General features: G+C 29.8%; 1 protein-coding gene across 1 annotated transcript; it reads left to right on the forward strand.

Annotated features, from left to right (window-relative positions):
- Positions 1-17402: 17402 nt before the first annotated feature.
- On the forward strand, positions 17403-58328 carry LOC111681386 (homeobox protein Nkx-6.1). The gene is made up of 4 exons (XM_023443149.2): positions 17403-18784; positions 22247-22432; positions 45696-45892; positions 56746-58328. The coding sequence occupies exons 1-4, from the start codon at positions 17842-17844 to the stop codon at positions 56947-56949; spliced, it is 1530 nt and encodes a 509-aa protein (XP_023298917.2). The 5' UTR covers positions 17403-17841; the 3' UTR covers positions 56950-58328.
- The last annotated feature ends 12388 nt before the right edge of the window (positions 58329-70716 follow it).

Below are 70716 nucleotides of genomic sequence, written 5' to 3' on the forward strand. Positions count from 1 at the left end.
TAAAACAAAAGAAAATTGGTAATAATTGAAATTACATGAGTGCAGTATCAATTGTATAATTTTCACTGTCGTGTGGGTGCCTGTGATTTTAAATGAGAAGCAGTAAGTTGAAAAAGGGAGTTGCCAAAATATAGATTTATATAAACCGACCCCAGCAACAGAACTGATACAATACATGTCGATATTCATTCTGCTCTTAGAGTATTATCTTGTCAAACGGTACATTCGCGTCTTGTTGTATATTGTAGACATTACGAGACTGTTTACCATCAGACTGTGTTAGGTGCCAGGGAACTGTAATGTGTATTGTAATGAGGTTGCTACTTACAGTAGGCTCGAACCTTGATATATGTATGTAGGTGACGGGGAAATGAAGGTAAAACTGGCCATCTGTCACTATTATAGGTTGATATTCGAGACATCGATAGGATGCCGTATCAGTTCAGTTGTTTTCCACATCTATAGAATCTCTGCTTGTAATGTTGTATCTTACAGTGAGTGTAAATTACCGTTTTATGTAGGTATCACCGATGTAGACACCGGCACCCATCTTAGACCAGCCAGTTAAAACTATACATGCATCAAACAGTCTACCGAATGTAAGCCAATCGTCCTAAGTTGAAAATTTCATCAGATTTGATTCACTTATGTCTAAAATTGTAATATTATAATCTGTAATTCAGCAAATGCAAAATGAAGCAGATCTATTTCGCACAAAATTTTTGTATAATTTGTCGAGCGAATATTTCACTAACACTTTTGAGCTTTTTTGAGTATTTTCTTATAACTGTCCTTTCTTAAGACCTCCCACCATATACAATGAAACCGTAACTAAGAATAGACCTAACAATCGATGTACGAATGTAAAACCCAAATTCATTTGTACTTATATAGTTTGATATCAAATCCCTTAATATTTAGCATCTCCAATTAAACTTAGTTCGACGCCATTTAACTTTGGTAATCTTCTGATAAGTTTTCGTTTTCCCAACATTTACACCCATTCGTATAGTTTTCGCCTCTTATAAGAGTTTAACTAGTGCATGATAACACTGAACGTGCATACGTAATTATTAAGCTATAACTCTAAGAGTTATCACAACTAACCACCTCATGCAGTGTCATACGTATAGATTTTCGCTTGGGGTAGTTATGCTGAGCGTCACTAATGAGGTAAGTATCAATATTGTTCCTAAGATGTTGATTTATCAGTCTCTCAAGTGTCTTTAAAGTTCTAAAATCCTTTGACTTTAAGTGGCTTGCCTTCACCGGTTTGGGTATACAAATAACCCATTGCTAAATACTGCAAAGTTATCTCCTAAAAGTTATCAGCAGAAGAGACAAAGCGTACTCAGTTAAGTTCCTTAGTAGATCTGGAAATATGCCATCCATCCCGAGAGAGCTTTTAGTTAGTGACAGGTTGTTGGACAGGATGATATCAGAGCGAACACTCAAATGAAAGTACTACATTGATGACTACTGGACATCAATTCGGTCGACAAACTCGTAAAAAAGGAGCTGGATTTTAGACGATTTGATCAAACCAGATAAGAGATTAGACCAAGAAGAACATCAGAGATTGAGGGATAATCGGCACTTGCTATAAGTTAAAGAAATCCTGAGGAACTTAGTCTGATGAAAGCCACACCAATTGGAGCAATAATTGCGAAGGAATCTCATATGACCACTTTAAATAAGGAAACGGTAGATAGGACCATTTTCCAACAATGTGATCCTAACGGGACCACCAAATCTAATGTAGCACACAACGGGACGAATAGCGGTGTATTTCTCCCCATATTCTCACTCACTACAGCCTAACTCACTCCATCTGATCTTCTTACTATTTACACGACTTATATCTGGCCAAAAATGGAATACAACTGTCATATATGGGCCGGAACTTCGAATTCTATTTTGGAGCTACTCGACCGCTTACAGGACAGTAGGGTATCAAACTCGATTGATTCACTTGAGCATCCTCCTTTCCACAAAAAGGGATCATCCATTGAGTGCTGGTTGAATAGTAAGAAAGCGGTCCTTCTATGAAGAACTATGGTACAAGCTTTTGCCAATGTACTTGAGCTATATAATATGAAAGGCAGCATGGGATCAATCCCTACGCATACCTGGACAACTGGTCTGAAGTCAATAGCAGTGAAATCAATCTTCCGGTATACCGGAAGTTGACAATCCTTTTGATGACATAAATGCAATCCGCATCAACTAATGATCCATTCTGTGCATTCCTTAAAATCTTAAAGTTGGCGCAACCACATCATTGGCCTCACAAGTTGAGTGGTTGCTCTCAATTAGCCAATAAATCAGGAACCTTATTTATGTTGAGATAATTTGACAAAGGATGTTGGAATTTTCAAAGAATTTCCAATAATTGCTCCGAAAAGTTGAGTGGTGGAGCTACAGCACCGGAGAGAGAATACAGCCATATATGGCATAGGATATATCAGTCCTTAAACCAAAATTCTCTCCCCTCGAATTTAGGTTAAAACTACTGCCACTACGAGGATCCCAAAAGAACTTCAAACAACTGACCGGTTTAGAAAAGGCTTACGGGCAACTGGCCAGCTGTATCGACAGATTATGTGGTGCTCTGGTTGATGATTGGTCAAATCATCTAGCGAGCAAGTAAAATCTCATCAACTGGTGATGGTCCCGGCAGACCTGAGGTACTGGTAACACTTCTTTACTCCGAGATTGCAATACACCAAGATCAGGATCTTTCATCAAGGAAAGATGCCCAGAAGGGGCTGGGGTTAACCCTTATTGGTAAATTATATGGGTAGTTCTTGACTGTCCTGCTGAACTGCTGGATATTGCTTATTGATCATAGAAGAGAAGGTGAAGTGTGTATGATTCTTTTATTTACCTAAATAGTTCTAAGCTTACTTAATATTTAGGGAATATTATTTAATTTTACTTGCCTGGCAACACTGTTGAAACAATTGAATTTTTCACTTTTAAGAATTGAATTTGTTTTTGGATACCAAACAAGAAAGTACTTAGTAAAACAAATATAAAAATAAAAAAAATTATAAAGAAATCATATTTTTTAATTATTATTTTTCTTAAATAGCAAAGAAAAGTCAGGGGTGGAGTTTATGTAATTAAAATCCGTTTGCATAATTAGATTCTTATTGTATTTTTTACTTTTTTAATATTTTTAGTTCATAATTTATGAGGGCTGCAGTAAAATATAATAAAAAAAATAACGACATTCCAGACACATCAACATTTCTTTCTTAAATTTAATTAACAAAATCACAGAAATCACAGAAAATTAATATTGTATTAATCATGTTAAAGAAAAAAATATTTAAAAAAAATCTTTTTGTTTTTTTTTTTAATTTACAACATGTTAGGTTTTTTCTATAATATTTATGAAGGAATGAAAATACTCAGTAATTTGCAGCAATAAATTCATAAATCAATCTTTAAGTTTTATTTTAATAGTTTGATTTTCCTGTTGCTTGACAACAACTGTGGTTGTGAACCAAAATTAAAAAGGTATTTGTATTTTTTTAAGATTAACATCCCTGAAAAATCATTATCAGTTTTATTACAATGTTCTCTCTTGTAGGCAAGAGTTTAACTAAAAAATTTATGAGTTTATGACTTGAAAAGATCAAAACTGTAGAATAGACGACATCAAGATCGAAGGAATTGGCGTCACAAAACTATTGACTCGTTTTAAAGTTTAAAATTTTTTGTTAATAAAACATTTCGTGGTTGTTAAATAAATAGCTTCTAATCTATTATTTATGGTTTTATTGTTGAAATCCAAAAATCTATAAAAATATTTAAGGTTTTTGGGTTAAAGAGATCTGAACTCCCCATACGAAAAGATGCTACAGCTCCAGCGATTTGCTGAGTTTGTAACTGAAAGAATCTTTTAAACTTTTAACTGCAAAATTCAAAATTTAAAATATCGACTTTAACTGTTTTATTATTTTAAAAATCATTCATCATTGTTAATACAATATGCTGCCACTTTCTAACTTCTATTCAGTTCGCTTTAAATCTTATTTATGAAATTGATATTTCACTAAAAACTATTTCCAATGGGTGTCAAAATCGTTTAAAACATTTTTATTGATTCCTCTAAATTACATACAAAAAAAAAACTAAACAAACATTAAATAAAATTCTAAAATATTTTTTATGGTTTTCAAATGTTATTTAGTTTTTTTTGTAACAGCTAAATGTCCATTTAGTTTATACAAGTGGGTAGTTAAAAAAGGGTTTACAGCCGGAATACCTTAAAACAAATCAAATCTATATAAAAACAGGAAATAAAATTTGACACGCACGTTTTAACAATTTCAAGGATTACGGCGTAAAAATTACAATGTGGGTTGTAAAATAAAAAAAAGAACAGCATTCTAGAGCGCATAAAAATAAAATAAACAAAAAAAAAAAAACACATCCAGCCCTCACCACCTCCTCCACCTCCCCCTCTTTAGCCAATTGACCACATAATGATTGAAAAAAGCTAACAAAAAAAAAAAATTGATTTAGATTTTTTTAACCCTTTTTTAGGGCATTAGGAAAATCAGCTACACTTGTTACTCAGTGGTTATGGTTGTTTGTTGGGTTAAGGTTTGTATTTACACAGGGTAACAAGGGATTTTTTTTATAAAATGTTTACTTTAAGTGGTTATGACAATATTTTTCTCAAAATTCTTTAAATTATATCAAGAGCCAAAACTATAAATATAGTCATTGCTATAGTCCCACCAATCTTTTGACAACAGTTCCACTGTAGACTTAAAAAGAATCTCACTATAGAAACACCATTATTTTGATTATAATCTAGACTTGGTCTTGCAGTAATCCTGACTGTTATCTTGATTTTATAATCTAAAGTCTTAATTATAGTTACTCTATAATTTAGACTTTGTTTCACTATTGACTTAACTATAGTTCCACTATAATCATAATTCACTATAGTCTAACTGTAGTATTGACTATAGTTCCAATAAAGTCCTTGCGGAAGGCGCACAAATATCTTGACTATAGTCTTAGTATAATGTTGAATTTAACCTTACTTTAGCTTATCTATACTCTAGACTATAGTCTCACTATTATCTTGTTTATATTGTCTCACATGCCCATAGTTGCAATATGATCATGAACATAAGCCCTAATATAGTCCCTTTAAGTAGTGATTACAGTCCTACTATATTTACTATAGCCTCACTATTGTCTAACTAAATTCATGAATATAGTCATGATTTGACTATAATCTTCCTATGTTATTGACAATAGTCTCAATAAGGACTTAACTAAAATCTGAATATCTTGAATATAATCTCAGTATAATATTGACTTAAACCTTAGTGTAGATTTGATTTCATCTATAATTTTGACTATCGTCTTACTATTATCTTGATTAAATTGTCTTGATAGTCTCAGTTAGACTTTCCTATAGTGACAATATAATCGTGAATATAGTCCTTAAAATAGTCCCTCTAAAGTAGTGATTTCAGTCCCACTTTATTTACTATAGCCTCACTATTGTCTAACTAAAGTCTTGACTAAAATCACTCAGTTAAGACCTAACATAAGTCCCTCGCTTTAGTCTTACTATAGCCCTTACTACACTCTCAATATTGTATTTACTATAATTGTATAGACTTTACTATAGTCTGATTATAGTAGCAATATAATTTTGACAAGATACTAACTAACTATAGTCGCATTATAGTTATCACTATAGTTGGACTAGTGTTGTTCGAGTTCCGTTATAGTTCTGTTCTAGTTCTGTTCTAGTTCGGTTCCAGTTCTGTTCTAGTTCTGTTCTAGTTCGGTTCTAGTTCTGTTCTAGTTCTGTTCTAGTTCTGTTCTAGTTCTGTTCTAGTTCTGTTCTAGTTCTGTTCTAGTTCTGTTCTAGTTTTGTTCTAGTTCTGTTCTAGTTCTGTTCTAGTTCTGTTCTAGTTCTGTTCTAGTTCTGCTCTAGTTCTGTTCTAGTTCTGTTCTAGTTCTGTTCTAATTTTGTTCTAGTTCTGTTCTAGTTCTGTTCTAGTTCTGTTCTAGCTCTGTTCTAGTTCTGTCCTAGTTCTGTTCTAGTTCTGTTCTAGTTCTGTTCTAGTTCTGTACTAGTTCTGTTCTAGTTCTGTTCTAGTTCTGTTCTAGTTCTGTTCTAGTTCTGTTCTAGTTCTGTTCTAGTTCTGTTCTGGTTTTGTTCTGGTTTTGTTCTAGTTCTGTTTTAGTTCTGTTTTAGTTCTGTTCTAGTTCTATTCTAGTTCTGTTTTAGGTCTATTTATTCGAGTTTGGTAACAGATCTATAATACGTCACATTATACTCCTTATTTAAGTCTTTGTTAAGTTTTGGTATATAATATATAATACGTCACATTATACTCTTAATTTAAGTCTTTGTCAAGTTTTGGTATAGAAAAAAACCTCCCCAAAAATCTTTGTTACACTGTGTTATTGCTAACCAATTATAACCCTTAAAATGCAGACAGACAACAAAATTAACATCAGTTTATATTTATTTTAGGGTTATATAGATTTCAAATATGTGGCGGTAACAAAATGATTGAATTGATGGATCAAACAAAATATAACCAAAAAAACACACCCGTACAGCACCCCACAAAAAAAAGAACTTTTGACCATTAAGATGAGTTACGAGGAGTAAACAACAATCTGTGTTAGTTAAGGAACATTTGTACATATTAAATTAGGATTTACTAAAAAGTACACCTAAACAACAACACCAACAAAAAAGATTATATCGGCAAAAAATAACCAAAAACAAAAGTGGTTATCAAAAAAAAAATTGATTGGTTATTTTATAGTTATAAAAAAATCCTAGATTAGTAAGAGTTTTGTTGTATTTTTATTCAACATATGGTTAAAAACTGGATATGGCGAAAGAAAAGGGTTGAATACAATACCATCATCGACTTACACTTAAGGAAAAGGAACGAAAGGCGAAGGAAATGAAAAGTAATGGAAAACTTCATAATTCTCATTAAAAACTATAGTCTTAATATAGTATAGCTATAGTCTAGACTACAATAGTATGGTTTCCTACGAAATTGTTGCCTATAGTCACACTATAGTCTGGACTTTTGTCAGTGAAAAACAATTTTCGTTGAGAACTATAGTATTAATATAGTATAGTTATAGTCTAGACTGCAATAGTATATTGTAGTTTTCTATAGTCTGACCTATTGTCACATTGTTTGTAGTTTTGGCTACAGTTACTGTGACAGTTTTAATTGCAGTCACACTACAGTCTAGAATATAGACACACTATAATTTTGACTTAAGTCACACTATAGCCTTAATTATAGTCACAATATAGTCTTAACGAAAACATAATCACACTATAGTTTTGACTATAGTCACATTTAAGTTCTTGCTACAGTCTTAACTATTGTCACACTTTAAAATTGACTATATTCACACTACATTCCTGGCTATAGATACAACATAGTCCGGTTTATAGTCACACAGTCAATTTGTATTAATCTTGACTATAGTCTTAATTATAGTCACTCTATAGTCTTAAGGAAAACATAATCACACTATGGTTTTGACTCTAGCCACATTTAAGGTTTGGCTACAGTCTTGACTATAGTCACACTATACAATTGACTATAGTGGCGCTACATTCCAGGCTATAGATACAGCATAGTCTGGTTTATAATCACACAATCAATTTGTATTATTTATATTTGTATTGTAATATTTATATATGAGGGGTAGGTACAATTATGGACTGATCCTCATAAGTTTTGGTAGAGAGAATTTGACTCATATAAGGCTTATTTATAAAACTTTAAGACTTGTTTGGGGGCTATGCGAAAACATGGACCGATATATATATAACAAATATAAAGATTTTTATATTTGTTATATATTAATCAGATATACTAATATTAGATTTTACTTATATGAGAGGTACCAAACCCAGTATTAGAAATCTCCCTGTTATTTCCCAAATGTTCAAATGGATAAAAATTGAGGATTCTAGCTTTTGATTCTTTCGTTTTAATGATAATCGATAAATTCTTCCTTAACAAAGAATTTTTTCTAAATCCACTGTTTACAAGTTTTCTCAGAGTGTACCAGAGTTGGTTTTTTAAATCAAAAGTTGACATGTTATTTTTGAATAGATAATGGTTTTTATAACAACAAATATTGTATAAATGTTCATGTATATATATGATTATCCTTTAAAATCTATTCAAAACAAGGTGTGAATATTGTTTAACTTTAACTCTTTTTATTCTCATTTCAGTTGCCATTTTACTTTAGTTATTTTGTTTTTGCATTCCAATCATTGTTAAAACTACTTGGCATTTGTATTCCTTTAGTGGGTTTCTCTCTTATTGTCTCATGTGTGTTAAGTTTTAGAATTCGTATTGGTTTTTGGAATTACCATTTTATATTTTTTTATTGAAGCATCAAAAGAACAACAAGAAGAGGATTTTATTTTTATTTGCAAATTTTGCCAAAACACTTCAAAGAGGAAACCGTCAACGACCACCACCAGTCACGTAAGTTTTCAATTTTTGATATGTCGATTTTGTTGTCATTTATAAATTATTATTTGTTTTTTGTTGTTCTTTCGTTTATTCAGGTTTCTATTAAAAAATACACATGTTCTTTTTTTTTTTGCTGACATTTTGCATATTTTTGATTTGTTTTGATGTGTTTGTTTCCCCGAAAAAAAACAATCAAACTCTTATTTATCTGCATGTGATGCCCATAAAACACCTTTAGTTGGGATATTTTTTGTTAGTTTTTTTTTTTTTTATCAGAGCAACTTGGGGTGTCATTTTGTATGGTTTTCTATTTTAGTAAGAAGAATTGTTTAAATATGTCATAAATTCTTTGTTTGCTGTCATGTCAAGCATGACAATTACATTGATTTGATTTGTAAATCAATTAGATTTAATACTTAACTTTTCCATCTTGTAGTTAAATAAACAAAACTATAATTCTTTATTTGGGATTATAAACACTAATTTATGTGAGAAATTGACAAATCCTTTTTTTGTAATTTTGGGATATAAATTTTCAGAAGTAACCTATTCCTACTTCCCATTTCATGTGTGTATGTGTCCATTATGAAAACGTACCATAATGCTAATCTTGGATTTATTCATTCTAAAAGGAGTTCTCGTCCTTCTCAAGTTTGGTACCTATATGATGCAGATATTATATAAAAATATTCATTTTACGCATTCCGTAATCACACTTGATGCTAATGTTGTAATTAAGTATACGGCATTATATCTTGTTTTCTGGCAGATCAATGCATATCCAAGACTCGTTTTCTCTACTAGTTTACAGCCATCACAGAAGATAAATTTCTGTTATGGAATCAGATTCATATGGGGTTTTAGAGCATAAGACTCTAAAACCTCAATTCTCCTATTTTTTTTCTCAACATCGATATGTTTTGTTTGATCTATCCTCTATATATATTATATTAATTTTAGTTTCCAATCAAGAATTAAACCCATGTATTTAAGCACGTCGATCAATATCTTCCTGCCCAATAACCGGTCTATACTAAAAACAGGAATGTCACCTTACCTGTGAAAAGAAGGGAAGGCAAATTATTCACCAATTGGGTGTCTTGTATTTCCCAAAAAGAATAACCATTTAATGCCAAAGTTGCCACAAAATTTACGATGCAGGTAATCCGACAAGCAAATATGCCAATATACCATCAGAGTAAGATAGAACATCTGGTCAACAATAACATTATAGTTCATGCAATCATTTCACAGGACAAACAACCCAAAGGGAGCGAGAGTTATGTTTTCAGCATGGACGCGATTGGTTGAAAGTATCCCCCTCTCTGGAATGGTGCTAAGTTGCGATGATAAAGCAAAGTGATATTCCCGTGCTCTTTAAGTCCACTATCTACTTATAGACTAGAGATTTAGATTTAGAATATGGACAAGACGACTAGTCTAGACTAGGTTATATAATAGACTATTGTCTAGACTACAGACTAGACAATAAACTAGACTATAGACTAGAAAATAGACTAGACTATAGACTAAACAATAGGATAGACTATAGGCTAGACCATAGTACAATCCAGTGAGTCTATAGTCTAGACTCACTGGACTGTACTAAATGCTAGACTATAGACTAGACTATAGTTTATACTATAGACTAGATTATGCACTAGACTAGACTACAGACTAGACTATAGACTAGACTATAGACTAGACTATAGACTAGACTATAGACTAGACTATAGACTAGACTATAGACTAGACTATACACTAGACTATAGACTAGACTATAGACAAGACTATAGACTAGACTATAGACTAGACTATAGAATAGACTATAGACTAGACTATAGACTAGACTATAGAATAGACTATAGACTAGACTATAGACTAGACTATAGACTAGACTATAGACTAGACTATAGACTAGACTATAGACTAGACTATAGACTAGACTATAGACTAGACTATAGACTAGACTATAGACTAGACTATAGACTAGACTATAGACTAGTCTATATAATAGACTATAGACTAGACTATAGACTAGACTATAGACTAGACTATAGACTAGACTATAGACCAGACTATAGACTACACTATAGACTAGACTTTAGACTAGACTACAAACTAGACTATAGACTAGACTATAGACTAGACTATAGACTAGACTATAGAGTAGACTATAGACTAGACTATAGACTAGACTATAGACTAGACTATAGACTAGACTATAGACTAGACTATAGACTAGACTATAGACTAGACTATAGACTAGACTATAGACTAGACTATAGACTAGACTATAGACTAGACTATAGACTAGACTGTAGACTAGATTATAGACTAGACTATAGACTAGACTATAGACTAGACTGTAGACTATAGACTAGACTATAGACTAGACTATAGACTAGACTATAGACTAGACTATAGACTAGACTATAGACTAGACTATAGACTAGACTTTAGACTAGACTATAGACTAGACTATAGACTAGACTATAGACTAGACTATAGACTAGACTATAGACTAGACTATAGACTAGACTATAGACTAGACTATAGACTAGACTATAGACTAGACTATAGACTAGACTATAGACTAGACTATAGACTAGACTATAGACTAGACTATAGACTAGACTATAGACTAGACTATAGACTAGACTATAGACTAGACTATAGACTAGACTATAGACTAGACTTTAGACTAGACTATAGACTAGACTATAGACTAGACTATAGACTAGACTATAGACTAGACTATAGACTAGACTATAGACTAGACTATAGACTAGACTATAGACTAGACTATAGACTAGACTATAGACTAGACTATAGATTAGACTATAGACTAGACTATAGACTAGACTATAGACTAGACTATATACTAGACTGACTACATCTGAAAGACTGCTACAGACTGTCCTTATTACGTAAAAGTGGTCTAATAATTCCTTTATAATAGTGTGTTATATAAATTCGTTCTAATTCATTAGTATTATATTCATCTTTCATAAATTCACACTGACTAATTTTTCTAATAACGTATTTGTAAGCGATTATGGTAAGTATTGGGATCAGAATACGTTACCCTATTAAAATAATAATTAACAATTCTATTGTTCAATGATAACTTGCGCGGAAACAGAAATATTGAAAAAGAAGTTGCTTTACTACTGTGGGCCTGCCTAATACGCACTGTGTATGAAATTTATCTATTATTCTCACTTATTCAACACGAACATACTCTTTGAGGTGAGTTCTATTTATTAAACTCACCACCACAATGGTTGCCGAATGAGTGAAATAATTGAGTGTTTCTTAACAGACAACAATGGCGGTTTGTTTTTAACAGCTTTTGTTTTTGTTAATGCGTGAGTTAAATGCATTAACAAGAGCGTGAGAAAGAGAAAAGGAGAAATACTACAATATAAGTTACTTTAGGAGGTGTGTTCTTTTTAACAAATAAACTCATAATGTTTCATTTCCGTTTCATTAACAATGGCGCATCCAATAAGAATTTTAAATAATCGTTTATTTTGAAGTAGTTTGTGTAGATTGTTTTATTTTCTTTTATAAGTTCTTTTTTTGTTTTGTTTACTTGTTTTCTGTTTCTTCTTGTTTTCGTTGTATAGACATTAAAATGTACATGAATGTGTGTGTTTGAATTTGTTTTTTGTTCATCGTCGTTGTACTATAAGAGGAGTAAATTAAATTTTATGCAAGAAGTTTATTATTAAATGGAGCTACATGCACAGGACATGAATAACAGAAGCAGAAACAACAATTTTAACAGCAACAACTACAACAGCAGCAACAGTAACAACAACAACATTAGCAACAGTAAAGACAGTTGATGATGAGATGAAGATGAAACCCGTTAGTGCGTTTAACTTTTAAAACTATAGACATTAAATTCACTCATAAATAATAAATTAACAGTTCCGACTTAGCCGATTTAGAGTAAATGGATAATGTTCTTGAAACTAGCGAAACCACTGTCGCAAAGTAATCTAAGAGCTGGTTGTTTAGTAGTTATTTTAAAATCATTAAGATGAGATTATTCGGCAGGGAAGTAACCCGTTACAAACGCCTTTTGGATTAGTTAAGTTAGTCCCCTAAAGCTACAGGATCTATTCACACACATATATGTACTTATGTATATGTGTAAACAACCAGCATAATTTTTTACACTCAGACAATAAAAATGCAGTAGTGTCATGTTTTTTTTTATACAAGCACTAATGTCATCATCATCTGTTGGCAGAAGGAGGAGCAGGAATGTACGTTTGAATGTGCCAGTAGCATCAGCAGCATAAAATAATGTAATAATTATTATAGTTTATAATGAACTCATAAACAAGCACAATAATGCAAGGATGTGCTACTCTACATGTCCTTGTTTATTTAATAAATGTTTGTGTTTAGTATTGAGATTGATCAAGTTTTTTATATTAAAATATGAATTTAATTAATTTTAGTAAAAATATGTTTGAAGCCAAATAGGGGAAATGATCGCAGAGATAAAATACAGTTGTATGTCGGTCTATATATTGGCATAGACAGTAATGTTTTTGTAAATATGGATTTGGACTTGATCTAAACTAACTAATACAGAAATGTATATTTTTTGTCTATACTGCAACAGGATTATTTAACAAATCTATATCAGCGATGGACACAGTTAAGAAAGGACCAACATTCGAAGTTAATTTAGAAGAACAGTAGGCAGAACAGTAGGCACGACATGATTATAACATAGTTTAACACACATACATTTAAAGAAAAGGAAGCTGGAGAAAGTTGGTTTAAGAATTAGAAATAAATAAAGCAGAATTATAAACATGGGTGATAGAACCCCATACGGTCACTTGAAATAGAAGTATTCTATGTTAAAACATAGGTTTACGGGCATAATTAAAGGAATTAGACTAACGGGTGCATTATTATCGAGATATTTTATCTTCTAAACATTCGTTTTTAACAAACCAAACGCAAAACCACAAGACGATGTGATCTTATCCATCCGTCTGTTGGAAATGCGGTAAGTGCGAAAAACTAGAGGACAGAAACTTTACACAAAGTTATTTCTAAACGCCTTGTTCGATCAGGATAAAATGCATTAATAGCTACACGGACGGAGCACCTTACCTTAATGAAATCTTCATCAAAGTGTTATTGCAATATCCTGGGTAAGTCAGGTTCTTCCAATACCTTTAATCTGCCGGGACTATAAGCTGACGATGTCAAGTGTATCCTCGTCATTTCTTTGGAATGATTAGGCAGGAGGTGGCCAGTTGCACGCAGGACTTGTCCTGGCTGCATGAAAGAATAGCGGGATTCACTCAGTGGCTGTGTTTTAAACCCAAATTCGTAGGTAGAGAATGTTGGTTTAATGACTTACATTTGTATACGATGCCATATATTGCTGGAGTCTCTCTCCGGTACTATTGCAACAGATGCACTGGGTGATGTGACAGAGGAACCTGCTGGGTTCCTGAACCCGTTGAATATCTCTAACTCTTTACTTAGTAGGGCGCTAGTATAGGAATAGGTGAATTTTGAAGTTAATTCCGTACATTGTTCCTTATCTCACAATGAAACTAATGTAAGTTGGTGAACGATCGAAAAGACTCGTTTGCCCTACAGGAGACTAGTACTGATTAAGTATACCTCTTTGTGCTATTCTCTTCTCAGCAGGTCTCCCCAGCTATTGACTTAAGATCACTGATTGCTTTTATCTTGTCAGGGTATGTATTGGGATTTGTATTAATCAGCCTGTCATTCCGTAACGAGCAACTATGGTAACAGCAGAGTACTGTTCTTAATAGAAGTTTAGAGAGGCGCGTGGTAGACCGTTCAAAGTAAAATAAGTCCGTCAAGTATTCTTCAGGGACGGCGGTATATAAGCTCTAATAAGAGTAAGTACCTTCGATATTTTGTTTTCTCTTCGATTTGAAAGATTTCTTTAATTTTTTGAAACCACTCACGCTAGGTTTTAAACATATTATTGTGTGTACTATTTATATTTTGTAATTTTCGAGTTATAGACCTCGTACTAGTGACTCCTTCGAATACAGTTGAAAAAGTTATAAAGCAGAAATACAGAGAAAAAAATGGTTAAAAACAAGTTTCGTATAAAACAAAAATCTTTTTACGATATGTTCAATTCAGGTTCAGTTCTTAACTGCCTTTATTTCTAACTCTTCCGCCAATGAAAGACTTTTTAAACCTTATATAATAATCTCATATGCCGACGGCTTTTATAAAAAATATTAATCATTTAAATTCAATTATATATTAATGCTTCATATAACCAAAAATAAAAACGTTAATAGATTAAAAATGAAATTTATTTTATACCGACAAATTTATTTTTCATACATTTTAATAAACCCAAAGACAATTATAATAAAATAAATCAATTATAAACATGTTTAGTTTGTTTTTATTTTATGACCAAAATGTATGATTATTTTCGTTAAAAAACTGTATATATTGTATATTGTATATAAATATAATAAAGTACTTCATTAAAAAGCAACTTTTATATATATATATAAATGTGTTTTTATATATAAACATACAAACACACTAGAAAAAACAACAGAAAAAAAAACAAATTATATTACATACGAGACAAAGAAGTCGAGAGGCAAAAAAAAATACCATTGACTGCCACTCAATATTTATTACATTTTAAACAAATAAACACAAAACATACAGAAGATGAGAAGAAGAGTCGAGTAGAGTTGAAAAAGACAGCTTGATAAAATAAAAAAAAAACAAAACCAGAAAAAATTTCTTAAAAACACCTCCTATTTTAACAGCTATACACCACCACACTTACACACAAAAAACCCCATTTATATAAACAACAAAGACAATTTTTACCTCTTTTATTTCCTTTTTTATTGTTGTTGTCCTGTAGAGTGAGAATTGTAGAGTATCTAACTATCTACTCTCATGTAGTTGCTGTATTAAAACATGAGTGGGTATTATAACCGTACATTAGTGCATTTTAATGACGTACATAATAAAAATCACATTCGTTGTTGTTTTTTTTCTGTTCGAGAGTTTTTTTCTTTGTTTTGTTGATATTTCATTTGTTGTTTTTATTGCATTGTTGTTTGTACCAATTCCATAAAATTCCAATATCACAGATGGGTCTATTATAGAGAATATTTAACTTCAGTTAGTTGTTGCCTATGAATAATGGCAATTTAGTGTTTTTTTTTTTTTTGCAAAAAGTTTTAAATTTGGTTCAGAAATAAAGCTTTTAGTGTGTTTGGATTTTGAAGATGGATCGCACATTTTCCTCCTTGTGGCTTAACTTAAGTAGGACACATTGTACTTGATACATTTTAAAAACTTTGTATTTATTCATCTGACTTTTAAGATTTTTAAAGTATTTACTCACAAAGTATCCGAACTTTGACTGTTTATCGTTGAGGTTCATATCTGAACGTGAACATAGAAAATTTGTCGAAATAAGGTATACAGTTTACAGTATTAGTTCAGTTCTAGTTCTGTTCTGGTTTGGTTCTAGTTCTATTCTAGTTATGTTCTAGTTCTGTTCTAGTTCTGTTCTAGTTCTGTTCTAGTTCTGTTCTAGTTCTGTTCTAGTTCTGTTCTAGTTCTGTTCTAGTTCTGTTCTAGTTCTGTTCTAGTTCTGTTCTAGTTCTGTTCTAGTTCTAGTTCTAGTTCTGTCCTGTTCTAGTTCTGTTCTAGTTCTTTTCTAGTTCGGTATGTTTTAAACCTGTTCTAGTTTGTTTATATGATCAGTTCTCAATCTGTGCTAGTTCGGTTCTTTTTTATTTCGACTTAAGGGCTAGATTTTCAGAATTATTAAATTAGAATGAAAATGTATTATTAGCGATTTTGTTTACAATTTGCAACGCTTTTTAACCCGGTATTGACATCTCAGCTTATGTCATGTACTGAAGTAGTCTGTGTAGTAGTTGTTGAAAAAAGAATAACAGAGATTTTATAAAGACAATCAGATTAAATTTATTTTCAGACTATTTTATTTTTGTTCTTGTATTTGCTAGTCTTTTTCTAACTCCAATAAACGAACATACATACCTTGATTTACTAAGTGCAATAATATAGTAAAAATATCAACAAATATTAGACGTCTCGTTTTAACCTTTGTGATACATTACAAAAGACAAGTAACACGACACAAACGCACACACTGAGAGTATTAATGCGAACAAAAGAACGAGAGAACAACAAGAGTTAAAACTCAGTTTAATAAATTGAAATCAATTGAGCATGATTTTTAAACCGGATTTCCTACAAATGCAAGCATGAATGTATGTATATGTGAGTGATTTTTTAATGGCAAATTGAAACGCCTGTCATGTTTTCTACTCACATCTTCTTCTCCTCCTCAGGGTTATTGTATGTTTGTGCTGTGTAAAGTTAGTGGTGGTTGTTTTGTGTGTTCGTGTTTTTTTAACACATTCTGAAAGACTTGTGTATGGTAGATAATTTTATTTTGGCTTCATTTGCCACATTGTTGTTGATGTGGTTCGGCTAGTAGAGAACTCACTCACTCAGTTAACCCCGAGAAAACTCGTTCGCATAGAAAATTCAATTGCAATTTCGAAATCATTCTGTAGTTATAGGCCTAAACAAACGGACGGTTTAAACGGATTTATACAAGAAAAACGAAAGAAATATTTAAAAGGAAAAATAAACAAAATTTAAAAAAAAGTTTAAAAGAAAAAATTTAAGGAAAATAATCAAGAAAATAATTAAATACAGTGCATTAAATAAGAATTAAAAAAAAGAAAATTTAAAACAAAAGAATTATTTAAAAAATTATTAAAGTGTTGAAATTTAAAGAAAATTGCAAAAAATACAATTATAAAAATATTAAAGAAATATTTACAAAAAAAGTTGTGATTGAAAGAAAAATTTGTAAAATCTTTGTTTAAAAAAGTTCAACCTGGGTAGTCCATATATAAATCATACGCCCACGGGCTCGGAAAGCCCGCTTGCTTTTGCTAACGATATCGCTTCAACTACACAAATTGCTTCGCCTTTATCTTCAGCCTCTTCAACAGCTACACCCTCCAATAAACCTTTTCATTTATCACAAAATTCCGCTTTTAATTTAGCCTTACGTTCCTCAACAACATTTAACGCTTTTCAAGCTGCCGTAGCCGCCGGTATTAACGGTTTCTCATCGCCTTTACAAACGCCGCCGGTACAATCTCCTCTTAGTTTATATACACGCTTCAGCGAACGTTGTGAAGAAAGTTCGGATTATAGTTCCATTACGGCAATTAACAATAATACGGATAACGATAATATGGATTTGATAAATCCCTACATGAGACATCATACATTTGCGGCCGCAGCGGCCCAACAAAATAACACAGCGTCAGTGAATTTACTTAATCGCAGTCCGCCTCTGCATCATCATCATCAGAATCATATAGGTAATGGGTTTCCAGATCCCTCACAAATGGATTATCAAAATCAATTATTGGATTATCATAGTGCGGCCGCAGCAGCAGCCTATGCGGCCAACAATAACAATCATTTAACGGGACCCTTAATGCTTTTGAAAAATAACAATAATAATAACAATAATATGGATAAAATGAATTCTGGTTGCAAATCTCCTAGATCTGTAGATGACTCCTCTACACCGCCACCTTTACTCTCGAGTCATGAGAATAATAATACAAATATTTCACAAACCTCATCCCGCCTACAGTCTGAATCACCCGATAATTGTCATAGTACTTTAAATCAAAGATCACGCTATGACAACAATTCTAGTCCCGGTGTAGATAGTTCAAAATCATTTTCCGTTAGCCAGCGTTCTAGTGAAGAAGCCGGCAATAATAGTGAATCAAGTCCTCCGCCCTCCGATTATAGTCCCGAAAATCTTTCAAGTCGTAAATTTACTTCTTCTAATACGGGTCATCCCTTGGGTATACACAACAATAACAATATAGGTTTGGATCATAAATTACCGTTGAGCTTTTTGGGTCCTCCCCTGGCGGCCTTACATTCCATGACCGAAATGAAAACTGGTAATGTGTCGGGTAATGCAGCTTTAAATGGTTCTTATGGTGGTCAACAAAATTCCCATATGATTGGTGAGAATCGTTCGAATTCTTCGGGTTCAAATGCGGGTACAACTAATACACAAACACAGGGCACTGCAAATCCTCATGGTATTGATACGATTTTATCGAAACCACCACCAGTTACATCGGCGGGATTAAGTGCTTTAACGGGAGGTAAGTTGATTGAGAAAAATTTTTAGATCAAATTGCTTAATTTGGTCTTTATTTGGTAGATATGGAAAAAAATAGGTTAATTGTTTTGTGGCATAAGAAATTAGTTCAATCTTAAGTTTGAAAATATATTTTAGATTCTATTACGACTAATGAAAACCTATAATTGATAATAATCCCTCAACTAACGCCCACATTTTTCCGTCTCATTAAAATTGTCTGGTCTTTTTCTATACAATTAAACTTTTTTTATTATTGTTATTAATTAAATGAAATAAAAATTATTTAATACTTTTTAACAATATCGCTTAACAATTAATTGAAGGTCTATAAAATAATCATAGCTCTTTTTTTTTTTTTTGCTTGTCAAAACCAATTTGTGACAGTCATCATTTGGACTCATTTTTACCTTTAAATAAGTATGACAATCAAATACCTAAATGCCTAAGTGTCAATCATTTGTCATATAGAGTAATTATTATTTGTATTTAGCTGCCAAATCAATTAAATACCAGAACTAATTGTCATTAAATACAAAAACAAACTCAAAGCAAAAAAATAAGCATTAAATGTCAAATATGTGAGAAAATTAGAGAAAAAGAGAGTCAAAAAGAGAAAACATAAAAGAAACGTTATAGTATTGTTATTTTGAAAACCATGACAGACATTCATAGCAGATTTGTATAGAAATTCATATAGAAGACGTTTAAATGTCAATAATTATGTTTGAATAATTTTCATAACACAAAAATAAATTACAACAATATTGACACTTTATATTATTGTTAATAAATTGTTATTGAATTTAATTATAAAATAACTGTAAATATTTGTTAATATAAAATAAATTATATTAAATTTTAAATGTTTTTCTTAAAAAAATAAAAATATTGCGTAATTAAAAGTTTAATAAATACATTTTGTGCTATTTATAAAGTTTAGGGTTTCTAAAATTGGTTTCGGATTTGATTATAAAGTTGTGTTGCGAGTATTGTTCCTAAGAAAAGTGCTTCTATTTCTTGAAGCGATATTCCCCAGACAAATCTGTTTATTTTCAGCTTCTTTTAATAATTATCTCTTATTATAATTTGTAATTAAAGATAGAAAGAGAAAGATAGAGTTAAGTTTGCTATGAAGCAATAATTTTTCGAGTGTTGCAAAGACACAATTGCACAATCCCATACAGTTTGTAGTGCAATTGCAAAACTTTTAATTATAGAATTGACATTTTGCGAGAGCAGAGAGTGGGAGAGAGTTACAATATGTCATTATATCCAAAGACAATCTCACAAGAAAGAGACTAACAATATATCATACTATCTAATGATAATGCCACACTTTTAAAGCAGAAATGTAGGAGAATATGCAATTAGGTTTTGAGACAATCTGACAAGAAAGAGACTGGCTATATGTCAAAATATCTAAAGACAATGTAACACTTTTAAAGCAGAAATGTAAGAGAATGTTTGATTAGGTTTTGAGAAGAAGACTCTCTTTTGCAAAACTTGCAAAAACTTGCATTGTGGATCCCCCAAAAAAGGGTTTCTGGAAAGTCGACCCAAGGCCGTTAAAAGTAAAAGTAAATACAGGCCTTGTGGCATTAGGTTTTTCTTGAAAATGTAGAGAATTTACGGTAACACTGCCCTTTAAGCGTAAAAGTAAATACAGCCCTTGCGACATTACGACGCTTTCATGATATATAGACTATTTGCTACCAATGGGCTTTTTGAATTTTAATTCATTTATAAGGGGTTCCAATGGATGTTTTTCTTCAAACTTTTATCACATACGAATCCTTTATGACTCTTCGCCACTATTAAAATGGTCATATATTAGCTAATTTTCTGATCATAAATGATACATTCGTCGAAGGGAAATGGTATTCTATTCGCGACTCTTCTAAAAGAGGTTTTATGAGTCCCGCCTCTGATCAATTCTGACTTATATTTCTATCTCTTTTGAAACAATCATTTTCGAATCACATTTTAATTTTCAGAGTCATTTTTATGCTGAAATACTGAAAACAGTTTTTCATCTTCGTAGGAAGATAATGGTGACTATACGACACTCTTTTTAAATTTTAGAGGTCTGATCAGTTTCGACTTATTTTTGTATCTAATTTGAGACAAAATACTGAACTCTTCTAACAAAATCCTTTATGAGTCCTACTTCTGATTAGTTCCAATGTATTATTGTATCAATTTTGAAACAAAATACTGATCGTTTTAGAGTAATTATCGAATCATATTTTGATAATTTTAGAGTCTATTCTGAGTCACTTTTATGCTTGTTACAAACAAATGCAATAATACAGAAAACAGTTTTTGATCATACCACTGAGCGAAATATGGTTAAAAAATTATCGTATAAACAATCGTATTTCAAATATCTGGATGATTAACTTATGATTGCTGTATATTTTGTTTTTTTTTTTAATAAATCACATTTTATTCTATAATTGAAATCAGTTTTAAGCTCGTTTGTCACTTGTCAGTTGCGTTGTCAGTTTGCAAAATTATGTGCTTACTGGGCGTTTTTAAGCAACAACTTGGAAATATTATAAATATTTTTTTAATTAACAATCGATGTCGTATCGTTGTAAGTCATAAAAAATGTTCAAATAAAATTTTTTGAAACAAAAACAGATCAAAAATAAAACATTACGACATACTACGATACAACCGTACAACACCGATTGTGAATTGGACAAATGAATTTGTTTAGTCTTTAATAATATTCGACCAATGAGTTTTAGTTCACTTGAGCCATTTCTAGACATAAAACTTTCACTTATTTTTAAACTGGCAACACAACTAAAGTGGCAACCGAGATACATAATCGACCCATATCTTCCTTATTGTTAAACATAAACAATTATCGGAAAAGATAAATTTGTCTTAAAGAAAAATTCTCACAAAAAGATAAATTTTAAAAAATGAAAAAATTCTCTTAAAATTTTACTTCGTCTTTAAAAGAAACTTTTTTAAAGTTCTTTTCGGGAGATACTTTTATACTCTCTGCTTATATCGGCGGAGGGTAAAAAGGTTCTCACTGATTTTGTTCATTTTAATACATGTGTCACACATGTGTGTGCGAGTATACGCGTAAAAAAAGAGTATAAGGGAGCTCATTGTATATCACTTATATTGTAAAAAAGCTTTTAAGAAAATTCTTTAAGAATAATGAAATTTCTTTAAAAAATATCTAAGTACTTCAATGATCTTATGAAAGATTTTATTTTTTATCTCCGGCCTTAAGCATATGCATATTTGCTCTCTCTCCAGAAGTTCCGATCAATATTAAACTCATTAAACCTAACACGTTACTAAAGTTTTACATACCCTAACTAAATTAGATGTTGTTAGTTCCCATATATCTATGTTAGAAACAGATTCTTTAAAATAATATCTACATATTTACAGCTAAATTAACCATTTCATTTCTCTTTTTCTCTTAACATTCTAGGCGGCATACCACGATTTTCTATAGCGGCAGCAGCAGCGGGCATGGCCCAATATTTGTCGCAAAATCAAGGTACCCCCTTAAAAACACATGCCGGTCATATGGTCGATCGCACACATTTATATTGGCCCGGACTACAAGGTCTAGTGGCAAATCCAATGGCGTGGCGAGAACGATTATCAAATACAAGTAAGTTTATTTTTTTTTTAAGATTTTATTGATTTTAAAATTAGTTCCAACTCATTAATTTATGTTGAAATTTATTTAATAAGAAACTTAAATTAATCGATAATATAATGGAGTATTTATTTCAACTTGATGACATAAAGATGATTTGTCAGAAAAGAAAAAAAATAAGAAATAAAATAAATAATCATTATTATATGGGGCGGACACACCTTGTAGAGGAAGATATGGTTTTTCTTTTTATCAAAAGAGAATTATATAAAATTAATATAGAAGACTTCTGCGACTTTTTACGTCTGCTTGTATGTTGTCTTTGTAACAAGACGAAAGTGATGATTTCGCTGTTTCTTTTGATTTGCTAATGATCATGATCAAGCGATTATTGATCAGACTTATTTTTTTTACTTTTTTAAAGACAGAGTTTCTTAAATTATTAACTAAGGAAAAATGTTTACAAAATTTTATTTGAGAAACTTCTTTTTAGCTGCTTTTTATTTGTCATACTCTGGCCAAAATGATCTGAGTTTGAATGATCTTGTAAATGATTTTAAATTTATTTGTTTTTTTTTTTGCCTTAAGCTGATGAGCTGTTGCTAATGTAATTAGTGTAAAATTTCTTTATATCTTTCCCTCTCTCTCTTTCTATGCCATCTTTCCTTAACAGTGAGTTCCGATCAATGTTAAACTCATTAAATTATGATCAAAGAAATGAAAATTAAAACTCATCTGATGGTTTCATCATCAAGTGTTTAATGTCTTTAGAGAAGAGAATGTCCACAAAGACACAGATGCATTCATGATGAACAATGAAAAAAGTGTATGAAAAATTAATTTACTTCAGTATTGTTGCGTTTGTAGGAACTGATCTTGTTGTTATTGATCCCAATGTGAAGTAGTTGTTTTTTTTTTTGTTGTTTTATCAATGAACCCATTGGTGTCATGTTTAGTTCATTAAATTTTTATTAAAACATATGAACACACATCTTCTCCAAAGTCAGATTTTATTGCAAGTCATTGCAATTGTATTTTGTTTACTTTTTTAAAAAAATTTATTGTTGAAGTTCAGGCGATGGCTGTGTCTTGGCTAAGCTCATTAAACAATCACTTGTGATCATGTTTTTCTTTTTCGAAATTATTTTGTTTATTTTTTTAAATTATGTGTCTATGAATTTTGAGTTATAAAATTAATTACGACAATGGCGGTTGGTATGATATGTCATTGTTTGGATTAGGAATATATCAGGGATCTGTGGAAAATGTTAATAAATGTTTCAACTCACATGTAGAACATGTTAAAGGATTAATTCAAGGAGATTTTAGTACTTTACGATAAGTCTTCAGTGTTCGCTATGGATGTTGGACTGAATATTGAGGAAAGCATTGACATTACAGATTATGTAATCTGACGATCGTTATTTGGTAGTTGTTGTAAGTTGGAGTTGGTTGCAGAGAGTGAGAATCTTTGCTTCAAGGAACTGTGGAAAGTGGCAATATATGTATCAACTCGCATGTAGGGTATATATGTTTAAGGACTAATACAGGGAGAATTAAATACTTCAGGATAAGTCTTCAGTGTTCGCTATAAAGTTGATTGATGTTGGATTGAATATTGAAGAAAGCATTGATCTTACAAATTATGTATTCTGACGATCATTATTTGGTAGTTGTTGAAAGTTGAAGTTGGTTGTAGAGAGTGACGATCTTTGCTTTTTTTGTTACTCCGTTTTGATAGTGTCTGTTTGGTGGTAGTTGTATACTGCTTTTATTATTGTTGGATGTTGATCAGTGTTTTAGCAATATTCGTTTCTTTCTTTTCCGGATGTCGAGGATTATTTGACTTGCAGCCGTATGCAGAAATGAGATTATTTTTGACTTCTTGACCTAACAAATATCACTCTAGACCTCGTTCACACTGGGAAACTTTTTTTAAAAAACTTTTGATTTTGTGTGTGAGAGAAAGAGATGGTTGACATTTTTTTCTCTTTCTCTCACATACAAAAAACAAAAGTTTCCCAATAAAGTTTCCTAGTGTGAACCAGGTCCTACGTGCTGTTGTTGAAACAACAGCGTTATCTATGACCGATAGCGGCTCTTTCCTAAAAAGCTGAGAAATGCTTTCGAATTGAGTTGTTGTTGTAATAATTCAACTGTCAGATTCCTGGGTAAAACACTTTCGGATGGTAGAGCAATCGTCGACTATGGATCAGGTCGTTTTGAAGCAAAGTTCCGTAGATGTTTTAAACGTAGAGTTTAATAGGTGGTTATTGTTGTTGTTGAAGTTGATAAGCTTTCTTCTTCTGTAGTATGACAGAGATATAGTGATGGCATATTGGACTCACTATTGACACGATTAACTGGAATTTCTTCTTCTTTGTTGGGGAATTAATTAAATTTTTTTATCAAATTGCCGTCCATTGTTGATCTTTGTAAAAAAAGATCATCGTGCGATAAGTCCTCGCGAAGTTGTAGAGATTTTTAACTTCCATTTTGCAGTGGGACTTCTATAGAGAGAAATTTGATTGTTCGAGTAATGGAGCAAAGTATTTGTTTACGATCTGGCGGAATTGTGTGTCCAAAATTGCTATCTGATCGTACTCATTCCAAGCAACTGATATTAATTCGAAGTTGATGAGTTGATTCTCGTCATTTTAACCGATTTTTCATTGTGCAGTGGTACTTCAATAGAAAGAAACTCGATTGTTCGAGTGGTGGATCAAAATATTTCTTTATGATCTGACGGAATTGTGTGGCCAAAATTATCATCTGATCACACTCATATCAAGCAAGAGATATTAGTTCGAAGTTAATGAGTTAATATTCGTCACTTGAACCGATTTTCCGTTACACCGTGAGAATTCTGTGGAAAAAATCGATTGTTTGAGTACTGTACCAAAGTATTTGTTAATGATCTGGCGGAATTGTATTCTAAACTTGGTATTTGATCGAACTCGTATCACACAACTGATATTAATTCAAAAGTGGAGAGTTCTTATTCTTCATTTGAACCGATTTTCGACTTTCTTATCCTTTTGAAAAACTAATCGGTAAAACTTTTAAGACCTTATTTATAACAATTGTCCTTAAGCATTGTCACCGATCCTCACTTTTGGTTGTAATTTCATAAGCTTTTGAGCTTAATTTTTCGTCAAAGAAAGGGCGGTTCAGTCTTCATGTGTATAGAAAGCTTTAAGACTTTGTTTAATATTGATTAATATTTAAAAGAAAGCTTTAGATAAACTAAAGTTCATTATAAATCAAAATGTCGCCCTTTTTAATTAGTTATCTCCAATGAAATTTAATTACCAAAACCATTAATGGCGTTTTTTTAATTTCCTTTTAAATTTGAAGCCATTTTGAAACCTAACGAGCTATAAAATTTAAAAAAATAAGTGTTTAAATTTTAAGATGACTGGCTGATTTAAAATCAAACTAAAACAAATAAACTAAAATGACAAATTAGACTCTTGTTTGTTTTCTACATTTGATTTTATTACAACTATTATGGCTTTAGAATTTATTACCAAATTTTGAGAGATTTTATCAAATCATAAAGTTATAAAATTTAAATTTTTCTTAACAAAACACAAATACATTCAACATATTTTTATAACATGAAGAAGATTATCATCTTTTTCACATAATTTCCAAAACGAATGGATAAAACAACAACTGCTGTTGTGCGTTTGGAAAAATTCAACGTGTAAGTAACATATTTATATGAAAATAAAATAATACTCAAACCATATAGGTTTAAAGGTTTTCTGAAAATATATAATAATATGAACAATACCTAGACACCCCACACTATTTTTATATTTAAATTTTATTTTGGTTTTTTTAGCGTTAAACAATTGTTCTACAAAGTTTAAAACGGAAACCACCAAATGTTTCATTTCTTAAAGAAGAATTTCATATAAATATGTCTGGCTAAAAAGGAAAACTAAATAAACTTGCTTAAAGTGATAGACAACAACAAAAGTTTCCACAAACAAAAAAGAATCTAGATCTTTGTAACAAGAAAATGTATAAAAAAATATGTTGCCACATTATTATGTGTAGCATAGAAATAATATTCTCTTTCTCTTACACACTCTCTCTCTCTCTGGTCTAACCAAATTCACACACATTTAAACAACAAACCCTGCAACTAAAAAACGGAAGGAAACCAACAAACAAAAGGGAGGTTTAAACTAAAACTTGCTGGTTTGATTTCCCTTTAGTAATAGTATATGTAAGAGTATGTGTGTATTGTTTTGTGTGTGTGGGGGGGTTCTGTAAAGGAGTCTAGAGATACAAATAAATTCTTAAATGGAGCATGATATTTTTTCTTGTACTTGTTTTTTTTTTTTTCATTCATATGGTTCATTTTTGTTTATAAATGTTCATGATTATTAAAATGTTGTTGCTGCTGGCGTTGTTGTATATTTTCTTGTAGTCTTGTCATGTTAACAACAAGACTAACACCAACATAAACAGGAAATCTGTTTGGGTCTTTTCCAAAAGGAATGAGTAAAAGATTTTATGAAATATACAGTATGTATTTAGGAGCCATACAGACAAGTACATGTGTTTATATCTGTAAAATGGAGTTTAATATTTATTTTGGGGGGTTGTTTATAAAAACATCTGTAAAGTTGTCTTCTACATATACATACATATGTATGTGTGTTTTTATATATATATTTGTTAAAAAATTGTTTCTTTGTTTGTTTTCGTTTTATTCTTACCATTTTTATTATCAAATAACAAAGCAAGCTTTTATAAAGCTTTTCTGTCGGTGTATTTTATTCATATATGTATATATTTGTATGGCTTTGGTTTAATTCGTTAAAATGGCGTTTACTTTGTTTTAAGGATTCATTTATATATATTTTTACAATTTTTATTTTATTATTTGTGTATTTTTAGCAATCTGTTTATTTACATACATATTTTTGTGTGTTTATATTCTTGTCATTTCAAATTTATTTTAATATTTAAGATTTATTTTAATATCAAAGTTAAGAAAACGAGCATTTTATAGAAAAAATAAGGATACAAGAGCAAAAAGAGTTAAGAGGTCGTATAGTCTAGTTTGTGATTTAGTCTATAGACTAATTTGAGAACTACTCTAAGACTAGATTTTCATCAAGTCTGTAGAGTAGTTCGTTATCCAGTCCACAATCTAGTTCATGATCTAGTCTATAGATTAGTTCGTTGTAGTCTTGAGACTCGTGATCTAGTCTATAGTCCAGTTCGTGATTTAGTTTATAGACTATTTCGTGATCTAGTCTAGTATATAGACTAGATTAAAATGGCTAGTTCGTGATCTAGTCTATAGACTAGTTCGTGATCTAGTCTATAGACTAGTTCGTGATCTAGTCTATAGACTAGTTCGTGATCTAGTCTATAGACTAGATCGTGATCTAGTCTATAGACTAGTTCGTGATCTAGTCTATAGACTAGTTCGTGATCTAGTCTATAGACTAGTTCGTGATCTAGTCTATAGACTAGTTCGTGATCTAGTCTATAGACTAGTTCGTGATCTAGTCTATAGACTAATTCGTGATCTAGTCTATAGACTAATTCGTGATCTACTCTATAGACTAGTTCGTGATCTATTCTATAGACTAGTTCGTGATCTAGTCCATAGACTAGTTCGTGATCTAGTCTATAGACTAGTTCGTGATCTAGTCTATAGACTAGTTCGTGATCTATTCTATAGACTAGTTCGTGATGTAGTCTATAGATTAGTTTGTGATCTAGTCTATAGACTAGTCGTGATCCAGTCGATATGCTAGTTCGCGATTTTGTAGATTGGATCTAGTCTGTAGACTAGTTTGTGATCTAGTATTTAGACTAGTTATTGATCTAGCCCTTTGACTAGTTTATGTTCTTATGTATAGACTAGTTCTTGATCTATTCAAGAGTCTTTGTCTATAGAATAGATCGTGGTCAATTCTAGAGTCCTAGTCAAAAGACTACATCGTGATCTCGTTTATGATCTAGTCCATGGACTACTTTTTGATCTAGTCGTTAGAATAGTTCGTAATGTAGTTTATAGACTAGATAACAAACTGGTATGTAGACTAATTCATGATCTAGTCTAAAGACTAGTTAATCTATTCCATAGACGTTGTCAATTTTATAGTGTAGTTTATGATCTGGTCTACTTTTTAGTTCTTGTTATTCAGCTAACAAATAGATTAGTTTATGGTCTAATATATAGATTAGTATGAAGTCTAATTTTTAGCCTTATGTGTGATCTAGTGTCAAATCTAGTTCGTAGTACAATCTATTAAATTGTTCAGACCATAAGTAGTGCTCTTATGCTACTTATTACATTACTTAATTGAAAACTAATTAAACCTGCTATTTTTGTTCTCTTTACTGTTATTATCTCTATAACATATACATATTTATTTATTCATTTGTCATGGTTATATATCGAAAAAAATACATATGTCCAAGTCCTTTTTAATAAATCATAAATGAAATAAAATATAAACAAAATTTCATACATATTTATAAAAAATAAAAATCTGACAACAAAAACTACAAATATAATATAATTCATAAAGTAGCATAAAGGACCTTGTTTGAAATTAAACTATGAGTGCATAGACATGCTTAACACTTAATAGAATATTGTTTCCCCATCACTGCATTTTTTTACTATTGCATTAAACTGATTATTATTATTGTTGTTGTTATTTGCAGTCATTTGCTGAAAATTCGATTAAACTGATATGATAATAAAATTTAATTAAATTTAATTATGTTTGTGTCTCATTAAATATTGGTTCATTATTTGCAATAAATTGCCATTATTTGTATTTATTCAGGAATTTATTTAATATAAAATAACATTGCTATTTTTTTTTGTATATTTACTTTTTTATTTATGCATAAATATAAAAATGAGTCTGATATTGGCAAATAGTTAAGCAGCATTTAATAACCAAACCAAATAAGTAACCCTTTTCTTTTTTGCTGAGAAATTTAAATACAAATTGCATTTATTAACAATTGCTATATAAAAACCATTAGGTTAAAGGAGGGAAGGAGGTTATATAATGCAAGGTTTCATTGACAATTAAATCAATTTTTATTGACACCTGATATACATATAAGATAAAGCACACTGGGGGAATTAATATTGTTCATGTTTCATGTTTATTTAAAATTTCATATCAAACTGTGATTCCTCCTTAATGTTATAGAGAGGGGTGACATTATATAAAAAAAATTAACTCTGACATATTTAATTTATTAATGATAAGATAATAAAGTTTGCTAAATTAAAAATAAATAGTTATAATGTTATTTGCATAAACTATTTTTAATAATTAACAGACAATTTTTAGTCATAAAAAAATATAACTTAATTTCTATTGTTTTTTTTTTTCATTTGAAATTATTATAATTTTTTATGATTTTAAATTTCTTTATATTAGTTGTTAATAATATAAAAATTAGCAAGTTTTTTTGTTTTTGTTTTGTTTAAACAATTTTAATAAAGTTTTATTAGTTATATTTGCTAAATGACGAAATATTTTAAATTATATAAATATTTTTAATAGAGACAAAATTTTTTTAAAAAACTAAACCGATTTTATAATTAAAAGCTAATTTTTACAACTAATTAAGAGAAACACATAAAACTTATTTTTGTTGAAACGGAATTTATAAAATATTTTGAAAATAAATTTTCGGAAATGTTTTTATTAATGTTTCCTTTAAAGTTTTTTGTTTTTTAATGTTTTTTTAAATAACTTTTTTTCTTCCTATATAACTTATATCCATCCCTGAGTTTAAAGGTTAACTTTGACAAATCTGGTGTAAAATTAAACAGAAGCAAACTTCCTGTGTGTAAAGTTTATAGGATAGAAAATGATTCAAGAGACAGATCTTATGAACTAATGATATGAACTAATTCGTGATCATGTCTTCAAAATAATTTTTCATTTAGTCTAGAGAGTACTTCGATAGCTATTTTACTGTATAGTTCGATAACTAACATATTCGTGATGTATTGTACGCACAAGTTCTTGATCTAATCTATAGAATAGTTCATTTTCTAATCTATAAACTAGTTCGTAATCAATTCTATAGTCTAGTTCTTGATTTAGGCTACAGTGTAGTTTATGATCTAATCTATTGACTGGTAGACTATCGTGATGATGTAGACTAGTTTGTGATCTACGCAGTATACTTATTTGTGATCTAGTTTACTGATAGATTATATCGTGATCTAGTATATAGTCTTGTTTGTAATCTAGTCTAAAGACCTGTTCGTGATGTACTCTTTAGTCTAATGCCTGATCTTATCTATACAATAGTTCGTGGTCTTATATATATTAACTAGTTCGTGATCAGTTCTACAGTCTACTTTGTGGTGTAGTCTATCGATATGATATAGATTATGATATAGCCACTAATACTCAATCTAAGCTATAAACTTAGTTTGTAATGTAGTTCGTGATCTAATCATGTCTTTACAAGAGTTCGTGATCTTATATATAGACTAGTTCGTGATCAGTTCTTCAGTCTAATTTGTGGTCTCGTCTATAGTCCAGTTTGTTACATATTAGACTAGTTTTTGATCTTACAAGTACATTAGTATATAATCTAATCTAACCCCTAATAACACAATGTCTAGTTATTTTTTATCTTTAGATTAAATTGACAGTTTTCATACAAACAATATTTTAATCGGCAGAATAACTTTCGGTTAAGCGATAACCAGAGGTGGAGTTAACGGGGCTAAGTGATGTTATGTAAAGAGAAGTTCTTGAACTTTTCTTTAGTCAAGTCTATAAACATATAAGGGACCCCAAAAAAGTAGCTCAAGATCTTTCATCTATAGTTTAGTTAGTGATTTCGTCAATAGTTCAGTTCGTGATACAGTTTATGATTTAGACTATAAACTAATTCGTTATCGAGACTATAGTCTACAATATAGACAAGTTCGTAAATAAATCTATAGTCTAGAGCGTAACCTGTTATATAGACTAGATCATGATCTAGTCTTTTTTTTAAAGATTTGGATCCCGAAGATATCTAAAGTCTTCAAAATTTTGATTCAAATAGAAAGACGGGCAGACAGGCAGACCGATGAACATGATTTAAATAATATTTTGGGCAACTACAAAAATAGTAGCAGTTTTAGTACTTAAGTACTTAATTAAAAAACCTTAAGCAAATGCTTTTTATTAAGTAAAATTTTCAAAAATAATAAAAATGCCTAATTCCAGTTCTTTTGAAAAATAGTAGTATTTTTACTACTTTTAACAAAACTTGCTAGAAATCAATAAAACAGTTTTTTAACAAAGAAAAAAGTAATAAAATTAATAAATGAAATGAATTTTAGTTAATTTAAAATATAGTAGTATTTTAGTACTTTTTCTTTAAAAAATCCTTTAAAAAACTCAATTTGACACCATTTTAATAAGAAAAATATCTTAAAACAAGAACAAGATATGATTTAAACAGATTAGAAAAATCGCAGTACTTTAGTACCTTTTTTCACTATGAAAATATATATTTTTAGTACTTTTTGAAAAAAAAGCTTCATAAAAATTTATTTTTTTAAGTAAAATTATATATTATATAAAAATAATAAAAAATTACTAATATCAGCCCGTTTGAAAAATAGTAGTATTTTTACTACTTTTAACAAAAATTGCCTAAAACCAAGGCAAAAGCTTTTTTAACAGAGAATAATCAATTAAAAATAATAAAATAATTGAATTTTAGTTACTTTAGTACTTTTTTCTAAAAAAACTTTAATAAACCTAAATGAATACTTATTTAATGAGAAAAAAATATCTGAAAACAACAACGAAACATGATTTCAACTGATTTAAAAAATGGTAGTATTTTAAGTACTTTTTTACTTCATAAATATAAAAAAAATGGTTTTTAAAGAAAATAGTACTATTTTAGAACTTTTCAAAACTTGTATCTAAATTATTATTTCACAACATCCTTTTATGAAAATTTTAAATTTGTCTATAAATTTTTATTTTAATATTCCCCCTGCCCCATCCTCTTTTGCCTAAATATATGATTTATTTAATTTTTCAAAAAAACTTTTATTTTTTAACAGCTGTAAGACGAATTTAATGTCTGACATTAATTAATAAACAATTAATAAATGTCAAATATTTTTGTTGTTGTTGTTTTTCTCAACATTGTGGGGACATGTGCCTCAATATCAATAGCATGATTTAGTGGTGGTGGGTTTTCTATTAAAGATTTATATTTTCTACATTCTGCTGTCCTGCGACCCATTTGTTAAGTTTGTTTTATGTTTGTTAAAACATTATTTGATAATTAAATTATTTAAAATATTTTATTTTTATGATTTATAAAAACTTTTGATTATGCTTATAATTGTAAACAAGATGATAAAAGAAAAGTTTTGTGTCGATGAGAAAAGTTTAACATTATGGATTTGTATTAATTGTCTAGCATACTTTAAGGTGGTGGCGGTTGGAAGGACCAATAATTTGTATTGTTAATACAAATTGTAGTTTAACACCAAAATATATTCTAAAATTTAAAAAATAAAAACTAAACTAAGTTAGTCTTTTTTGTTTAATACTCTCCTTTAAAAAGTTTTGTTTAAGCTTAATTAAGTTCATATCTTTTCTTGCTCATATTTAATACTTTTCTTATAATTTGATTACTTTTTTGTGGCAAATTCTTTAGGGTATAATTTTGTAAATATTTTATTGTTTTTCCTGTTAAAAACATTGTTGTTCTAAATGTGTCATTAGTACTTTGAATGTAAGAACACAAAAAAAGGGTTTTATTTTACAACAAGTAAAACAAAAAAAACTTTATTATCATAATAATAATAATTAATTTTGATAATAATCTACAAATTGCGTTATGACACACATAAAAAGGGTCATATGGGAAAATTAATTTAAATGAGTTTTAAAGCAATGGGCAAAGGAAAAGTAGGGAGGAGGGGAGGTGGGTCTGTTAATAAAATAAAATTATGAAATTTTTTAATTAATTTAAACAAGTATTAAGGAAGAATCAATTAGGACCTTAAAAAAAGGTGAACTGTAATGAAAAAGAATTTTAATAAATTTTCAAAGTTTTCTTTTTTAAATCAAATAAAAATATTGCAAAAACATGTTTTAAAAAATAGTAGTATTTTTGTACATACTTATTAAAAAAAAAGCGTTTTTAAAATCAATTCTTATGCACTTTTGTAAGAAAAAAGTATAAAATGATTATTTTAAAAATAGTAGTATTTTTACTACTTTTTACAAAAAAATGCCTAAAACCAAACAAAATAAATGTTTGTAAGCTGTAGAATCAAGAAAAATATTGAAAATGTTGATTAAAACTTGTTTTAAAAAAGAAGTATTAAAGTATATTTAAGTAGTATTTCTACTACTTTTTACAAAAAGTGCCTTAAAGAAACAAAATAGTTTTTTTTTTAACTATAGAATCTCTAAAAATATTGAAAAAGCTGATTTTAACTTGTTTAAAATAAGTAGTATTTAAGTACTTTTTTGATTAACTTTTCAAAAACCACATTTCATGCATTTTATTACGAAAAGAATCTGTAAAAAGTGCGAAAAACTCAATTTAAGCACTTTTGAAAAATAGTAGTATTTTTTACTACTTTTTACAAAAACTGCCTAAAACCTTTACAATAGACATTTTTTTCGTTTTATTAATAAAACCCGTTAAAAAACCATAAAAATATCAATTTTAACACTGTTCAAAAATAGTAGTATTTTTACTACTTTTTTTCAAAAACATCTTTAAATCTAAATTTAATGCGTTTTATTAATAAAACACTTCAAAAACCATAAAAAACTCAATTTCAACGCTTTTCTTATATAGTAGTATTTTTAGTACTTTCTTCAAAAACCTCTTTAAATCTAAATTTAATGCGTTTTTTTAATAAAACTCTTTAAAAAACATAAAAAACTCAATTTCAATAATTTTTAAAAATAGTAGCATTTTTACTACCTTTTTCAAAAACTTCTTTAAATGTAATTTTTTGCGTTTTATTAATAAAACTGTTTAAAACCATAAAAAACTCGATTTCTACACTTTTCAAAAATAGTAGTATTTTTACTACTTCTATCAAAAACCTTTTTAACTGAAATTTCTATTTGCGTTTCATTAATAAAACCCTTTAAAAACCTTAAAAAACTTAATTTCAACACTTTTCAAAAATAGTAGTATATTTAGTACTTTTTTCAAAAATCTCTTTAAATCTAAATTTTTTGCGTTTTAATAAAAAGACCCTTCAAAAACCATAAAAAACTCAATTTCTACACTTTTCAAAAATAGTAGTATTTTTAGAATTTTTTTTCAAAGACCTCTTTAATATTGCGTTTTATTAATAAAACTCTATAAAAACCAAAAAAAAAAACTGAATTTCAACACTCTTCAAATTTTTTTTTCTAAAACCTCATTATTTCCATTTTTTTTTTGCATTTTATTAATAAACCGGCTAAAAACTCAATTTCAACACTTTTCAAGAATAGTAGTATTTTTAGTACTTTTTTCTAAAATCTCTTTATATTTAGTTTTTTGGTTTTTTATTAATAAATCTCTTAAATAAAACATAAGAAACTCAATTTTAACTCTTTCCAAAAATAGTAGTATTTTTACTACTTTTTTTCAAAATGTTACCAAAACTAAATAAAACGTTATTCTATAAAGAATATCAATAAAACTAATAGAACAGAATAATTTTAACACATTTTAAAAATAGTAGTATTTTTACTACTTTTTTCAAAATTTTCCTTAAACTAAAAAAAGCTTTTTTTCATAAAGAATATCAATAAAACTAATAAAATAGAATATTTTAACCCGTTTTCAAAATAGTAGTATTTTTACTACTTTTTTTAATTTTCCTTAAACTAAACAAAAAAGCTTTTTTCGTTAAGGAATGTCAATAAAACTAATAAAATAGAATAATTTCAAATTATTTTAAAAATATTAGTATTTTTAATACTCTTTTAAAATAAACACACACATAAACAAATTTAAAATGTCTATCATTTTAAAATCCTTTACATCACCATTTCACCTACACAAACCCAGAGATTAATCACGAATATTTATCAAATCAATAAAAAGTATAAACAAATACTTAACGGCTACCAATAATCACACAACAAATCCGCCTCTAAAAACGCCTTTTTTGCACCCTGTGTTTTTTTAAAGAAAATAGAAAAAAATATCTTTAAAAAATGTTTTGAAAAATATATGACAATGAGCCTGTGTTAAGTCATTATTAACACGAAGTTTCATCAATACTGTCATGCAGCCCGTAAAATTATAACAAACAGCATACAAAATATATATTGCCTATGTTAATACTAATCCTGAAAAAAGCAAAATGTTCGAAATGGACCCTTAGGACTATAACTTTTTTGGTGTTGTGTGCAGTAAAAAAAAATAAGAAAAATTGCTTTTTATTATGCAGCTGAGGTCTTTACCAAATAATTTTGTATTTGTTTTTTTTTTGCACAGTTACCCAAAAAAAAGTAAAAAGGTAATAATGACACTGACAACTTTTAATACCCAGCAAACATTTCACCAAATGTTTGTTTATTAAAGGTTTTAGATTCTTCTTCATACTTCACTCTCTTTCTCACTCTAAACAATTGTTGTATGTGTAGGTAATAAAGCCCTTGGTTATAAATAATATCTACTTATTTGCCTTTGATTCTATTGTTTTGTAGAGAATTTTTTTTGCTTGCAACAGCAGTAGCAATAGCCAAAGTCTGTGTTTGCATTATTAGCATTATTAATGCTATATGTAGCAGCAGCAACAGCAGCAGTTGTCTATAATCGCTTAAGTCACCCTGTTTATTAGTGTATAAATATTGCCTTCATATAATTGCCATAAAAATACAAATTCTATTTATGCTATTTTATCCTTGTTTATGTTTTGTTGTTGTTTTTGTTATTTATATGCTGTCATTACTGCCTAAAATATCCTGACAATTAAATACGTGTTACTTTTTATTTAAGGGATTGATTATTTATCTTTTTTTATCATTATATAATTTATTCGCTTTTTTCCTCACTAACACATGATATTTTTGTTTAGCAGACAAAAAGTAAGGAAATAATGAAAAAAAAAAAATTGTTAAGCCATTTATTTAATAATCCTGTCAAAATAAATGCATATTTAATCAGGGTTATCAATAATAAATAAAAGCAATAATTCATAATATAACTAAACAATTAACACTTCTCTTATGAAAAACAGAGAATTTCTTTAATATTGATTTTAACGCAAAGACATTAGTTCTGTCTTTCATTTTATTCGAGTTTAGTAAGATTTTTGAAAAATAGTACTAAAATACTACTTTTTTAAAATAAGCTAAAACTATTTATTTTTATTATATTTATTGATTTTCTCAAATAAAAATATAATTTCAGTGACTTTTGCCACTTTTGTTAAAAAGTAGTAAAAATACTACTAAAATTACTACTATTGTTCTCAATCAGTAGAAATCATGTTTTATACTTATTGGAGATTTTCTTTATTAAAATGCTTGTTGCTTTTTTTATAAAACTTTTTTTATTTGAGTTTAATAATAAAGTTTTTGAAAATAGTACTAAAATACTACTATTTTTAAAATGAGTTAAAATCAGTTATTTTTATTATATTTACTATTTTCTTAAATAAAATAATATTTCATTGACTTTTAACCCTTTTTGTAAAAAGTAGTAAAAATACTACTAAAATTACTACTATTGTTCTCAATTTGCAAAAATCATGTTTTAAACTTTTTTAAAATTTTCCTTATTAAAGTGCTTATTGCTTTTTAATTTAAAACTTGTTTAATTGGCTTTAGTAAGATTTTTGAAAATAGTACTTAAATACTACTATTTTTGAAAACAGCTAAAACCAGTTATTTTTAATATATTTATTGATTTTCTTAAATTAAAATGTTATTACATTGACATTGGGCACTTTTTGTAAAATAGTAGTAAAAATACTACTAAAATTACTACTATTGTTCACAATCTGCAGAAATCATGTTTTGTACTTTTTGAAGATCCTCCTTATTAAAATGCTTTTTGCTTATTACTTTAAAACTTTTTCTATTTAGGTTTAGTAAGATTTTTGAAAATAGTACTAAAATACTACTATTTTTGAAATCAGCTAAAATCAGTTATTTTTATTAAATTTATTGATTTTCCTAAATTCAAATGTAATTTAATTAACTTTTGCCACTTTTTGTAAAAAGTAGTAAAAAATACTACTAAAATTACATGTTTTATACTTATTGGAGACTTTCTTTATTAAAATGCTTTTTGATTATTACTTTAAAACTTAATTTATTTGGGTTTAGTAAGATTTTTGAAAATAGTACTAAAATACTACTATTTTTTAAATAACTAAAAATCACTTATATGATTATATTTCTTAATTTTCTTCAACTAAAATGTTATTTTTTTACTTTTGGCACTTTTTTAAAAAAGGTAGTAAAAATAGTACTATTTTTCTAAATTTTTTATATTTAAAATTTTTTTTATAAAAATTTTTATTGTTTTTTACTTTTAGAAAACCTTGTTAAAACTTAAAATGTTTTTTCTTAGAATACTTTTTGAAAAAAGGTACTAAAGATACTACTATTTTTCAAGTCACCCAATTTACTTTTTTTTCTAAATTTTCTTTATCAAAATGCTTATTGCTTTTTACTTTTAGAGATCATTTTTTAATAAAACTGCTTTTTATTTAGGTTTTGTAAGGATTTTGAAAATAGTGCTAAAATACTACTAATTTTCAACTGAAGTAAAATCAATAGTTTCATTATATATCTCGATTCTCTTAATCCAAAATGTTATTATTTAAATTTTTAGGCACTTTTCTAGAAAAGTAGTAAAACTACTACTATTTCTCAAAAGTGTTGAAATTGTGTTTTATAATAGTTTTTTGAAAAGTTTTCTAATTAAAATGCCTACAATTTAGGTTTCTTTTAAGCTTTTGAAAAAAGTAGAAAAATACTACTACTTTTTTAATTTTCCTGGATTTTAGGAATTTTGTTCATTAATATTTTTGTATTATTTGGAAGAAAAAAGGTTCTATCTATTATTCGCCGCTGCAGACCGTCATAAGGATCTTGTACCCCTTAAAACGAGGATTTGGCAAAGAACGCGGCTTTTGAAAGTACTTTGGTGAAATACCTGTTAAAAACTATTTAGAAAAAGTGGTTGGAAACGTTTTATAGTTCAAGTCATAACCCATCCTACAATTATTTCTTTCGATTTTTCACATGAAACTTTTTGTTAAAAACTCTTATCGAAATTAATCTTTTAGTATTCTTTGTCCCCTTTTTTAATTTCATTAATTTTATAACAACTAAATTTTGTGTTTTTATGTCTCTCAATTTCAACCCAATTAAACAATTTCATTTTAATTTCTTATGTTCATTTGAAATTGACAACATCCTTAAAAACAAGGACATGTTTTAATTGCTTTATTTTGTCTTCACATGAAATTAAATACCCAGAACAAATCTATTTTGTGAAAGCTCCACAAAACCCCAAGGAAAAAACAGTTGACACCATCATTAAACTTAATGAAGACAAGCATTATCAACAAAAGCAAAAAAAAAGTAACAACAAAATTATTGCCTGAAAGGACCATCAGACTAGTATTGGTTTTTATACTTAGACTCAAAATTTTTTGTTTGTTTGATTTTTTTTGTATGGAGATCTACAAGTACTAAAGCCAACTACTATTTCTACTCGCACTAATCAGTAGCTGAGGCGGCTCAAAGCTGAAAGCAACAATCACAAACACAACCAATTTGGTTGAACAAAAATGTCTTCCATTCTATATGGTTTGGTTAATGAAAGAGCACGTCCTTCTTTTACTTTAGTGTGTATGTATGTATGTATGTGTGTGTTAGTATGGTGTCCGTTACTTAAAGCTTCAAAAGTTGGCCATTAATTAAAATTCAAGCAGCATTTAGTGTTTTGTTTGCGTCCCTATTTAGAAATTGTAACCATTGTTTTCTTACTTATGTCTTGTTTTAATTTTGTGTCTACTGTTGCTTATTTTTAGTGCTTTTTTCCTCATCCTAGCAATAAGTACCAATTTATGGTGTGTTTGTTTTTTTCAGACATTTTCATGGACTTTTAAGCATATAATCACAGTTATAACTACACTAACACACACACATTTTGTTAGGGATTCTAATACTTTTTGAGAACTGATAAGGGAATTCCCTAAAAGATTGCAATTGGATAAAATTAGCGACGGCCTTATGATACATTTACATACATATTTAAAAATTGCTATCAGAATACGTTAAAAATCGGCTTTTTTCTGATGTAGTTCTTTATTCATTTTGTGGTTCTAAAGGATATATTATCCCTCCCAAGATGTTTGAATATAATTTCGACGACTGTCTGGCATTGAGAAATAAAGTGCTTCAAAGTTTAACTGATCCCCTCTACATACTCTACACTCATCTGAATTCGTTCGTTTAATTTTGAACTCGTTATCCTGTGTAGCATCATACTAACCTAACACTTCCTTGATTTAAGAAGGCACCTAGTTCTCATGTCGTTAAGATCCAACTTATATGTCGATCGGTTTTGCATTCATCCGGTTAACTTCCTTTAGTTCGCTTCTCTTTATGAAATATATTCTTTCGTTGTCGAAAATTGTCTAGTGGACATCCAAGAACCTAAGTTATATGATTCTAGAGGTGTTCTAGAGTTAAACTATACCACCTACTTGATCTACATTCGTCTGAATGTCCATCCAATTATCCATTCAGAATTGGTACGATAATTCTAACTTCGTACTGTCTTAATCTAACAAAGTATCTAGTTCTCATCTCGTTAGGGTTATGTTCCTATTTTTATTTCAACCAGTGTTGCTTCGAGCGAGTATTTTCATTAGATTAACTTCCTCTATTTAGTTTTTTCTGATACAAAGTTTACCTTTGGAAGGGATTCGAATATCGCGTTAGACTTGATGTTATCACCTTATATGGACGCCTCCAAATTAATACACTTAAAATCGTTAAAAATGTAGCACCATCTATATACTAACTTCAGGTTACGCACTTCATTATTGCACGGATATCTTAAGGGAATCTAGTGTTGTGGTTAGGTAGATGCTATATATCGGTTTCCGGGTTTTGATCATTTGTGTTTAGTGCCTTAAAAGTTCCCAACATATTCAGTCGATGTAGTGAAAACTTTTCCTTAAAAACTAGTTTATTATTGTAGCTTAAGTTGTTGTTATTCTAACCACACTTTTACAAAACTAGTGAATCATTGTCCAGTACCGATGTGCTTTGTTAATACTATACTCTATATTCTCCATTTCTTAACTTGTCCTGAAAACATGAATCGATGTTTTCAGATATTTTCGCCATTTTTACTTCTAGAGGGAAGAATAACTATTTTCCTGTTTCAATGTAGTTCTCCAAATATTGATTTCGTGCTAGATTAGCCACCATCACCAATGTGTCTTGTCGATCTTGTTTTCGCCTGCTTAACAAACTGTGCTTTAGAGGAATGATTAATTACTTTCTAATTTACAGACAATGTCTTTCCTCTAGATAACGCACACAGTCCAAAAGTTGATTCCACGCTAGATTAGCGCCCAGCACCGATGTGTTTTGTTGATCCTATGCCATATATAGTGTCTGCATATTAATTTTTTTATCAAGATTTACACATAAGACCTTAACTCTCTCGGTCTCCTCTCTCGTTCACCTGTATCTTCTTCCCAGTAAACAGGATTCATTGTCATTAGTTTTTGCCGTATTAACATTGTGCCTTCTCGTTGGAGTTCAGAAATAGATTACTTAGGAGGTAGGGTTCATTGTTTTTCACCAATTTTTGCCCTATTTATATTCTCTATCGGTCTCCTCTCTCGTTCACCTGTATCTTCTTACCAGTAAGAAGGGATCATTATCTTTAGGTATATTCATTAGTCTTTACCGTATTAACATTCTGCCATCTCGTTTGAGTTTAGAAATAGTTTGCTTAGGAGGTAGGGTTCATCGTCCTCTAGTATTTTTGTCAGTATTTGCCCTTTTAACATTCTACCCTCTCGCTTAAGCCCAGGAAAAAGATTTATTGAAAGCATAAAAGATTGATTCTCCTCTAGATTAAACTAAATTCTTTCGGTCACCTGTATCTTAGGAAACAGGATTCATTGTTTTCTGTTTTTCTCGCTAGTTTTCGCCCTATAAACATTCTGCCCTCTCGCCCAGCAATGATTATTTAGACGCACTAAAGATTCTCCTCTAGATTATTTTGGAATACAAACATGAATTTCACCCGATTTTTGCTATATTTAAGGGAACAGATTATCTTAATGAGAATGATTTCCAAACTAAAACTGCGCTTTTTAAAGGTAGCTTTCTACCATTACACTTTTCTGTATTAGAGATAAGCTGAGACCAAAGGCTGTTTTGAGCTCTATATTTAAAAGTTTTCAACTCTTTCTCTTCTTAATATAGAATATCCTTTAAGTTCGTTTAAACATTTATGAACTCCATGAACTCTTAAATATTGTATATATGATCCACTAACCCACTTAATAAAAATGCCGAATTAAAACTTAAAAAATAAACCTTTTATTGTAATATACAACAATTTTAAATTAATATTTTTATAAAATTTGTATCAAAAACAAAATAAAACCTTTAAAATCCTAACAACCAAAGAGTCATTAAGGGACTTCAGGGTAAAACAATATTATGGGCCAAAAATTTCAAGGCTTCATAGTAAACAAAAAAGCGCAAAAAACAGCAGCAAATTGAAAACAACCCTTAATAATTCACAACACCACCAATATAAACAGCAGTAACAACAACAACACCAACAACAAAAACATAAAATCCATAATGGTTAAATGGCCGTAAACACGTTTTTTTTGTTTTCCTTTGTAAATGCCTTAAAAACTGTTGACGACATAGTTGAGGACAAATTTTTGGAAATTACCTTTTGCCTTTAACGAAAATGAGAACAAGTCCTTTGCTATCAAGTGATATAAAGCTTGTGATTTTATAAAATTATTTTAAATATAATTAAGGGTCCTTCATTTTAATAATGGGGTGACATTAATTGCTCACTCATCGTTAAAAATTTACCACACTCTCTCTATCTTGCACATACATATACAAAACATGTAGTAAGTTTTACAGGATGTTGCTGTTGTCGATTGTGGGTTTAAATAACCGTTACTAATAAATAAACCCAAGTTAAACAAATGAAAAGAGGAAAAGAGAGGAAATTGTGTTTCCTTTAGTTAAGCATTCATTTCCTATGGGGGCGTTTTATTTATACAAATGGTCTTTTATTGGCTTAATACAGGGCTCTTAAGTGTTGTTGGCTAGAATTTTTGTTTTAAGATGGAATGAGTATCAGTTTAAATGGTCTGCTAAATGTTTCTAAAAGGTTTTCAACATAATATCACTAACACTTGGTGCATTTTAATTGATTTGCATGGTTTCATTGTACGCTTTTTCCTCATACAGGTCATTGTTGTTGTAGTTAACATTGTGTTTATAATAGTCTTCCTCTGCCTGCTTAATAAGCACAACAATTTAATTAGTTTATGTTGGGGCATGCTTTTGGAGATCTTTTTTACATAAATTAATTTGTGGTCAATTAGTTTTGGTTTAATTTCATTTTATTATTTTAATTTGTCCCCAAAAATAATCATAAATTTATATGCGGCAAATTTTGCCTATAGCAAGTTGTTTTTGTGTGTGTGTGCGTGGGTGAGTGTTTATTATACAATATATATACATTTTATTATTTGCTTGTTATAGTTTCAGCAATTATGGCTCAATTTTATTTGTTATTTAATTATGCCATTTTAATTATTTGTTGTTATTTTTATACAGCAATGCCTGACATTTGTGTCCATTGTTTCAGAATTTATGACCAAAATGTTTTACTGCTCCCTGTGACAATGTGTCAATACAAACATATATATTTATTTGTTTAAATATTTATATTATTGTTTATGCAAATTATATGCTTAAAAAATTATTAAAAATTTATTTGATTTAAGCAGAAATCAAATGTTATATTTTTATTTCGAAACAATTCGAAATTTTGAACAAGACATGAGATTTTTGTAATATCACGACGTCTTTGACTATATTTGAGTGGTTAGAACAGTGCAAAAACATGTTTATTTATAAAATCCGTTATATTATCTGAAAGTTCAATCTTTCGAATTTAAAATATAAATTTAATCTTCTTCTTTATATCTGTTTTCTTCTTAACGATAACTGAACCTTAAGTCATTTCTTAAAATTATAATCAATTTATAATTGTTTCAAGTTTTAGTTTAAGATAACATCAAAAAGAAGATGGACTTTAATCTCTATTTAAAAGTCAAAATTTTGGACTTTTAGATGATATAACAAATATCTTTACAAAAAAAGTTCTATTTGCGCTATTAATGTTCTATGTGATACCAAAACCAGGGGTTTGGACTCATATAGTAAAAAGAGTGAAAAACTCAGAGATCAGTTTTCTATAAAGTAAAGCTCTGTAGTTTTGTCTATGACTTAAACATTTGCCATGACAAATTTTGCAAATAATTCGAAAGTTTTTTCTTGCTTGCCTTGATAGGTCAAGAGTTTCCTTTGTGAGTTCCCTTATTTTGACATCTATAAAGGAAACTACCGATGTACGTGTTAGTGGCTCCATTCCGGAAATTATATTCATATATAAAAACATTTCTTGATTAGAAGGGTTTAATGCATGGAGATTCTGATACAGACACTTTCTATAGAATTCTGCTCCCCCAACTCCCTAAACGATTTACATATTTTCCACGTTCAAAACTAATGGATCAGTTAGTCTTATTGAATGATAGCGTTGACTTACTTAGGTAAGTCTTGTTTACACGAACCCAATGATCTATTTGATATGATCGTATAACAGCTTTCCGTGAAGACTCTCCTGTCGACGTCATTGCGGCCTAAACCTGTTTGGGTTAGTCTTTCTTTCGTGATCGTAATGATCTTTTTAATATTATCGTACAACTGTTTGGTAATTTTTCTGATATTGATACTTTATGTGGGTTCTCTCTATTGCCAAAGTCTTTGTGCCCTTAACATGTTTTGGTCATTCTTCCTTCCATGTTCGTAATGATATTTTTAATATGATCGTATAACTGTTTGTGGTATTGATCCTCATGTTTTCAATGATCCATTTCATATGATCGGATAACTTTTTGGTAGTTATTCTGATATTGATACTTTTCGTGGGATCTCCCTATTGCCAAAGTCCTTGTGCCGTAAACATGTTTTGGTCATTATTCCTTCCATGTTACTAATGATCTTTTGATGGTATCTGTTTGTAGTATTTTTACTGATATTTATCCTTTCAGCGCAGTCTCTCTTGTCGACGTCCTTGTGCGCAAAACTTGCTTGGCTTAATCTTCCTTTCATGATCCTTATGATCTATTTGATATGATCGTCTAACTGTTTTGTGTTTTTTTCTGATATTGAGTCCTTCCCAGAATTTTCTCTTGTCGACGTCCTTTTGGTCTAAACATGCTTGGCTTAATCTTCCTTTCATGATCTTAAAAATCTTTTTAACATGATGGTATAACTTTTTGATATTTCTTCTAATATGGATCCTTTTAGTGCAGTCCCTTTTGCCGAAATCCTTTTGGTCTAAACTTGCTTGACTTAATCTTCCTTTTATGTTCCTAATGATCTCTTTAATGTGATCGTATAACTGTTTGGTATTTCTTCTGATATTGATCCTCGCCATGGAGAGTATATTGCAGTTATCCTTATGGTCTTCACTTGTTTGGTTTAACCTTTATTTAATGATTCTAATGATATTTTTAATATGATGGTATAGCTGTTAGTTCTTCTGATATTGATCCTTGCCGTCGAGTTACTCTTTCTCTATTGCAAATCTTATATCTCAAAATTTTACTTATTCAGAAGGACTTTGCTGTGGAAAATTCTGTTATTGTTCTCAATTATCTATTAAATGTGAACGCAGAACAAACATTCATAAGATCGACTTGTTTGGTTTTTATCGAAATCTTATGATTTTAAAATTACATTTATATCTTGTTTTTCCGATTCCGCATTAATCACATCTTTATCTTTCAATGTTTGTTAAACTTAATTCTCAAAAAATATATATCTTAGACCCAAGTGGTCTATGACAATTTTCTAGCATAATTTAATATTTTTTTCAAATTATCAAATATTTCAAATATTTTCCAATCCTTTACTTATATTTTTTAAAATTTCTCTTCCAGTGACCGCCAATTTATCACAATCACACCAGCATCATTCATCCAATGATAAGGATGGTAAGAAAAAACACACCCGCCCAACATTTAGTGGTCAACAGATCTTTGCCTTGGAAAAAACCTTTGAACAGACCAAATATCTGGCTGGACCAGAAAGAGCTAAACTAGCGTATGCCTTAGGAATGACTGAATCACAAGTTAAGGTAAGTTTTAAACGAAAAATATAAATTATCTTTTTTTTAATCTAAAACAAAAATTAACATTTTTATGAGTTACCAAAAAATATAAGAAAAACCTTTAAGCTAAAAGTGTGTGTAGGATTACCGGAAATAGACTTTACATTTTAAAAATTTTTTTTAAATCCCAATATTTTAAATTGTTATCGTTTGTCAGAGAAAAAAAAGAAACACAAATCCTTTTGTCATCAAATTTGTACAATAATTTGTTTTTTTTTATTTTGACTTAGTAATAGATCCTTTTTGGTCTCCCCCAGTTGAAAACACCCTCTAAACAAAAGTCATTGAAAATGTTTTACAAATCCAGCCGCATCATTGTAATCATCAAGTACGCACGTGCTGCTGTGGTGTTAAATAAAATCCACGCAATATTAAATCCCAAAAAGAATACTGTGTCGTGTCTCATGTGGGAGATTTAGTTGTTGTTGTTGTTGTTGTTGTTTGTTGCTTTTTTGTTGTTACCTTGGCGTTGGTATGATTTGTTATATTGTGTTCAGTTTTTTTTTCAGGGGTTTTGGAGCTTGTGGCCTAAACCCTCATTTAAATTAGTTGTAATCCTTTCATTAGCTGTTATATTGTACTTGTAATACTTTGTGGAGAGGACAATTTGAATAAATTAGTTTTAAGGTAAATTAGGTTTTTGAAAATGGCGCGAAAATTAAATGAATGCATATGTATTTGGCAGAATACTTTAAATGAACCTATCATAGATTTTCTTTGACACCTTAAACTGGGTTCGAACGACCATTTAAGAATTTCTTACAATTTATTTATAATTACGTCAACTAGGTTCGAAGGACCATAACTTTGATTACAAAAAGTAGCACGAAAAGTGCAATTCATATCTAAAACTTAAAAATTTTCATATATTTTTGGTTTTCGTTTTCAATCGAATACCTCTACTTAAGTTTAAAGGACCTTAAAAACGTTTAAAAATTTCCTAACCCTGTTTTTATATTCATTTATGAAATAAGTCAATGGACTCGAAGGACCATAACTTTAAATACAAAAAGCTGTAGGTAAACTTGTATTTAATAAAAAATCAATTCCAATTTAAATCTTGAATTATTTTTTTTTAATTTCTAACAGTTTTTTGTTATAAACAAATGTTACTTTTGTTTCTAGAAACCTTCAACAAAAAACTGCTAATGACATTTCTCAACTCTCCACTTTTTCACGAAACAAAACAAAAACAAAAATTGACAACTGAACTGATATTTAATCATTTTTCTATTTGATGAATTTTATAAACACACACAACAAATGCTGACACACACAAAAACAATACAAATTACCAATTGACGCCTAAATAGTATGCTACACTCTATGTAATATAAATTACACAAATACTCATGCAATCACCACAAACAGAAAAAAATTTAAGAGAAAAACATGAACTCACACTTAAATAGTCAGTCCTTCATTACCATAAGTTCACATTTAGTAAATGAATGAAGGACTAAATGAGTGTAAGGATGAATGAATGGATAGATGGATGGATGGTTAGATGAATAAATGAACAACCAACAACTGCTAATGTTTTTTTGTTGTTGAGCGACAAGTGTCTGTGTATTTGAAAAGCTGTTGCAAATTTCTATTTGTCTGTCCATCGCTACAAATGGACAGTCAGACGGAAGAACATACATAGCATTTGTTGTGTCTATTTAAATCATTTACAAACTACAGTGTGTAAAATATGATAAAATGTACATTACTGACATGTAATTTAATGTTGTTGTTGTTGTTTTTACGCAATATAATTTACGTTTATGATGAACAGAACACAAGCTCTTTGTCTCTCGTTCTATGTGGCTTTCTCTCTTTAGCTTTTGTGCATAAATTAAATACACACACACACACACTTTCTTGTTTTGTAAAATGATTAATTACCAAAGAATGAGCAACACAAATTTTGTTGTTGTTTTTGTAGTTGTTTATAAAATCAGTGCTCCAGCACTCAATGTATCCTTACACACATTTGTATACACTGTGCATCTGTGTACGTATGCTGTGTGTATAAAAATCATATAAAATCACAAATAAAACTTGAATCGTAGACAAATACTTACTAACTCACTTTGTTGTAGCTGACCAAGCATTCCATGTCCTTATTTTAGTTACAAATTTTGTTTGGCAAATAATAAAGCTGTAATTTTTATTTAACTTTATGCATTTTAGGTTTTTCTCTTGATATCTTTCGCAGCTTCATACATATTCAATTAGTTAGTTAGACACATTAGGTTTTACATCATAATATTTTGTTTGTGATCTTTTTTTTCTCGAATTTACCATTTGTCTTGTAGTTTTATAGTTTTTAATTTGGAAATGCACTAGATTATTGCCGTATCTTTTTGATCTAATAAATGTTAGAAATATGTCTGTTTAAGAGCGAAAAAGGAGGCTTGTTGTAAGTGTATTGCATGAGATTTTGAGAAGTCCATCAGTCGCACTTAAGGTAATAGCTGAACTCTAAATATTTGCATCACATTGGATAGTATTGATCCCTTAACGGGTCAAAGGTCAATTGTTAAGCTATGTTAAAAACTAGTTTCGACTAACAAGTCAGGCAAACAAAGAAACCTATAGCGAAGTCTAATCTTTTACCTTATAAGGTCAAAGGTCAAATGATTGAGTTTTAAGCAAAATTTTTTTGATTTATAAAGTATTTGTTAAGCAATTTTAAATCCAGTTTAGATTAATAAGTCAGTTAGGCATACTAAGCAACAAAATTTTGAATCATAATAACGGTTAAGTTTGACTATTTTTTTAAAGGGTCAAAGGTCAAAACTCTAAATATTTGGGATTAACTCAAAAATCAAATGATTTATAAAGTATTTATTAAACAAATTTCAAAATAACTTAGACTATTAGTTTAGAGATACTATACAAATATTCTGAACACCATCGGGCAAATCTTAAGCTTGCTCTTAAGAAGGTTAAAGTTCATGAGAATTTCAAACTTTTGAGTTGAGGCTACCGGTAGATTAGTGGTTAGTATTCTGGTCTGATAGAATGGAGCTAGTGTGTTCATTTCCCATCTAAATCACTGATTAAGTTTGGAAGATTGTAACACAATCGGACAAGTCTTAAGCTTGCTTTTAAAATGTCAAAGTTCATGAATATTTCAAACTGTTGAAGTAAGGCCTCTGGTATTTTGTATTTTGGTCTGAAAGACAGGTTTGTATTTTGGTCTGATAGACAGGAGCTGGTAGGTTTGTTTCCCACTGATTAAGAAGTACACAATAGTCCCGAACAGAACCTAGTTTTTTTCTGATTTGATGTTTATACATTATCTTTTAAAACAAAGAACCATAATCTAAACATATGAACAAAATAGAGCAAACCTGACCCTTTCCCTTAAAGGGTGAAAGATCAAGTATTTGAAAATATCTTTAATCCTTAGACCTTCATATAAATCTTCAAATATTTCAATGTTTTTCAAGAAACTAAAGAAATTATACAAAATTCCCATCAAATAACATTCAAATATTGTAAATAATCAAAATATAATTCTGCCACCCATTGAAACAGTAAATTATACAAAAGAAAACTCTAACGAATTTATGACAACAATATGTCAAAGTCAATCAATCGAACAAGATTGGAAACCTCCCATCAATATACTTTGAACAGAACAGAATTTATGATAGCAACACAGATCCACACACAAACACACAAAAGGAACCCAAAAGAGCCACACACATGATACCACCAATAGCCACAGCAAACAAACACTTACACACTAACTGACACTCATGACAGTCACCTGAGAGACAACAAAACCTTATATATATGATGGCCAAAATATATGACCGGTATAAAGGAAAAGAATGGAGAAAAAACTATATAATTCACTACATGAGGCCTTTTAGTTTTAAAAAATAAAATGTAATAAAAATAGAGCAGCCAACACAAGAGAAGAAGATAAAAAAACTCCAATGAAAAAGAAGTTTAAATTAAAATCTGCAATCAAGTGTTATATTTACATACTACATGTAACACAAACATACAACATTTATTACCACACCACCATACATACATATGTACATACACTAGCACACATACTCATAAATAATTTAAATAGAGCCCTGTCGTTACAATATGGCCGTAACGAATTCCATGTTTGAGCGGTTGTGTTCGCTTTCCTTTTATTTGTTATTCAGTTTTGGGACGCCAACAAAAACGTCAGGTGGTAGGGCAGATCTCCAACTGAACATTTTTATATGGTTTTACAAGACAGATAACAATAACAACAAAAACAAAAACCAAATCTACAACGTATTTAAATAAATGTGGTCCACATACAGGAATTAGTTTAAAGGGAAATTCCCTTTTAAACTTGTGGAAAAAAAGAACGTAATAAAACCAGATATACTCAAGATTATAAAAAAAAAGAGTCAGAAGCAGTACCTATACGTCAAATGCGCATGTAAATTTTATTTTATTGAGAATTTTATGCAGATTTATGTACATACATATACATATATTCAAATCACACAAATACACACTTTTTGACATAACGATTTTATTTGGTTGGTTTTAAGGTCCAAACATTTATTTGTTTTCTTAGCAGACAGTTTATAATATATGTTATATTTTCTGAAATACTTCATTATTATACCCTACACCATCTTGACAAAGATATATTTGTTCTTCAGTTTGTAATTTCCATGATATCATTTTTAGATCCAATAATGACTTCATATTAGTGTCTAAGTCGTTTTTACCTTGTCAATTTTCCGAAGGTTCCAGATATTCGCAAATTCTAAAACTTGAACTTTTGCTTGCTTTTTGACATTCACTACAAAAAAACGTCTTGGAACTCAACAGAACCTATTTAGGCTTATTCAACTGAGACGTGAAAGACAATCCGAAACATCCAATTTAACATGTCTAACGCAAGACTCGATAATTACTTCATATTCACTGTAGATCTTGAGAACTTGTTCACGTATTTGAAACTCAAATATCCGACACAGCTCTTATAATAACATAATAACATTAATAGGCCATCTTGGATCCTATATTGTTATGATAATATGTACATATATCTACTTCTTGATAGATCAAGATCGGTGATTCATAACCAAATATTTGAGGAATAAGTCTATTTCTCTATATAGACTAGGAATACGTAATAAGTATTGGTAATCTGTAGATAACAGGACTGACTGGTTCTAATAAATTTAGATTATATTAAGGAGTAGGATGATATAAACGTTATATCGTCAACATAACTGAACTACAACAGGACCTGATGTGTCCTTCTTTATATCCAATTTTTCTTTTAAAAGAGAATTCTCTTAAAATGAAATTGTCGTCTGATGTTTCAGACACACTAAAAGTTTTTGGATCTAATGTTGTTGGAGAATGTGTTTCCAGTTTTTCACTAACTTCAGTACATGATCTGCATTCGTCACTTCCGCTCATTGAATCTGAGGATCTATGGAAACTTCTTCATGTTCCCATAGATCCAAACATGTAGAAGCACACGTATATAAATGTTCCGTTTTATGTGGACTAACAATTGTAGATTATGCTGAAGATAATATAAACAGCATAATTAAAGATGTATGTGTGTATTAAGGCCACTACGGGGCCTTATCTTCTTTGATGAGTTAATCACTCTTAAAGTAAAGCTGCCATCTCTTATTTTAGAAATTCTGTCTGTGTTTGTGTGTTTGGATCTAACGTTATCAGAGTTGTATTCCGTGTTTACTATCATCACATGCTCTGCATTCATTACATTTCGCTCTTTAGGAAAGTTACATTCGGAATAACATAGATCCGAAAGTTTTTGCCTTTTTGTTGTCAAAGGAAGGGTTCCAATGTTTCACTATCTCCACCGTAGTTCGACTAACCTCGAACAGAGCTTTTCACCAAATAAAGTTCAGTTGTTGTTGTAACAGGATGGCTGTAACTAGATGTTCTTCCTTGGGGAAAAAGCTTCCCCAAGGAAGAAGCTTTTAGCCTAGATAGAGGCTTTTGATGTTATTTGCAAGATGATATCTTATTTCGGATCTCCAATAAAGATCAATGTGCTCATTCTTTCTTCGAGTAAAGAGCCGTTTATGTAGCATAATATCCTCTCGAATGTTAGCTTTAATGTTCCATGATTCTCTAGTCTAGCGATCAATGTCTCAGTCCACGGCATTATATAGGGACAACAGATATTTCTGTTTTACCCACCATTATGGCCAGTATACAATGATATCGTGACCTATAACTGGCTTTAGTTAATTCTGCAATTAATAAGAGTTCCTTCATTCTTTCATCTGTTTCGTAAGCAACTTAGTCAGGTCGTCCTCGTGATATCATCGCTGGGGACACACTTGCGTTCAGTATTTCATCCCTTTGTGGTAAGCAACTTAATTAATACTGTTAAAGCAGAATAGGAATGGTGATGATATTGTATATATTTTTCATATTATTTTAACTTTTACTTGATTTGATCAGCAGGAACTTGAAATACGCAATATCCTAAACAAAATTAAGGACCCAACTTGTTTCTCTAACGCCTGTCTTATTGTTTACTGGGTTAGATGATTTCTTTTATAAAAAATATATTTTTGTGTGTTAAATTTCAAACCATAAATTAAATTTATAGCATTATTTGATGGTTTCTTATCGGTTTATATTCAGGGTTTTTTTTTTGTGGTATTTAAACAGTTAAACGTTTCTTTTTTTTCTTCAACTATATTTTCAACATGATTTATGAGATTTTTATGGTGAAATGTGTCTAACAAAAATTCCGTTTTGTGGTCAATACAGAGAGAATTAAAAACTAATTTTTTGAAATCTTAAAATTTTAACTATAACTATTAAATTTCATTATAAAATTTACTTAAAGTAGAATTTGTGAAAACAAATTATAGTTTTTTAAATAATTGTTCTTAGAATAAAGGATTTCATGTGTTAGTGTGTATGTGTGTTAGTAAATATTTAAAATAATTGTTGTTATTTTAATAAAATCTGTATGTAGAGTTTTTTGCTTAAAATATTTTATTTGTTTGTTACTAATTACCATATGAAAATTAAGCATAATTTACAACTTCATTTGCACATTTGTGTAACTATAATGACAACTACAGAAAAGGGTGTCCCTTAAAATGCAATAATTACAAAAATTCAACTTTAAAAGCTTCAAATTTTTTAGAAGTTTCATAACTAGAAACAGATTCTTAAGCCCAAATGCATTTCGTATACATTAGGGTTTAAGAATTCTCTTTAAAGGGATACCCTTTTAGAACACATGTTTAAACTGTGTCCTTATTTTTTATAAAAGACTGAGGTACTTAAGTCTGAGTATTTGTTTATAAAACAAAACCCGTTTACATACACCAAACATAATGTCTCATAAAAATACAATTAAAACATGTTTTAATGTCTGTTAAACATAAAACTTTGACCATAAACGTAGTTCTTTTGACCAATTCAGATGAACAAAATATCTCAGTAAAATCATTATTCTCTCTCTATCTCTCTCTTCACAATAACATCTTCCTTTAACTTTTCTATGTCTATGTTTCTTTTGTCTCCCAACCTTTTAACTAAACTCATTTACAACATGTTTAAGCCTGTTTAAATATTTACCCAAAATATGTTTTCTATGCAAAAAAAAATACGAAACAGTACTCACTCGCACAACATCTCGTTATCTGTGAGGAAAAAAACAATATATATTTATACAATATAAAGTGGCAAAAGAGATTCATTATAAAGACCATTACTTGGCATCATTAAGGATGCTTTTCATGGTCATTATTTTAAGGCAACAGCTGTGTCTAACTTTTGTCTAGAGTTTTGCTAGCGAGGTCGGTGGAGGAAGTTGTGTAGTGTATCAGCATATCATGAGACAGCATTTGCCTAACAAGGCCAACAAATGTAGCATAATAATGTTGCAAGAGCAAAATGTATTTGTTTAATTTGTTCATAAGTTGAAGTGTATTGTTGTGAGGCGAGTAAAAAAAAGCTTAACACCCACTTAGTTCATTTGTTTACAGGAACATGTTGCCAGTTTATTCCTTTTTTCAAATTAATTGACACTTATATACTTTAAATAAGGCTAAGTGTATACACTTACTATAGTACATGGTTTACCATATAGGAGCCAGGTAATCTAGCGTGTAACCAATTGTTGTTTTAGTTGCTCTAAGTAATCTAATATAAAATCCTTTTAAGAAAGTTTTCCCTTTTTTGGAATAAATATTTGACATTTTTGTACACTTTTTATAAGGCTAAGAGAAGTCAATTCTTTACCACACAGTACACAGGTAATCAAGCGAGAAGTTAATCATCATTTAAGTGACTTTATAGATGTAATCGAATATGTCGGAAAACGTTATGTAATCTTCTATCCTTATAAGATCCATTAACCTTCTTTTAGTCACTTCGCTAATTTTGCAATCTTTTGAGCTTATTGTAAATAGGCGATTTAAAAAACTTAACACCCACTTGGTTAATTTGTTGAACGGAACATGTTTACCATTTTGAAAGTATATAGTCGTCAAAATTACCTAATGGTCTCTTCCAGGGTTCAAACAGTTGAGATTAAATGGTATCCAACACAAAAACTGGCTTTCGACATTTTGCATCTGCGCAAGCGCAAAATCGTCGAAAGCTAGGCAACAAACACAAGCCTGAACGCGTTTAGAAAATAATCGCCATGACGCGAGAGTTGTTTCTCAACTCTGACCTAATAACGACAGTTATCGAATATATCAAGCATATAATCCTATTGTTAGCTAGCTTTAAACAGTCAATGGCGGGATTCGAAGTCTGTATTTTTCCGAATGTATTAATAGGTCTAAGAGAAATCCATTTATGAAAAATTTGATTTATATAGAATTGGCACTTATAACGCATATCAAAATTTCGCAATTAAAATTGATAGCTATTAAAATTGATAGCTAAAAGTCCCTTATTAGCCCTATGTCTTCAAAAGTGAATCTCAAAACTTTCAATACTTAGATAAAATTTGAGTTTAAGTGGTCTCTACTAGTTAAAACTTAATCTTACTTTGAGGTAAAACGAAAGCCCTTTGCGAAGTAACTAATACAAAGTAATACATCTCACCAGTGCAAGTGAAAAGACACACTGTCGAAAATTAGCAACGGTAATCTCCCAAACCGATCTTAAGAGTTATCGACGACGACGCGGAAATTGACCTTGAACCGAGATCTCAAAAGTGACATGAAATATATATCATTCTCAAATCATTCGTTTTAAGATATTAACCTTTGAATAGGCCCGAAGTCGATGGAATTTTAATTAAAATTGAGACATAAATTAGAATCTCTTCTCTCAAATTTGTATAGTAAACCTTTTCTTAGAAGCCTTTTTATCCTAAAGTCTTTGGATCCGGTCTACAAAGTAGAAATAAATCCTTTTGTCCAATTTTATATTGTTTTTCCTCTAGGAATGTGTAGCAGCATACTAATATCGAACTTATTCATTCCCGTTCTCCAGTTATTGGTTCAGTCTATAGTATTTTAGTGATACAAAGTTCCATTTTACCATGAGACCCTATGGATTTCTTCGCCCATATTTTCAATTAGTTGCCATAAAAAATTTTGCATTCTTCAAGTTTAACTTCTTCGTGAATCCTTTTCTTAATAGCAAGTACATTAGCTCTTTCATTGACGATTATCCACGAGTGGCCAGACAGCAATCATCAAAGGAAGATTATGCGTTTATGGCTGGCTGGATCTTTAATTTATAAGTCGATCATTTGTTTAATAGTTTAACTAAGAATCAGTTTAAAGCTTTAGATAAACTTAGTTTAATCTTAGTGCTGTTAAATTAAACTCAGTTTAAGAAATTAAACAGCTTTCTTAAACTAATTCAAGATGTAAAAGTTATAGTTTACAAATTTCAAATTATATATAACCAATAGTTTAGTAAAACTTAGTTTACCTAAAACTTAGTTTAACGAATAAGACATTTATGAGAATAATTACATTTATGATCATTAGTTTATTGAAGTAAATTTAATTTTAATTTAAAATTTATTTTATTCTTTCACAAAAAGTCTTTAAATTTGACTAAAAAAAAGAAAAGGAAGATTTAAATCATCATCATCATCGTCATCATTGTAGTCATTTGTAAGGAAAAGTGTGTTAATGACCAAACAGCTACAACAACAACACGACTTACATATACATATATAAATCCCCAACAAATTGATGATGTTGAATAGATGAATGAAAACATGAATTCAACGTACATACATACAGATGTATGTACATGACTCATGTAAAACTCTTGGAAGATTTTATAAAGATTGAATGAATTGTTTCATACATAGTATGTATAAAGCCTATAAGCTTTCATTTGTTGTTGTGATTTAACAAAAAACACACAAAAAAAAAACGTGCTTAACTTTTTTGTTTTGGAACGGAGAACTATAACAGCTTGTTAGTGTTGCTGGCAACATGTGTTACCACAGCTAAAAAGCCTGATTTTTGTTACAATATTTGATAAAAGGAATAACAAAAGCTTAGCAAACCCTATTAGTCATGGCCAACAGTAGTGGCAAAAAAAATTTTTTGTGGGAAGTGTATAGAAAAAGACTAAAATTATTTTATATGCTCTTAATTGAGGGTTAACCGGCGTTGATGAGGTTTCAAGTCATTTGCAAAGGATTTGTCACACTTCTCTGACCATAACACACGTCCTTAGAAAGTAACATGTGTATTTTTAGTTTTTCACTTAACAATTCTTTCCTTTTACAATATTACTTAATTACTTTATAAAACAATTAAATTTTTTAGATTTTTATATATTAAATTTCTTTATTATTTTGATGTTTTTAATTACAGGTTTGGTTTCAAAATCGCCGCACCAAATGGCGTAAACGTCATGCTGCTGAAATGGCCACCGCTAAACGTAAACAGGATGATATGGGCGGTGATAATGGTGACGATTGCAGTGAACCCATGGATAGTGATAATGAAAGTCTAGATATTGGTGAAAATCCAGTGCAAAGAAAACGTAATCGTATGGAGGATAATTATAGACATTAATTTTATGTTTAAATGTTTGAAATAAAATAGAAATAGAAAATACAGTCACACGAATTTAATTTAAATTTATATATTTAAACAAAAGTTATTAAACTATTTTTTTCACTAAATTTTAAGAAAATATTTATGTAAAGAAAAAGTGTTGACATATGTTGTTTTAATTGTGTTGACATATGTTGTTTTAATTGTTGTAAAAAAGGGCGATATAAATTTGCCCGCAATGAAAAATAGTGCAAAAAAAGAGGAACACTTTTTGTCCGTAATGATTAACAGCGCAAAAATAAGCAACATTATTTTGTCCATAATGAAAAAAGCGCAAAAGGGCAGCTTTTTTTCCACGTAATAATAACTAACGCAAAAGGGCAACCTTTTTTGACCATAGTGAAGGCAATATTAATAAAGTTACACTTTTTCTAATTATATTTATTACATATTCTACCCATTCTTGATGAAAATTTGTGCAAAAAGTGCATTTTTTTGTTCATAACGGAAAATAGCGCAAAAGGGCAACATTTTTTGAACGTATTGATAACTAAAGCAAAAGGGTTACTTTTTGGATCATATTAAAGGCAACATTAATTAAGTTACACTCTTTCTAATTATGTTTGTTACAAATTCTTTACATTCTTCATAAAAATTAGCGCAAAAAAGTGCAACATTTGTTGCACGTAATGGAAAAAGCGTAAAAGGGCAACCTTTTTTACCCATAGTGAAGGCAACATTACTTAAGTTACACTATTTCTAATTATGTTTGTTACACATTCTTCCTATTCTTTATAAAAAAGTAGCCCAAAAATGTGCAACATTTTTTGCCCATAATGCAAATGTGCGCAAGAAAGTACAATATTTTTTGTACGTAATAAAAATAAACGTAAAAGGGCAACTGTATTTGCCCATAGTGAAGCAACACTTTTTTAATTGTGCAAATTACATATTCTTACCACTTTTTTATGAAAAATAACGCAAAAAGTGCAAAAATTTTTGCCAATAATGAAAAATAGCGCAAAAGGGCAACCTTAATTAAGTTACACCATTTCTAATTATGTTTGTTACACATTCTTAATATTCTTCATAAAAAATAGCGCAAAAGTGCAACGATTTGCCCATAATGCAAATTAGCGCAAGAAAGTGCAACATTTTTTGTACGTAATGAAAGGGCAACCTTTTTTACCCATAGTGAAGATAGCATTAATTAAGTTACACTTTTTTAATTATGTTAATTTCTTATTCTTCCCATTCTTTATGGAAATTAGCGCAAAAAATTGCAACATTCTTTGCACATAATGAAAATTATCGCAAAAGGGCAAAATATTTGTCGATATTAAAGGCAATTAAAAAAACACACTTTTTCTTATAATCTTTATTAAATTTTCTTTTGAAAAAAATCTTCATAAAATAAACATTTTAAATGTTAAATTACTTCAACGATTTTGTTAAATTATATTATGAAATTTTTTTTAATAATTTTAATTTCTGTTTTTACTTAAAAAAAGTCTTTTGAAGACAAAATAGTTTTTTTCTCTAAAAATTTCAATATTTGAAATTAATTTTTTTATCCACAAAAAACAAAATACTAAAAAAAATAAACCTAAATTGTAAATATTTAACTATAAATTAAATAATTAATATAAAAATTGCAATTGTAAAAAAAAAACTTCTTTTAAAAAACCCACATGAAAATCATATTTACTTTAATAAAAAAAAATTAAAATATTAAAATAATTATTAAATTTAATATAACAACTCTTCCTAGCTTATTTAAAACTTAAATTATTGTATTATATTATTACTAATAGGAAAAAAACAAAAATATATAATTAAATTTAATTTTAAGTTTAAATTTTATTACATTCCTTTTATGACATAAAAAAAGCTTTTAATTTCTTGCCTAAAAAAAATCAAACAAATTTTTTTACAACTAACGAATTTTTTAATATTAATTTCTTTTTCTTTAATTTGAATAGTTTAGTAATTAAGTTTTTTAATTATGTTTTTATTATTAATTATTCTAAGTAACAAGAAAAAAATAAGAGGAAAAAAAGAAAACATACTTAAAGTAAATTTATTTAATAATTCAAAATAAAAATGGAAAAACTTGTACTCAAATTGTCTACATTTTATAAAGACAATGAAATGTTATAATAAAAACGATGATAATGTAATTAAAAATTATTTGAATTAAAAAAATTAAAACAAAGAAATAAAATTATCTTAATTTAAGAATTACTTAAAATTGGTTTTGCTTTTAATAATAGGCCATTCTTGGATTGCAATAAGACAAACTTAAAGACATTTGGCTGAATCTTGTGGGTCAACTTTCTGGCAACGTATGCATCAAGACTATTTCGTATAACCCATTGTGAAGTGAATAGTATCTCTCAGAGAGAGCATTCTCTATTGATCAACGAATAATATTAGGGAGGTGCTAGACCTTGCAATCATTTCTTTCTCAATAGTTTTTAACCAAGAATGTTTAGTTTATGTAATGCGCATTATGCTTCCTTGTATGACCGCATATTCTAGCAGTTATATGCCGCTGATTCTGAAGCACCTCACTATGCTCAGAATCACATACTAAGACGATTTAGCTATGTCCCTCCGTTTGTCTGCCTGTAAATGTGTATATGTAAACATTGTACGCACCCTACTGGTAGTAGTTTTTAAGATAAGAAAAAATTTAATAAAATGAAATTGAAAATGGTTGAATTGGTCAATTATTTCACCTAGCCGGAACCCCAATACGGCGTCTGGTTTCATAATTATGTTAAATGATATAGTATTTCAACAAAGATTAGTAAAACTTAGTTGGCTTCAGTTTACGATTCAATCATTCATGTCATTTTAATGTAAATATTTTTTTAACTTTTTCCGCACTGACCAAAAACGGCACATGTGCCCCCGCATGTGCCCCAGCGGCCATTCGGTCTTTAATTTTTGTTTTATCGTGATTCAAATTATGATGTCGAAAAAAAAACTATTATCTCATATTGACAACTGTTATTAACATCCTATAAATAACTAATATATTTTTTCAATCGCACAGTGAAATATTTTTATGGTCATTTGAAGAACAATTAATTACGTCTGCGTACCATCATATGAAATGTTAATATTTCTTACTTGTTCGACTATAAATCGTTTTCATTCCCTACAGGTTCCCTGTAATGATCTTATCAGATTTTAGCAGATCATAATAGATAGGAGTTGTTTGAATAGATAGGAGTTATTTGAAAAGCATTGCATAAGTTCAAATAATATTTGTCTTTGATGGCGATTTGACTAGTTCGAGCTCTTGAAATGGATACATTTTTTAAGCAATTATTCATTGCAAAACTGATTTTCATTTTTTACGTTTCGGCAGCATTTCGGACTTGCAAAATCATCTTTTAATGTCTCTCAGCTTCAGTTTTTATTATACACAATTTTCCTGCTTTTCTGTTGCTCTCAAACATGTTCAAATTATTGCTAAAGTGAATCCAAGTGATTCTGTATAATCTTGTTGAAAATAACAAAGTAATATCTTGAAACTAATAAGGATACCGAATATAAACACTTTATTAGATCTACCATCAATATATCGAGAATAACAGGTTCCCTTATAAATTTTCGTCCAAAAAATTAACATCGGGAAAAAGATTACATTCCAACATATTGTTAAGGATCTTTACGATCTTTTTACGAAGGTGAAGTTATGTTGTTGTGTCAAATAACTTTTGTTATTCTTTAAGTCTAATTCTGTTATCGGCCAATAGTCAATATCAGACAGTTTTTGATCTAGTGCTGTTTAAATGAGTTCATCGCTGTTTTGACCGTAATTTTATTATAAATATCATTTGATGTCTCTAGTTTGTATAGGTCAAATTACCCATGTTAGGTTAGATTATTGTGGTAGCAGTCTTTAGCATAGCACACTTGAGTCCAAACAGGGTCCCGTTGTAGTGCCGCTTTGTCTTTATGCACTCATTTTGTCTAATTAATCGAGTCAAAGTTATAGTCTAGCTATTTCGATGATTTAAAAAATGTGTGTATGTATATCGCTGTAACACTGTAAGGTTTCTGTGCTGCAGTCTATTTAGGTTTAGCAAAATGGCGACCTTAGCAGGAGCATCCGTATGATGGTTGCATTTATATCACATCCAGGAATACAACTAAGAATTACCAAGGAATATTTCGTTATCTCCTCAGGGGCTCTTATGAACGCTTTGCTATCAGTAAGTAATGATCTTTCTAACCGATGTCCTATTATACTTAATTTTTTTTTGATTAGATTTTGGAATTTATTAAAAATTATACAATTTAGAGTTATATCAATATAAAAGCTAAGTGGTCAAAATTAATTTTCTCATCCTGGGGTTCTGCATAGAAGCCTAGATTTAAAAATTCTGCTACTACTATACGAATTCTGTTCGGCAGTTCGATAACGAGGTCAAGGTCTAAAATTTGTCCATAAATCTTTTGCACAAAGTCAGGTAGTAAAATGTGGACACTGACAACATATAATGAGAACACTGATCACATTTTGATGATTCGTTAAAGATGAGATGGTCTTTATAGAACCAGTAGTCATTAAACCTATTGGTCAATCCCGATATCAGATGTGTAAGTATTGGATACCATAACTGCTTTCTGTTGATTCATTACTGATAGCAAAGTCTACATGAGATTAGTAAGTTGATCTATTCTAACCTTATGCGATATCCTGCGGTCGAAATACTGATGTGATTGCTATGCATGTCGAGGTCGTAACCAACGGATATAAGAAGTGCAGCCATTTCATAAGCGGCTCACTTAGGCCTATTTAACTGTGCTCGGATGTATATCCATTACATCCGAAGAAATCTACGTAGGCCTCCATAGGCCTTCACCGGTGTACAGGCTAGAACACTAACTAACCCACTGGAGACCACATTGAAAAGTAATTAGTTCTGTATGCACAATATAATATCGAGTTTTGCCGCGAGTTTGTTGCAGATTATATCCTTTTATTCGGATTTTTAAAAGTCAAAATTTGTTAAGTCTATCATTCGTAATCATATTTCCAAATCCAGCCAACTTTCTCTTCTGTCTATCTGTCTATCTTGATGATGGTTGTCATCAAGATAGATAGATCTTCCAACATTTTACACGATTTCTTAAAAAGTTAAGATTAGGAACTTATATCTTAAAAAAGGCAACACAAATATTTCTTATAATCCACCAAATTTCCCAAAAACCCAAATCGTAAAAATTTTTTGACTTTAATACAAAAAATCTACTGTCTAAAAACAAAATCCCAGATCCCATATTCTAATTTACTAATCGGATTACACTTGCTTAGGAATTTCCTGATGTAACTTATCGAAACAATAAAGCAATTTTACTAATTAATCACAGGCACATAAATTCCTTGTAAATCTAAAAAAATTGAAAAGAACAACAGGATTTTATAAAATCCAGGATTATAGACGAATGAAGAGAACTGTAAGAAATGGAAATTTATAAGAGAGATCAGGTAGAAATGTGCAAAAAAAAAATATTATGGAACAAAACAAACTACGACTTATTGACTTTAGAGGTGCTAAAACCTTTAACCAAAAAATTAATTGCATGAATGCAATTTATCATTCAAACAAAAACTCCCCAGAGACACACGTTCACGAAGAATGCATACACACACAACTCGCACACATCTACACAGCTGGTTGCCAATTTTCCAGTAATTCACATACAATTGTGAATTATTTGCCAGAATGTTGTTGTTGCAAGCATTTGAATGTTTATTATTGTATCTAGTTCTGGTTAAAATTTCGTATAAATAATGAACGTGTTGTATGATCTATGAGTTTGGGAAAAGGAAAGATGTGTTGAGTAAAGATGTAATGTTTACACTGGCTGACGGCAGGAGACAACCGGAAAAAGGAGGTTTATTGAAAATAAGTCATAAAGGAACTAAATCAAAAAAAAAAAGAAATTTTAACTCAATTCCTATTAAAACAAGAAACTTCATTAAAAAATCCTAAAGAAAAGTCTGTCATTCGGTCTGTCTCTTCTTGGGTCTGATATTTGCTTTTGTGCAAACACTTGTTTACAAAAATTCCTTTTAACATACGGACGTGTTTTTTCGAGAGTTGATACGATATTGATGACTAAAAACAATCATTAAAACTATTAGAAATTAATTGAAATCAAATAAATAAATCTTAAGCTGTAGGGGCATTTGCGTGATTCATTAAGATTTTATTTATTTCTTATTCACTATTAATTTTGAGTAACACAGTGGTGGCTTCAAGATCGACATGATCATTGAAGAATGATTACAATTATCAAAGATACGCTAATGTTTGTTTGTATGTATGTGTTTTTTTATTTTCTAAAGTAAACTCCATTCAATTTGGTAGCTAGTGTATCATCGATCGTTCATCAGTCAGTAGCCGAAATATTACATGATGTGCGAACAAAGCGTTAAGGTAAACAATAACATTGATTAGTTTTTGTTGAATTGAAATTCTGCACCTTTCCCTATGTTTACGCTGCATAACGGATTGTTAAAAATTTGAAAAAGAGCTAACACTAATAAGACAAGACACGAATATCGGAGTGCTTTACCTAAAAACCTGCCTTGACGGTCTTATTTCACGGTGGTCCTTTTCGTCCACTGGGTAGACTTGAACAACGGTCTACCATAGCCCCCGAATCCTTCAATGGCAAATTTTTATACATGGATTGGGCCTGTCCATGCACAAGCACTTTGCTGAGTACTCGAGCTATCTAATTTCTGAACATTGCTGCCCCGTTGCTTAACTTCCGAGATGTAAAACATCACTCCCGTTTACAACCACGCAGATGGGATGTCCTCTGTTGATTCGGCAACACCTAGAGACGTATTTAATAGACCGAAATACCCAACAAATGGATCAGAGTCCCTCTTTTATGACCCGATAATGTGACAAAGAAAATAGGAATTCCAAAGTCAATAATTTCAATAATTGCCACGACAAATAGTCGCGTTGCATGTATCAATATATCATGTTGAGATGGCAACAGCTTAGTTCCATTCTCATGATCATAAAGATCAATCTACGGGATGACAGGCAACCATTAAATACTAACCTGACAATTCTCTAGCATATCTAAGCCAGGCAGTAGACTGTACCAATTTATAGTCCCTACCAGACTGACGAATTGGAAAACACGTCTTTTCCCCGGGATTACAATAACACCAACATGCCCCCGGGGGAATAGGACAAGACAGTCTAATATCATCATAGTTCAAAGACCGATTACATTATATATGTATACCTTAAAGGTATTCTATTTTCCACGTGGTTCCATAAGAAGGCAGTTATCTTCCGATATGAAATTAATGGAAATTATATATAGCTTATTATCAGAAGAGTTTGATATTCTTCGTTCAATCTCTAAGTATCTGTTTAAAACTGTAGGTCTATAGTTTGGACTTTAGTCTGAAATATAATCGGCACTCTTGTACAATCCATAGACTGGCGTATAGTCTGATACCTAGTATAGACTATTGTCTAGTCTTTAATTTGGTTTATAGTCCAGACAATAGTCTATTTAATGTCTGACATATGGTCTCGTTTAAGACTCCCCTGTGTCATGTTTCCTTGATGAATGGTTTACATCTTGGTGTATTGCAACCCTGCCGGTCTGCTGGTACTCGCCCTTTTCTTGGAAAGATTAGACGTGGGGTCGGACCTGAGTACCTCATAATCTGGTACTACAAGTGGCCAGTTGCCCGTAAAACTTTGGTTAAGGTTTCTTCGAGATGGACGTAGTGGCTGTGGTTTGAACCTAATTCGGTGAAATATAAATTTTCGGGTTAAGTTTTAGTTGCCGCTTCTAGTTTTTTAGGAGCCACTGAAATAAGTATAGATCTGTGTTTTTCAAATCACAATACGTACCCTATGTGATGTTGCCGAAACAGCAAAAGCCCGCGCAGTAGTGTAGAAATGATGAGGATTTTTCTACCGACAAGACATTCCTCATTTCATCAATAGGATAATTTCACCTGATATTGAATCCTCGCCATCTATTGGCTCTAATCAGTGATTTCCTTCTCCTTTGTCGGGGTTAGATTAGCAAAGCAAAGAGCACGTATACTGGATCGTAAAATCTGTAAACATAAATTGCCACCGGCTTTTAAGAGGTACAATGGTGCAGGGGTAGACTAGACTACAGTGAATTACGATAACATAGCTGGTGCTCATGTAAAGCACCTTAACATTCAAGTTTCGTTATAGATTGACTATATTCTAATGTACAAAATCTGATACCCTAAAGTCCAGTTCGACTTCAAGCTGACTTTTTAAAAACCTTTCCGATTTTCTGATTTGGCAGTTTTAGTATATAACTTTTGGTGTATAATTTGCCATCGGGGGGTTAGATGTAAAAGACATGTTATAATATTTCAACGCTGATGATCATCATCTTTTATACGAATTTCTATATAGAAAAATTTCTTTTGAAACTTTAATTACTTTTAATTTAATTTTCATTTACGTGTTGTATGAGCACCCGCGCTTTGATTCTTTTCATTTGGATTTTATCGTATTTTATTATGATTTCTTATTCTTTTTATATTGTACGTCTGTAAGGTATTCTTCGATCCGTTCCAATGTCTGTATATTTAAAGTATGATTAATGTCCATCAATCTATACATTAACAATGGCTAAAAGGCATACATTTACACTTTATAAAGGCAATCGTAACGTCGCATTATAAGAGTTGATGGATCATTAACAATAGTTGTTGTGAGGTGGCCAGATTAAAAAGAAACTATTTTTTTTTAAACATTTCAAAATACTGATCTAAAAAATACTCTTAACATTTTGACAATGATTTCAACATTTTGAACAAAAATTTATTTTTTTTTAAGTCTGGTCACCCTAAAAGCGTAAATTTTCTTACAAATTAATTAACATTATTATTAACAAAAAAACCAGCAAATGTTGGGAAGGGTACAAAATATCACCTTTTCTTAATTCACATAGGCTTCAAATCAAAATTGTTACTTTATTTATTTTCATACATTCTGATTTTTATTGGATTTCAATGATTGACAGTTCGTCAATCATTTTCATTCAATTGGTCATTTAGGTTTCATTCATAGTTTTCAACTCATTTCACTTGTTGTTCTTACTTCTTTCTGCTTTTTCTTTTGACATGAATGAATTTTCTATTGCTCTTTTCACTTCATTTCATTTATTGGTTTTACTTTGTTGTATTTTCACTGTATGAATGAATGGTTGTTTGGTGTTTGATTTTTAATCCTTGTGACTTTTCAATCATAATCCTACTTCCGGTTTTAACAGGCATGAAACCTATTTTTAAGGGCTTAAATGATTATTCTCTATTATTATATTCTTTACTTGTATTTAGTTTGGCAAGTAGGAGAAATTGATTTCTGTTTACAAATTATTTCAAGAAATGACATGTGAATTAAGAGATTTTAATGTTCCATTTCAAAGATTGAAAACGATGTGTCAATGTTTGTTAGACTAGGTATTTATTATTAGTAAAATATTTCATTGAATCAATTACATGATTAATTAAATAAAACTGTTAAAATTTTGTTTGCATTGAAGAAAATGTATTAAATATTTATGTATACTTGACATATTCGTGAACTGATTAGACAAAATCGACATCTGATTTTGTTCTTAATTCCAATCTATATATTTTAAGTAATTCTTGACATCTCCGTAATTTAATCAATTACTTTTTTTAATAACTGAGTCCAAGAATTCTCCAATAATTCTTAAGCTCGTTACAGTTCAGTCGTGAGGTTAATCGGTTTGGTAGAGTGAATCTGAACTACCTTGCCGGTAACTGACACAAACAAGTCCATGCAACCTGCTCAGTTCTAACCGCATTTTTGCAAAAAAGATAAAATTAGTATGAAAAGCTCCATTTTTTGTAACAGTAACGAAAATAATAATATTAACTCCTGTGAACCTTATTTCCTGTGAAAAATATAACAATTTCAAATAGCAAAATTTATTTAAAATTCATAAACATTAATTTCCAATTCTAAATAGAAATAATCGATATTCATTTTTTGCTTCATTATATATTCCATTAAAACCAATGTTTGTATTTACAATTTGTCTCTAGAATTCATCTATATTTAGTACAATTTTAGATACATAAAACATTACTTAATATTAAACAAATACATACTCATTAAATACCAATCAAAATTGATTTGTAAGCACGTAAATTCTATGTTTCTTCTTGTTGTTGTGTTGTTCTATTAAATTCAAACTTTTTTTTCTATAATATAGACTCTGCTATTGAAAATGATACGATTTTCATAGTCATCATAAATATACACTAATACAAGGATAACTGTTTCCCACCCACTTGGACAGACAGACTGACATTAGACATTTACGCACACAGACGACAAATGATAGTCAGTGCGAAAGGGAACTTTGAAAAACTGTATCCAATAAATACATGGAGAGATAGATAGATGGATGCTTAGATGGTTGAATGAGAATATTGTGTCTATGTTTGAAAATGCTTATGTATGAGTTTTATGAATTTAATGATAAAACATAGACAATGATAATAACAATAATCATAGACTTGACACTATTAAAACAACAACAAAAATATGCTACAGATATGTACATAGAAATTTGTTATCAGAGATGTTTATTTAAATTTCTACTACCAGAAAGATTGTATCTATCTATCTATCTATCTATCTATCTATCTATCTATCTATCTATCTATCTATCTATCTATCTATCTATCTATCTATCTATCTATCTATCTATCTATCTATCTATCTATCTATCTATCTATCTATCTATCTATCTATCTATCTATCTATCTATCTATCTATCTATCTATCTATCTATCTATCTATCTATCTATCTATCTATCTATCTATCTATCTATCTATCTATCTATCTATTTATCTATCTATCTGTCTATCTAACTAATATTACAAACCTAACCTAAAGGTACCAAACCAAAATGGTTTCTTCATGAACTGAATCCAGTGTAGTAGAATATTGGTATAAATTTACAAAATCAAACATAGAAAGTTAAAAACAAAGGCACAAATTGTCTAAAAATGTCGTCAAAATCTCACCAACTAAACAACTAGAGTAGAGTTCATAGCGCACGGAAAGAGATTGTGCCCATACGAATGACATTAAAACTGCATAATAAGAATATATTAATGTGTCGGTCGTAAGGTCTACATATCTATGATGCTAGTTGCGTATAAAGTTCTATATTGTATCACTCCGGTCATGTTGCAAAGAAAAAATAACAAAATGTACTTCTTTTCGGTAGAACAACATTTGAAAATTTATGACAACCAGAGAAAAGGGATTTGTGCAAAGTGAGTGGAATAGTTAGTAGTTATACAGACAAAAAGCTCGTTTATATCCTATTGGACCGTTTGTTTTTGGGATTTATGATGTATCTGCATGAGTGTTTATAAATATTTCTATGTTTATGTATTTATATCGATTTGTATGTTAAAAATATATTTTTAGAGCAATTTAAGAATGATTTTTATCATTTATTGATTTTGATTAGTTTTGCTTTATGTTATGAAATTTCATGGTACATGGTATCGAACTCTGCCCCGTGCCAAATCATTTCAAGAAAAGCTTGGATTACATTTAACCGTCACGGATCTCGGCATACTAGGGTTTCTTGTAGCGCTTCTTTTTCCCGAATTTTAACAACAACATAATGAGGGATGATGTAACAATACAACTGCGGTCCATAGTTCTTTCTATGTGCAATTTTTGCATTTTTAATGTCGATATGATAACACTGATGTCGTTAGGTATAGCTATCGCTGGGTTGACAATTTTTATCCGAAGATAACTCGGGTGGTTTCGACGAGATAAGTTAATTATCGTTGAACCGTTGATGTCCGTACAGTGGCTTATGGAGACATTATCAAAGCATATAGTTCTGTGATTGTGGGCATATGACCAATACGGGTTTTATACTTTGGTCTCTTGCTATTGTCAAAAATATGAAGATGAAAAAGTACTTGAAATCAGCGCTAAGCAACCGATCATGGTATGTGATCGGATCCAAGTATCTCTGGGTTATTTAATCGATTTTGATTTTTTTGCTCAAGATCTATTCAAAAATCTCTAATTTTTGTTCTGTTAATAATTATTGATATTAATGTTTGTAATGCCATTATTTTGAACTCCAAAATAAAACACTTAAAAATCTGTAGTCATTATTTCCACAACAAATCTCTCCCAAATACACACATACATATATACCTCATACATAGATATATACACATTTTCATACAATAAAGACTTTTCATATATGTATATCTCAACTATATATTTTGAATAAAAATCTCTTACAATGACAATTCAAATGACATTTGTTAAATATTTGAATATTGTAAATAATATTGTGTCTCTACTATTTTGAATACGCTGCTAAAGCTCTTTTTCGTTTGTTGCCCATATTGATGAGGTTCTATTACTTTTCAAATTTCAATGATGTTTTTGTAATTTATTCACCCCATAGCAGGCTGAATAACTGGCGAAAAATAACTACAAACACTAAATATTTGCCATTTTCAGACTCTAATACTCTAAAACATGTTTTAAAATTCGATAAATAACACACACACACTCATACCGTTACATGTATAGACGAGTTCAGTCTCCTTAACATTTATCCCTAAATTCATGCACATCATTTAGTTACAGATTCTCATAGTTTAGTTATATCTTTTTCGTAACATTTGGTGGATTTTCATGTTCACATCAATGTATTGTGAATGTGTATTTATTGTAGAGAGTATCCTTTAAGCTCAATATTTCGATTTTTTAGTAGACCTCAGTCTAGTTCTCATTTATTGCGATTTTGTTGCTCAATTGTATCTAATCCTATAATGTATGTTGTAGTTTTCTACTTTTTGCTTGTTCTACTATTGTATTTATTACAGAGATGAGACAAAACGAGACATAATATTGGATGGAATTTGTTGAATAGTGTTGTCTGCTCATCATTCAGTCAATAGAATTGAAGTTTTTTTATTCTGTAGCGATAAATTTTGTAATTTTCTATGATGTTTTTTTTTTGGAATATTAAATGAAAGTTATGCATATTGTTTTGAAATAATAATATAAGAAGTGTAATTGTATTATAATATCATTAGGGAGGAGCTTTTGGCTTTTTTCTTAAGTATGTAGCGTGCCCATTAGGGTCATATCCTTTAGATATTTATGGCAAATCAAAAAGGCTATATCCTTTCGCTTTATGGAGTTATATGTATAAAATGTAACTTATGAGAAAGCATTAGGACTTAAAAAAAGTCTATCACATTGACAAAAAAGCCATAGAACGTATTTTTCTGGAGCATAACTGACTTATGACTACTAACGAGTCGTCCTTCAATGGATACCTTTATTTCTTGCTGTTGGCAAAAATATATAAATCAAATAATCTTCAGAATAGCGCTAAAGAACTTATAATATTATACGCTTAGGTAATGATCCTGAACTAAGGGTCCAAAGGGGAAACCCCACTGAAACCACTATCCACCCATTAACTAACCAACTAACTAACTAACTAACTAACTACCTAACTAACTAACTAACTAACTAACTAACTAACTAACTGACTAACTAATTAACTAACTAACTAAATAACTAACTAACTAACTAACTAACTAACTAACTAACTAACTAACTAACTAACTAACTATCTAACTATCTATCTAACTATCTAACTATCTAACTATCTAACTATCTAAC

This window comes from Lucilia cuprina, chromosome 5 (genome assembly GCF_022045245.1).
Source record: "Lucilia cuprina isolate Lc7/37 chromosome 5, ASM2204524v1, whole genome shotgun sequence".
NCBI classification, from domain to species: domain Eukaryota; kingdom Metazoa; phylum Arthropoda; class Insecta; order Diptera; family Calliphoridae; genus Lucilia; species Lucilia cuprina.

Excerpts from the sequence above, each read along its gene's own strand:
- LOC111681386 (XM_023443149.2), top strand. The coding sequence starts at position 17,842 with ATGGATTTGATAAATCCCTACATGAGACATCATACATTTGCGGCCGCA. Across the intron at positions 18,785-22,246 it reads ATTAAGTGCTTTAACGGGAG|GCGGCATACCACGATTTTCT; the intron begins GTAAGTTGATTG and ends TTAACATTCTAG. Across the intron at positions 22,433-45,695 it reads AGAACGATTATCAAATACAA|TGACCGCCAATTTATCACAA; the intron begins GTAAGTTTATTT and ends TTTCTCTTCCAG.